This window comes from Elaeis guineensis, chromosome 13, assembly GCF_000442705.2.
Source record: "Elaeis guineensis isolate ETL-2024a chromosome 13, EG11, whole genome shotgun sequence".
Taxonomy (NCBI): domain Eukaryota; kingdom Viridiplantae; phylum Streptophyta; class Magnoliopsida; order Arecales; family Arecaceae; genus Elaeis; species Elaeis guineensis.
The window spans coordinates 72539883-72611971 of NC_026005.2; the positions used below are offsets into that span (position 1 = coordinate 72539883).

General features: G+C 35.3%; 1 protein-coding gene across 1 annotated transcript; it reads left to right on the forward strand.

The window, feature by feature from the left end:
• Positions 1-19251: 19251 nt before the first annotated feature.
• On the forward strand, positions 19252-59756 carry LOC105056069 (agamous-like MADS-box protein MADS2). Its single transcript, XM_010938136.4, has 8 exons — positions 19252-19642; positions 50376-50454; positions 51749-51810; positions 51955-52054; positions 55041-55082; positions 55213-55254; positions 59114-59256; positions 59380-59756. Exons 1-8 carry the CDS (start codon positions 19458-19460, stop codon positions 59459-59461), a joined length of 735 nt encoding a protein of 244 aa, XP_010936438.1. The 5' UTR covers positions 19252-19457; the 3' UTR covers positions 59462-59756.
• The last annotated feature ends 12333 nt before the right edge of the window (positions 59757-72089 follow it).

Sequence of the window (72089 nt, forward strand, 5' to 3'; positions counted from 1 at the left end):
AATCATAGATGATTACGTAAGATTCCAGAATCATAAATATCCTACTATGAAGATTTAGCTCTATTACCCCTCCACAAGCATAATGGGGACTCAAGCACATTGAGCTTAGACTGCAGAAATACAAAACATGATGAAGCAAGTCCCTTAGTAAGTCCATCAGCAAGCTGATCACTAGAATTAATAAAGCCAATGGATAACTACTTTTGAAAGATATGCTCTCGAACAAAATGATAATCACTTTCAATGTATTTGGTGCAAGCATGGAATACCGGATTAGCCATGAGATAGATAGCAGGAAGATTATTGCACCACATGGTCAGAGAAGAGTGAAGTTGTAGATAAAGTTCACGAAGCAAAGACTGTATCCAAATGAGTTCAGTAGTGGTGTTAGCTAAACTTTTGTATTTAGACTCTGTGCTTGATCGAGCAATAGTATGCTGCTTCTTAGAGGATCAAGAGATGAGATTTGATCTCAGAAAAATGGCATATCTACTAATCGAGCATCGATCATCAGGATTGCCAGCCCAATTAGCATCAGAATAATCATGCAAAAAAGATAAAGAACTATGTCGAAGAAAGAGTCCATGAGTAATGGTACCTTTCAAATAACGAAGGATTTGTTTGATGGCTATCCAATGAGACGTGGTAGGCCTATGCATAAATTGACAGATTTGATTAACGACACAAGCAATATCAGGTCTTATGAGAGTAAGATATTAGAGACTGCCAACCACACTTCGATAGAGAGAGGGGTTGTAGTACAGATCTGTTAGATGTATGTCCTAAAAGTCAATTGTTGGTTGACATATTTTTATTCTATGACATAAATTTTTATTTAAACTATTGATTTAATTAATAAAAGATATATTTTTTTCATTCAAGTATTATATGTCCTTGAATCATCTTTGAAATTGTATTACGATACATATTCTCAAATGTTAAGAATTAACTGCATGTATAATCGATTCTTAAATTACTTCTGATTATAGAATAGTCATGGGAACGGTGATTTATCCAGATAAATCAACGTACGGTTCACTTTCTTCATGATAGATGAGTCTCTAATTTATGGTGTAGAGATATTGAGCGAAAAGTGCGGATAGTTATTAGAGGATAACTAGTACTGAGCGTGATCATACGAGAGATCACATGAATTTTTATTCAATCGTCCGTGATTATCTCGATGTTGTAGTTGTGTGACTGATCTTTTGACCTGCGGTGTCACAGTTGCTCATAGTAAGACTGTTGAAGTTTGACTACATATAAATATTAACTTGATTATGAGTTTTTTTATAGTAGATATTGCTTCAGTTAGTTGAGTTGTGCGAGCGACGTATGCATCTAGATGGAATCTATCAATCTTGATAGAGAGTAGTCCTATGAGATTTGAGAAGCTGAGTCCACAAGTCTATGGTCATAGCAGTGTGTTTAATGAAAAGAAATTTCTATTTGAAATCACTATTAAACTTGAGCTAATCACATTTATCATATGACGGATGATGAGATTTGATGATTTATTTATGACCTGCCATCTAATCGAAACTTACGATAAAGGGACTGTATCATATATTAACTACACCTAGAAGTTTTATTTCGGTTCTGCTGGATTGTCATTACATATAGCTAGATGTCATTGATAGATTGTGAGAGCTCAATAGGATCATTTTGGATCAATGATCCTGGTCGAGTTAGAGTGAAACTGTTCTGACCCACTGAAAGAGATTTCAGTGATATCTATGATAGAGATCATAGAATTTTCACTATCAGACAAAATTGAACCTATGGGATCACACATAAAAAGAGAAGACCTAAATTGATTATAATTGGACTTATGAAGCATCAATTTATATGAATTTAAAAAAAATTTATTGAGTTCATGTTAATCTTGCTAGTACCTGGGTGAACCCAACTTCTCTTGTGGTTGGTTTACTTATGTGATGAGTTTTAACCAATTTCTATACTTGATTTGAACCTAATTGAATTTGATTCAATGAGATTTAATTGTTAAATAATTAATTTATGACTTATATTAAATCAAGAAAGAGTTTCTTGATTAAAAATCTTTGAAGAGAATTTATGGAACCATATAGGCTGATTTGTGCATTCAATAGGATCTCATATGATGGGATGTCTAGAGTAGGATGTGGCTTTGGATGTATAATGGGTGGCATCCCATTTATTTGGTCCAACTATATTATAGCTAGAAATTCTAATATGATTAGAATGAGGGATCCTAATTTGATTAGGATATCCTTAAGTTATCTATATAAAGAACCCTAATCCTTTAGTTGTGAATCAATCTTTCCTCCTCCTACCTTGCTGCCACCCTTCACTGGGCCATGCCTCCTTCCTCTTTCTCTCTCTAGCCTATGGCTCATCTATCTCTAGGCATCCTTCATTGGTGCCATAGAGAGGGTGGGCAGCATCTAAGGGAGTGGTTCCAATTGTTGGCGCTACTTGCTTTGGTTCTTATTCCCTTTGCTCTCAGATTTGTTGAGAGTTAGTTACAACCATTTTTTCATTGTTGTTCTTTTTGGTTAGTTGAAAGATCAAGAAAGAATTCTTAGTTTCTTCAAGAATCAAAAAAGAAAGATTAAAAGGGTCATCAAAGGGATTCTGTTTCGATCCAGATTTGGTTCAAGCCTATTTAAGCTTTGGTTCAGGTAGCAAGATTCAAGAGAAAATAATTGAGGTTGGTTCTGTGGATATCCATAGAGGTAGGATACTGGTGCTACTGATTCAGAATCTATCCAGGTCCAGATCCAGAGATTGAATCGGATTCAACAGTAGTTGCAGGTTTGAAGCAAAAGGAAATCGATTCAGATATGTGAATTGATTTCAGACTTTTGTTTGTTCTTCCTAAAATTAATATATATTAATTTCAACATATGAACTAGATTCATAGATGCTTTCATATAATAAATGCATGCTTAGATTAAAAGTATTTTAATCTAATTTTTTCGCTATATTTTAAATTTAAAAAAATTTAAAAATCTACATGAACTAGTACCTGTAGAAAATACAATAGTGGTATTAGAACCACATGTTCATATGTATGAAAGTAGCATAAAAATTTTAAAAAATATTTTTAAAATTTTAATTTTAGATTATACATGAGATGTATAAGTTTATATTCAAATCTGAAAAATATTTTAGATCTAATTTTTATTCATATATACGATATATGAGAGCATGCATAGGTTAGAAATTAAATTTCTACAATCTGAATTTTTCGTATATGCGATATATGATGGTATGTTTAGATCTAAAATTGATTTTTAAAAATTTTAAAATTTTTCATGTATATGATATATGATTGTGTGCATATTCTGAAAGTATTTCGAGAATCAAAAATTTATTTTTTATGTAATTAATTTAGATTTGAAATCTGTTTCAATAATCTGAAATTAATGTGTGCATGAATCGTTGGTTATGGGTGATTTTGCATTAGGTCAATGAATTGCATCTTAGGTTATAGTTAGATCATATTAGATTAAAATTAATGTAGCTATTGATCAAATCAAGTATTGATTTGGATTAGATCAATTGAGTTTATGATTCTACAAGTATTGTATATTGAGTTGATTAAATCCCATATATAGAATCGAGTCAACCTAAGGGCCTAATCTAACTTTATGGCTTGAATCCGATTCGCCTAAGCTGATTAACTGAAACTAATAATCCATTTGGTGTCTAAGGCAAGTCTTGATCGATGATTTTTAATTAGAAAGCTACTCACCTAGATAATTTTGTCTATGATGAGTTAGTGGTGTACCCTCCCATCGGTCTCACTTACCTGGTCAATTGGATGATTAGGTTCATTAATAGCTAAGAAGTTTTGGTTTAATCCATGTCTATTAGATCGTTCATGTAATGATTGATTAGATGAGACCTAATTTAAACCTTCCTAATTAATATTAAGCCTTATGATCTTCCACCGTTATAGAAGTACGGACGTGCTACTGACATTGATTGTTCTCAGCTAGTTATAATGATTCAGTTGCATCGAAAATATGCAATCACTCTACTAGCAAAGAGTTGTTATAGGATAAAGATAGGATTGGTCCCAATATGTATTATCTGAGGATCTCAATGACGGTTTCACACCTGCTTGTAAATAGTGGGTCAAGCTTAACTAAAGAGTGGGGTAATATGTGTTATCTAAGCTCTCATGACTTAAAGACCAAGTCGCTGTAATATACTTAGAAAAATATTTGAGCAAAAAGTTGCCTGTGCATTGATATACATGTCATCAATAACTGTTAGGTGAGGTGTACGGCATCGATGGGATCGTAGTACTCACTAAAAATCTTGTATTGATTGCATCAAATTTTTATTTTTATCCGGGGAGTATCAAAATCTAAAAAAATAGTGGGAGTCTATTTGCATCTAAAAATCTTTAGAGCAAATATAATTTTAAGTACAAATATCTAACTAGAATCTCTACTCTCATAGATAAATAATATCAGCCTCTAACCCAGTAGCCCACATCCTTGAAACCAACCGACTGATTGGTATAAATTATAAGGACTGGCTCAGAAATCTCAGGATAGTCCTGACATCCGAAAAAATTAGGTATGTACTTGATCAGGATGCCCCAGCCTTACCAGCTCTCCTACGGTAGAGCAAAGAGCTGCTCTGGATAAGTAGACAGATGATGACCTTAGGATGAAATGCTATGTACTGACTTCGATGTCAAATGAGTTGCAGAGTCAGCATGAGCATATGCCCATTGCCTATGCCATAATCACTCACCTGCAAGAGTTATATGGTGAGCAGAGTCAAACTGCGTGCTTTAAATTATCCAAGCAGTTATTCAATATGAAGATGCACGAGGGACAGTCAATCTATGATTACTGTATGACTACGATCAAGGATCTAGAGGAGCTTGAGAAACTCGAACTGAATATGCAAAGGAAACTAAAAGTGGATTTAATCCTTCAATCTCTGATCAGTTCATTTGGATAGTTTATTGTAAACTACCATATGAACAAATTGAACTGCAACTTACTCGAATTAGTCAATATGCTGGTCACTGCTGAGGGTATCTTGAAAAGTTCAAGAGGCTCTGTTCTTGTTGTTGAGCGAGCACCGTCCAAGAGAAAGTCTCAAGAAAAGAAAAAGAATAAGCCTGTAAAGAAATAGAAGAAAGAGAGAAAACCCAAGAAGGACACTCCGAAAAAAGTTGTAGAGAAAGAAAAATGTTTCCACTATAACTCTGATGGCCACTGGGGAAAAACTATCCTACTTACCTGGAGAGCCTGAAGATGAAAAAGGATGATCAACTTTTTGAAAGTATGCTCATAATAGAATCTAATCAAATATTTTATTTACTTCTAGTTGGGTATTGGACTCTGATTCTAATACTCATATATATACTTCAATTAGGATCTAATAAGAAGTAAGAGGTTGTGGCAAGATGACATGATCCTTCGGATCGGTAATGAAGCAAAAGTTACTACAGAGGTCGTTGGAACCTACCCTCTTCGATTACCGTCAGGCTTTAGATTAGATTTGTTCCTATAGCTAACCGAAATTTGATTTCGATCTTTGTACTAGCATAGAATGGATTTATTTTTTAATTTATTAAAATTTTTTATTCTATTTATTTATGAAATAAATTGATTGTATCTGATCTTTTGATTGACAGTCTTTATCACTTGCATGTTGATGCTAATGTAAACTTAAATGAGCAAGTAGTGAATGTCATAGGTCAAAAGAGATCTAGAGATGAGTTTAACCATAAGTACTTATGGCACCATAGGTTTGGCCATATTACAGAGGACATGATAAATAAACTGAAAAAGGATGAGATCCTTGACTTAGTTAAATCTGAATCGATTTCAGCTTGCGAATCATGTCTTTGAAGAAAAATGACTAGTTTATCCTTTGTGGGATAAAGAGGAAGGGCCACTGAGTTACTAGCTCTGGTACACACTGATGTATGTGGCCCATTTAATGTACAGACTAGAGGTAGTTATACCTACTTCATTATCTTTACGGATGATCTATCATGATGCGGATATGTGTTTCTCATGAAACACAAATCTGAAGCCTTTGAAAGGTTCAGAGAATTCAGGTATGAAGTAGAAAAGCAAACAGATAAATCCATAAAAGTTCTGCGATCCGATCGAGGAGAAAAATATCTGAGTACTGAATTTTTAAGATATCTTAAGGAGACGGTATAGTCTCTCAATGGACTCCTCTCGGTATACTTCAACTCAATGGGATATCCGAAAAGAAAAATAGGATCCTATTGGATACAATCCGATCCATGATGAGCTTCACTGATTTATTCTTATTTCTTTGGAGATATGTCTTACTTACTACGATGCATATTTTAAATAGGATTCCTTCTAAGTCTGTTCCTATCACACTATATAAAATATGACATGGTAAGAAGTCGAGTCTGAGTTACTTTAAGACTTGGGCATGTCCAGCCTATGTTAAAAAATAGAAAGTTGACAAGTTAGAGGATAAATCAGTTGTAGCTCGGTTTATAAGGTATCTCAAGACATCCATTGGATACTACTTTTACTTTTCACATGACCATAATGTGATTGTGAGTCGCAATGCCATGTTTCTAGAAAAATAGTTTATCCAGGATGGTGGTAGTGGGAGGTTAATTAAGCTTGACAAGAATGTCTCTCAAGAGCAACGAGCTATAGATCCTCAAGAATCCATCCATGATGAGCCAGTAGTTAATATTCTACTACCTCATAGATCAAGTAGAATCTCCCATCCTCTTGAAAAATATATGGATATACTGAAAGAGAATATAGAGAAAGCATTTCTTGTGAGAGATGGAGATCATGGTGATGATCTTAGTATTTTTTATGAGATGATGTCTGACATCGATTTTGAAAAATGATTAGATACAATGAAGTCAGAAATTGACTCAATGCACTTGAATCAAGTATGGATCTTAGTGGATCCACTAGAGAGAATTATTTTTATTGGGTGTAAATGGATCTACAAAAAAAAATAGGTATCAATGGTAAGGTAGAGACCTATAAGGCAAGGCTAGTGATGAAGGATTATAATCAGCACGAAGGTGTTAACTATCATGATACTTTTTCACCTGTAGCCATTCTAAAATCTATCTGCACATTGCTTGCTATTGCAGCCTATCATGATTTTGAAATCTGATAGATGGATATGAAAACTGCCTTTCTGAATAGACATCTTGAGGAAGATATCTATATAGAGCAGCTTCTAGATTTCACATCCGATGATAATGATCACCGTGTCTGTAGGCTGCAAAGATCCATCTATGGATTAAAGCAGGCTTTTTAGAGCTGGAGTCTTCGTTTTCATGATTCGATCAAATCATTTAGTTTCATAAGAAATGAAGAAAAATCTTATATTTACAAAAAGATCAATGAAAGCGCGCTTATCTTTCTCGTACTGTAAGTCGATGATATTCTCCTTATTGAGAATGATATTCCCATACTGATTTCAATTAAAGCTTGATTGTCTAAAAAATTCTCCATGAAAGATCTAGAAAAAGCATCCCATATCTTTGGGATAAAAGTCTATAGAGATAGATTTAAAAAGATGCTTGGCCTGTCACAGAAGCTGTACATAGAAAAGGTGCTGACGTAGTTCAGTATGAAAAACTTCAAAAGGAGTTTGCTACCCCTTAGGTATGGTATTCGACTCTCCAAGATGATGTATCTTAACACTTCTGAGGATATCGAATGCATAAGTAGGATCCCTTATGCTTCGACGATTGAAAGTCTCATGTATGTCATACTATATACTCGACCTGATATTACCTTTGCTGTGAGTATCATGAGCAGGTATCAGTCAAATCCAGATGAGGAGTACTGGATAGCGGTGAAGAACATCCTTAAGTACTTACGAAGGACTAAAGATCTGTTCTTGATCTTTGGAGGAGCAGCTAAATTGTGGATTGAGGATTATACAGATTCAGACTTTATGTCGGATCCTGATGATAGAAAGTCTATATCAAGATATGTATTCATATGCAATGGTGGTGCAGTCAGCTGAAAGTGTTCTAAGTAGAGCATCATCGCAGATTCGACACAGAGACTGAGTATGTTGCCGCTTCGGATGCTGCAAAAGAAGGCTTCTGGTTTAAAAAGTTTGCCGCAGAACTTGATGAAATAACTTCAGATGCCGTACCACTATACTGCGACAACAATGGAGCCATAGCACTTGCTAAGGAGCTTCGGTCTCATAAAAAATCAAAGCATATTAAACGACGGTTTCATATCATATGCGACTACCTTGAGAAGCTATATGTCGAGGTGCAAAAAATAGACTCCACGGATAATGTGGCAGTCCTGCTGATAAAATAGTTGAGCCAGTCTAAAATAGAAGCTTATCTTGAGAAGATAGGGTTTAGATTAATGGCCAATTACTTTAGTCCAAGTAGAAGATTGTTAGATGTATATTTTAGAAGCTAATTGTTGGTTGACATATTTTTATTCTATGACATAAATTTATACTTAAACTATTGATTTAATCAATAAAGGATAAGTTTTTTTTTCATTCAAGTGTTATGTGTTCTTAAATCATCCTAAGAATTGATGTTATGATATATATTCTTAAATATTGAGAATTAGAGGTATGTATGATTGATTCTTAAATTGCTTCCGATTATAGGATAGTCATAAAGATGGTGATCTATCTAGATAAATAAACCAGCACAGGATTCACTTTCTTCGAGATAGATGAGTCTCTAATCTATGATGTAGAGGCACCGAGCAAAAAGTATGGATCATTGTTAGAGAACAATTAGTACTGAGCATGACTATACGAGAGATCACGTAAATTTCTATTCGATCGTCAGTGATTATCTCAATGCTATAGTTGTATGACTGATCGTTTAACTTACAATGTCATAGTTGCTCATAGTAAGATTGCTAAAGTTTGACTACACATAAATGTTAATTCGATTATGAATTTTTTGTAGTAGATGTTGGCTTCAGTTAGTTGAGCTGTATGAGCGACGTATGCATCTACATAGGATCTATCAACCTTGACAGAGAAGAGTAGTCCTATGAGATTTGAGAAGCTGAGTCCACAAGTCTATGGTCATAGTAGTGTGATTAATGAAAAGGAGTTTTCAATTGAAATCACTATTGGACTTGAGCTGATCACATCTACATATGACTGATGATGAAGTTTAACAATTTATCCATTACCTACCATCTAGTCAGAACTCATGATAGAGGAACTGTATCATATATTAACTACACCTAAAGGTTCTATTTTGGTTCTGCTAGATTGCCACTACATATTGCTAGATGTCACTGGTGGATTGTGAGAGTTCAATAGGATTATTTTGGATCAATAGTTTTTATCGAGTTAGGGTGAAACTATTATGATCTACTGAAAAGAGTTTCAGTGATATCTATGATAGAGATCATGGTATTTCTCACTATCAAACAGAATTGAACCTATAGAGTCACACATAAAGAGAGAAGACTTGAATTGATTATAATTGAACTTATGAAGCACCAATTTATATGGATTTAGAGAAATCTCATTGGGTTCATTTTAATCTTGTTAGCACCTGGGTGAACCCAACTTCTCTTGTAGTTGGTTTACTTATATGATGAGTTTTAACCAATTCCTATACTTAATTTGAATCTAATTGAATTTGATTCAATGAGATTCAATGGTTGGATAATTAATTTATGGTTTGGATTAAATCAAGAAAGAGTTTCTTGGTTAAGAACCCTTAAAGAGAATTTATGAAATCATATGAGTTGATTTATGCATTCAATAGGATCTCAGTTGATGGGACACCTAGAGTAGGGTGTGGCTTTGGGTGTGTAATGGGTGGCATCCCATTTATTTGATTTAACTATATTATGGCTAAAAATTTTGATATGATTAGAATAAGGGATCCTAATTTGATTAGGACATCCTTAAGTTGTCTATATAAAGGATCCTAGTCCTTTAGTTGTGAATCAATCTTTTCTCCTCCTACCTTGCCGCCACCCTTCATTGGGCCACACCTTCCTCCTCTTTCTCTCTCTCTAGCCCATATCTCATCTCTCTCTAAGCATCCTCCATTGGTGCCATAGAGAGGGTGGGCGGCATCTAAGGGAGTGGTTCCAATTGTTGGTGCCACTTGTTTTGGTTCTTATTTTTTTTATTTTCAGATTTGTTGAGAGTTAGTTACAACCATTAATTTCTTGGTTGTTGTTCTTTTTGATTAATTGAAGGATCAAGAAAGGATTCTTGATTTCTTCAAGAATTAAAAAAGAAAGATTAAAAAGATCATCAAAGGGATTCTGTTTTGATCCAGATTTGGTTCAGGCATATTTAGATTTTGGTTCAGGCAGACAAGATCCAAGAGAAAATAATTGAGGTCGGTCCTGTGGATACCCATAGAGATAGGACACTTGTGCTGCTGATTCAGAATCCGTCCAAGCCCAAATCTAGGGATTGAATCAGATTCAACTCCAGTTGCAGATTTGAAGCAAAAGGAAAGCGATTCAGATATGTGAATTGATTTCAGGCTTTCGTTTGTTTTTTCTAAAATTAATATATGAACTAGATCCATAGGTGTTTGTATTGATGAATGCATGCTTAGATTAAAAGTATTTTAATCTGATTTTTTTTGCTGTATTTTAGATTTAGAAAAGTTTTAAAATCCACATGCACTAGTATCTATAGAAAATACAACAAGATCATCATCAAATAAGGAGAAATAAGACCCCACGGTAATAGGAGTATAGAGAGGCTTATAGTCAAGCATAGTATAACGGGTTAGAACATCATGAATATACTTTGACTGTGTAAGATGAAGATCACAGGAACTAGAAACAACCTCAATACCAAGAAAATAATGAAGAGAGCCCAAATTCTTCACCATAAATTTTTGACTGAGATCAGTGAGAAGAGACGTGAATGGAGCACCAGGTGTGCCAGTGAGGATAATATCATCAACATATACCAAGGGAAGCACCATATAACCAGACCGTTGTAGTATAAATAGAGAAGAGTCTGTCTGAGAACTAGAAAAGTCAAGGTGCTGAAGAAAGCTGCTCAGGTGTTGGACCCATGTCCATGGGGCCTGTTTAAGACCATATAGAAACCACTGTAACTGGCAAACAAAATGAAAGTGAGAAGTATCTGAGAATCCAGACGGTTGTTTCATATATACTTCTTCATTCAAGTGCCCATGTAAGAATATATTTTTAACATCAAGTTGTCGAATAGGCCAACCAAGAGAAACTATAATGGATAGGATAGTCCGAATAGTAACTAGTTCGATAACAAGGCTAAATGTCTCCTCATAGTCAATCCCTTTCTGTTGATTGAAATCTTTAGCCACAAGATGGGCCTTATAACGATCAATAGTGCCATGAGCATGCTGCTTGATTTTATAGATCCATTTACAGCCAATGATATTTTGATTAGAAGAGGACGGAATAAGATCCCATGTGTGATTCTGAATAAGAGCTTGATATTCCTCCTACATTGCCTGGATCCACTTGGGATCTTTCTGAGCCATAGTAAAAGATTTTGGATCTTGAAGAATAGTAGAAATAGAAAAGGCAGCTAGATGCCTGGAGATAATGAACCGAGGTGGAGGAAGAGAGCTATCACGAGAATGAGTCACCATATAATGAGTTCGTGGTGGTGAACTAGGTGGCTCAGAGACATCAGAAGTCGCGCCAGTCGAAGAGAGAGGATCAATCACCAAATTATCAGTGGATGATCCAGATGGTGGAACAGGTGGGGTATAGGAGTCAGCTGGAGGGCAAGATGCACCAGAAGCATTCATGGAGCCTACACGGGTTGTTCTGAAACTGATCGATGTAGATGTCTTGGACCCATAGGGGAAAAAATATTCATTAAACACTACCATATGATAGACAAAAATGCAACCAGTGATAAGATCTAAACATCTATACCCAAGGTAATGCTGAGGATATCCAAGGAAAACACAGGATTGATAAAGTGGTTCAAGTTTGTATTGTGTGTAGGACCGAAGATAGGAAAAACACAAACATCCAAAGACATGAAGAAAATTATATTCTGGAGTGTGTCCATACAAAAGTTGATAAGGTGACTGAAAATGAAGAGAATTAGTGAGAAGATGGTTGATAAAAAAATAGATATTCAAACGCATAGTCCCAGAACTTTGGAGGTAGGTGAGAATAGTAAGAAGTATAAGACCCATATCAATAATGTATCTATGTTTTCGCTCAGCAGCACCATTTTGCCGAGGTGTGTGTGGACATGATATATGATGAAAAATATTATTATTTTATAATTCATTTTGAAAGTCATGGGAAAGAAATTAATTTCTTAGCACCATCAGATTGAAGATTTTTTATTTTATAGGAATAAAGATTCTCAACTTGCAAACAAAAAGCATGAAATATTCGTGTAATATCAGAATGATTTTTCATAACAAAGAACCAAGAATATTTGCTATAATTATCAAAAAAATGAATATAATATAAATAATCAGAATGAAAAGTAATAGGTGCCGGACCCCAAATGTCTATATGCACAAATTCAAATAATATAGAACTTTTATTCATGGTAGGTGGAAAAGAGCAGTTTACAATCTTACTCATCTGACATGCTGAACAGACATGGGTAGCATGATGTTTATTTAAAAAAACACTGAAAGATAAATTATGCTGAATAATGAGAAATGAAGCATGACCTAAATGTTGGTGCCACAAGACAATTGAATCTAAGATAAATAGGAGAGCCTGTGGGTTCAAAGAACAGTTAGTATTAGGGCAGAGGCAGTACAATCCATCTTTAATTGGTCCCATAGAAGCTCCTGGCACGTGTGGAGATCCTTAATAATAAAATAATCAGGATGAAGCTAAAAAAAATAGGTATTATCATGAACAAATTTGAATATGGAAAGTAAATTTTTAAAAATTTTGAGTGCACATAAAATATTATTCATATGTAAGGGACGATAAGGTGTATGTAAAGTAGAAGAGCTAGAGGTAAGGATAGGCAAACCTGAACCATCACCGATAAAGACATGATTTGTGGTTGACTGATCATCCCTAATATTTAGGTTGGCGAGATCAGATGTCATATGATGCGTTGCACCAGAGTCAATATATCAGTCCAGATCATGAATTCCAGATACTAATCCTCGTAAAGAATGAGCCTGGACTGTCTGTGTATGAGGAGAATAGAATGGGGCCATGTGACCAGATCGTGCACACATCTGACAAATAACTTGATCATTGGGCATGAAAAATCTATTAGACCCATAGTGTGAATTATTAAAAGTGGACCAAATTTGATTGGCTGGGCCAAAGAAGTCACGAGCAGGTCCAATTGGCTGACCAGAGTGGCCAGACCATGATGCAGTAGAGTTGGGCCGAGAAGAATTGTCAGGCTCGCTTTGGTCATAATAGTCAGTCGAAGAGAAGTCCATGCCATTGTTGCGCCTAGAACTATGTAAGAATCAGTCCGAGAAGGAAAGAGTAAGTTCTATCTCCACCATGATGGCCAGGACCACCGCGTCCACCCCATCGACCACATGAGCTCTGACTGCCGTCGTAGGAAGTGCCATCATGACCGTCTGTCCAGTGCACTATGGGTTGTAGAGTTGGTCCCAAGAGACTGGTAAGAGATGGTGATGGCTCGAATGCGGTGGCAAAGTTTCGTCGTGCCTCTTGCTGGAGAAGTAGTGCCCGCAAATCATTGGTGGAAGAGCTGAAAGAGTGAGAACAACGGCGAGCACAAGTGGCTCCCATTCCAAGCCCAGACCCGAAGTAATTCATCGATTAATCTGTATCGATGTCATGGGCTTACCGATCTGTACAAATTGATTTGCGACATCATGGACCTCTTTTAGATAAGCCGTCATGGATTTGTTATTCTTGCTCAGTTTACGCCATTGCAAATCAATAAAATTTTTTTGAGCCATGGTGTGAGAATCAAAGAGATTGGCAAGAGTAGTCCAGGCAGCGTGAGCAGAGGAGAGTCCAATAAGGTTGGATCCGATGGAGGAATTCACAGAGAATAAGAGCACAGTGAGAGTAAATTGATCATGAACTAACCATATATCGTATTCGAGATTTGGTTTGGATGTGCCATCCTTATCGGTGAGTGTCGCTGGTGGTGCCTTGAGTGTGCCATCGGCATATCCAAGAAGCTTGTAAGCCCGAAGAAGTAGAATCATCATATTCTTCCATAGATAACAGTTTGGACCCTCGAGTTTGATAGGTAAGTTGGGAATAGTAGAGGAAAGTGTTTGTGTATTTGATGAGTTTGAAAGATCAGTCATGATTGAAAGACAAGTTGGAGTGTTGAAGATCTGTGAAAAGAAAACTCAAAAATTTTAAAAAAATTGAGAAAAGTGCCCAGATTGGCTATGATACGATGAAAATATTTAAGGAAAAAAAATTTAATAAATCTCACCTTATTTATCAGGATGAGTCTGCTATATTTAAATAAAGAAATATATGATACAAATATGATTACAAATAATTATATAAGATTATACAGAATCATAAATAATTACATAAGATTCTACTATCAATACAAGATTGCATAGAATCATAAATATCTTACTATGAAGATTTGAATCATAAATGATTATACAAGATTTCAGAATCATAAATATTCTACTATGAAGATTTAGTTCTATTAATGCATAAATAAAAATTAAGATTCTTATATAATCAAAAATACCAGCATTAAAAATTGTTGGTCTTGATCTATATACCAAAATTATTACATCACTCTATTCTGATTTATTTATTACAAACTTATATACTTGCACTTAATTATGGACTTGACTTCCATGGGCTATATATTGTCATGGATAAAGACAATAAATAAATAAAATAGTTTTACATTTTTTGGCCTGTTTGGGTAACCAGGCCACCTGCGCATGGTGCAATTTGGCACAGGTTAAGTGACTTCCACCCTCGGGCAGGATTAACATGAACGGCCAGAAAAGTGGGAAGAGAGAGATATGAAATGATGGTAAGCTGACACGACTGTGAGAAAATAAAAATAATACTCTATTCAGTATACAATCATGAGCCTTGTCTGCTGACGTGACCTCTAAAGATTTTTCGAAATTTTGATGCCCAGCCTGTGCGTTTCACCTTCGTCGTCAGGCTGAGCGCCAGGTCCTTCCGCTAAGCTTCGCTCATCCTCATCCAAGGCCAAGTTTATTTTTATTTTTATTTTTTAAAAATTAATTTTTAAAAAATTAATATTTAAATATTTTATATTTCAATAAAATAAATTTTATATATTTAATTGATCATAAAAAAAATAGCAGCATAAAATAATTTATATTTGATTGATTATCTATTTTTTAATTAAAATAATATAAAATATATGTTACATTTTTTTTTTTTGGATGAAACACGTTACAATTTTGATGAAAAAAAACATACCTTATCCTATCTAAAAGTTTAAAGTAATTTTTAAAAAAAATATCTTAATTTTTAGCCTACAAAAATTAGATTTTTTCATATCTTATATGAACTTTGTTTTTTCATATAAAAAAATTATTTTTATGTGAAAGTAAATTTTTTATTTCTTCATTTTTTTATTGATTATATTTTTTCAAAACCTCTTCCCACGAACTAAAGGTTTGCATTAACAATAAAAATTTAAATTAGAGCTATTATTATTTGACCATTATTTGGTTAGCATAGTAATCATATCAGAGATGGTGGTTGGACTCAAGAGAGCAGCCTACCATTCATGACCATCCACGCATGGCTCAGTGGTCCTAATAACTAATGACACTAAATGGCATGTTATCTTTTTCTCTACAATAAGATAGGATGGGTCTCCCCAGCCTTCTGGGACCGTACGAGTGCGGTGGGGCTCACGTACGTTCCAACAGCCAATCAGAAGTCGAAACGTCATTGACGGACTGTGCTCTCCTTCCCAGGAGTCCCTGTACCACCACCACCTTCCATCTGGTCCACACGTCATGTCATGTTCCCTTGGTCACACTCGCATCATTTTGCTGTTAGAGTACGAGATTAACATAAAGCTTGCATGCAGAGCCAAATGACCTTTTTTTGGCTGACTACTCTAGCTATCCTTTGTCTGAAGGAAGTTACCGACTTGGTACAAGTATTGGCACGACTAGGCCAATGTTATAGGTGACTATATGTTCTACAGTGCTAATACAGGATTGAGGATTATTATTTCATGCTAATTTCTAGATGGAAGGCATAGAAGGAAGATAAATAAGAGAAACTATGGGGCACTACTTGCTATCACATGATAGGCTCATTGTGCAAGGATCCATGAAAGAATAGGCATGGTCCACTGAAGTTGATGCAAGGTTATTCTTATCATGACATGTCACAAAAAAGCACGACGAGATCATAAGATCAGCGAGCAAGAAGCCTATACATGCTTTTTTTTTTTTTTTTGATATTTGGAAATCACTGTGATATTGCCCATTTTAGATGCTGGTTAAGGCATTTTGAAAAAGTTTCTGTTCTTGGTTATGGAGATATTGATGGTTCTTGATTTTTAGGCATTAGCTGCTAGTTAATATGAGCTAATATGTACTTCCCAATTTATTTCTTGTGAAATATAAAGAAAACTTTGTTATTTTTTGAGAAGAAAGAAGATGATTGGTCTACCTCTTGTGGCCATTTCATTTTCAGTATATATCCGTTAGCAAGACTCAAACCTAAATCATAGTACAATGACTTATGCGAGCACTTACGTGTTTGTTTTTGTTTAAAAAAATGAAAATAGATAGCTGAATGATGAACTGGTGCCTACATATATAGCACCGGCACAATTGTTTCTTGATTGAAAGCATCGACACAATTGTAAAAGGTTTATTTGCTTACCTTCCGACCACAAACTATTTCCTTTAAGAAAATTGTATCATCTTAGAAGGCCGAAGTTTAGATTTGCTAACAACTTTGAAGCTTCATACCTATTTGCAATACACTAAGAACTTTGAGATTAGTGTTCACCATCCTGCACTCCATGCTGCTCTAAAACATCATCATGGAGCAATGTATGAATTTACAGTTTTCCATATGCTGAAGAAACCTGGTTTGCACTTCACCACGTATGGAAGCCACACTCTTCAGTAAACTAAAATCATATGTAGGGAGGTTGTGCAAAAGAAGAAGAAGAGTATGTAGTATTGAGATTATTTTGTCAGTTTCTTATAAATATTCAAGCATTTGTGATAATGTCCAGTAGTGAGCCTATATGTAACGATCTAGGCTTATTCACGGTGACTGTATGCCTTCTGTATATTCATTTTACATAAGTACTACTTCAGATGTAATAAGAAGGAGAAATGTTATGATTCATAAAGATATAACACTAAAAAAGTAAAATAATGCAAGAATATCAACTTGTTTTTCCAAGATCAAACCATAAACAATTGCATTGCATTCTAGGTTTCTATTTCATGGACAAGTTTTACATTAATGGAACCAACTTTACCATGTTTTGATGACATATAGGATATTGAATGTTTTTTCCTTTATATACAGTGTATCGAAAAAAGGCGACCAATTGGGTCGAAAAATGCCTAGGCAATGAAGAAAGCATCTCTCTTTTCTATATCATTGAAAGAACAAAGAACAAGCATGGACCACAGTGCTTTAGTTGGATGCATGGAGTTGGTGACACAGCAAGTCAAGGCTTAACCAAGATACATCATGGCAAATGGGGTTGATAGTAGCAGGAGGTGAACTATCTAGGATTGAAAACACACTAATGTATAATGACTTGTGGCCCAATTATTTGATCAAGTTTGTAAATAATTTAATACTCCCCTGCAAGAAATAAAGGGATCGATGTGCAAGACAAATGTCTTCTCAAACTATAAAAATTATCAAAGTAGCAATTTACTATAGGATGGGTTAGTTAGCATTTCATGCTTAAACCTCAAATTAAAACCACATGGCCCTTGATTTGGTATTAAATTCTTTATTCACAACCTAAATTCCAAATTTTACTCTTTCAATATTGATGAGCTATAAAACACTTACACTATGTTAATAGCCCTTTTGCCACTTGAGTAAAGGCTAGTGGTCAATTTCTATTAGCATTAGTCCTCAAAGGATGTGGTGGATTTAGGTAGAAGGTGGTGACTAGCTCCTCATAATCTCAAAGAAATATCAGATGGATTAAGTGTGAGAGGAAAATGGAAATTATATATGGTGAAATGACAAGAATGTGTGATATTGAAAAAGATTGACATTGATTAGAAAATATTTAATAGATATTTTCTATGAAATATCTATTAAATAGAATGGTAAAGGACAATCTGGTGGGGCATGGCAGCAGGAAAGGAAGAGGAGAGGTCAGGGCGGTGGGACGTCGGTTCCAAAAGATGATCGATGGCATCGGGGAAGAAAAGGGGCTCGGGAACTATAAATCCGACACGGAGATGTCGGATCCGAGGCAGGGAAGGTCGCACGAGGCTGGGGGGAGGAGGTCAGGGGCTCCGATGGCGCAGTGGAAGAGAACGACGATCGGAGAAAGAGGAGCCAACATGAGAGAAAGGGGAGGCGGCGGGGATCCTATGAGTCCGTTGGGACCCGGAAGGGTTTTTAGGATTTGTTATTAGCGATAGCTAAATTGCATCGCTAAAGTTGTCGCTAATAGTCATTTAAATTATTAGCGACGGACAGTCGTCGCTAATAATAAAAATCACCGTCGCTAATAACTTTTTATATTTATTACAATGAATCCAATTTCTGTCGTAATAAATTATTGATAAATATATTTATTAATGATGGAGCCGTCGCTAATAAGCTTTTTTTTTTAGTGACTTCAAACTATATATTGTAAAATATAAATTTATAATAGTATTTATAATAAAATATTATTAATAAAAAAATATTTATAATAAGCCAGCAATATTTACACTATAATATCGCAAACAAAAATTTTTAACTACGTAAAATATAAAATATCTCAAGTAATTTATCACTAAATGTCATTTGTATAGTAGCAATGGATGCTAAGATACATCCAAATGGGGTCAATTAATGCGATCCCCTATGGTTGTTGATGTAAAGGTGATTAGTTGATGCTTAGATAATGAGCCCTAATCTTAGCTGATATCCCAGTGTCTGGAATTCCCCTCTAAACCCTGGGGCATCATTGTCGCACCACCCTCTCACCCATTTCCTGCTCGACACATGGCCACCGGTCACGGTCGGCTGGTTTAAGGTTGGCGTTATACCAAAAAAAAAAAAGATTGGCGTTGACGTTCCCCTTCTCTGAACCCACTCAGAAAGGAGAAATTATTGCATGCACCAGGTGCAAGTGAACCAAGGCAAATCCCGGAGCATATGAACGGTGGAGAGCGCGCAACCGAGAATCGGTGAAACACAAGGGGTAGCGTGGCGTGTTATCCACCGTTGGATTTACGAGGTCCAATTGCACCTGAAAGACAAGCTTTTAAGACAAAACGGTGCAAGCGAGCAAGCATCTAAAGGAGAGAGAGAAGGAAAGAAATGGGGAGGGGGAGGGTGGAGCTGAAGAGGATCGAGAACAAGATAAACCGGCAGGTGACGTTCTCCAAGCGGAGGAACGGGCTGGTGAAGAAGGCGAACGAGCTGTCGGTGCTCTGCGATGCGGAGGTCGCCCTCATCATCTTCTCCAACCGCGGCAGGATCACCGAGTTCTGCAGCAGCTCCAGGTATGTCGTACCCGACCGGTCGGTCGTGAAGAAGCTTGGAGTCCAACTTGAAAGAATTTATACATCATATGGAATGATCTTCTTCCACGCCACCTCCTTTTTTGCGCGCTTTTTTGCAATCTCTGAATTCTTGGTTGGGATGATCAAGATGATGATTTTGGAACCTCTGCTGCAATTCTTGTTATATGGATTTCGTTTTGTTCCATTTTCTCAGATTAATTTCGAGTGGTCCCTTAAATCTGGTGGTTTCTTGAGGCTGATTGCCATGAGTTCTAATTGTTTGAATTTTGTTCTATCTAATTTTAAAGTCCAGGTCGGATATTGGAATAAGAGATAGGTTTTGGTGTGTCATCAATATTGGAATCAGGTGAAATAGCCATGCCTTCAGGACTCCTACTGGACCGTGGTTTTGGTTTGGTGGTATTAGGCAGTGTGTGTTATTTGATGGAGGTGGAAGAGTACTGTTTCATTTGGACAACTTATTTTTAAGTGGGAAAAAAAAAAAAAAAAAGCTTGACAGTCTTTGCCGGATAATCAAGAGTTGAAATCTTAAAAAAAAAAAAAAAGAAAGAAAAAAAAAAGAAAAAAGAAAAAACCGTAGACCAAGAAGATCGATCATGGTTCCGAAAAGAAAAAATAGGTCCCGTATTTTTTTTTTTTTGGTCAGTCCCTTAGCAAGCTAGTTAAAGTTGTGCGCTTGGATGTTAAACTTGCTTCTCAGTTCTCTCTCTCTCTCTCTCAAAAAAAAAAAAAAAAAGAAATGGAAAAAACTTACTTCTCGAGTAAAACTTTACTGGTGCTCTTGAATCTTGATAGTGGGTAAGTTGTAATTTACTGTTGTATTTTGTTGTGGAGATCTTATGTCCTTATCCTTTTATCGCACTGAGTATTTGATTAAGTTCTCTGATGCAATATTTAAATTAAGGCTTGTGTGTCTTCTGTCTTTTAGTCACCCATTATTGTTTCGCAAGCATAGACTTGCTTTATCGTTTGTGCATTACAAACCTTTTTTTCTAAAATTTGATGGTAATAATGCTAATATATAATTTGGCTTTTCTTATAAGACTAAGCGTAGATAAATAAAGAAAGTACGTAGGAGAAAAGTGGAATCAGTTATCATGAGCAAGCACCAGCTTTAAGTCTTTTTTTTTTTTGTTTGTTTTAGACACCACTTCCACTAACTTATGTTCACTAACCAGATTTTGCTGGCTAAATTAAAGTTTGATGGTTAATTACTAGCGGAGGAACTTCCCAGAAATTGATAACTTCAAGTAAATGCCATGAAAATGTACCACAAAGTCCCCCTTTTTTTTTTTACAGAACATTTTGGAACTAAAATTAGGTTACAGAGGCTTATTTGGAGGCCATCAGGAGCTCTCTTGCTCTTGATTCTGTGGATCTAAAGTTCTCTGTGCTTTGTCAGTATTTTCCAGTCTCCTTATGGGTAGGTTCAGAATAATAGCTACATTGACAAGAATGGTGTGATATTTTGATGTATTAGAAAAAAGCTCCATTTTTCCCTAATAAAGGCGCCATGGTGGCTTGGAGAAAATGTATATTATTTCTTACATATTCTTATACAAGAACTTATGGCATTTATAGAAGTACTGGGGGGAAAAAGGAAGTAAACTCGATATTAATTATTTCAGATTGATGATGGAGCTCAATGCATTGTTTTTATACTCAGAGAGATTAAAGTTGCATGCTTTAACCTGACCATTACTTTATAATATAAAGGTCAGACTGCATAACCCAAATGTTGAAGTTCTAGTGTTTTTTTTTTATCCTATCTTTCTTTCTTTCTTTCTTTTTTCTAAGAGAAATTTTAGGACTTAACTAACTATTTAATATGTTACAGTATGTAGGTTACATTAGATTTTACATCTGTTTGTAATGATACCCATGATGCCTTAATCTCACAGACCTTTCTTTCAATCACATGTCATTTGGAATGGAAGATTCTTTTAACTAAAAGTAGTGAAGTCTTTCTACGTTAATTTTTCTTTTGAGAACTAATGCTGGATGATATTTATTGGTCGTTAGGTATGTAGCAGGATGCATAATGTGCGGAGGGGGCACTTAGATATGTAGAAGATAGTTTTCATTTGGCCTTTCTCACAAATAAGGATAGTCAATAACTTTCATAAGTTTGTTCTTTGGGCAGAAATTAAGTTGATCCTATGTGAACATGCCATATATAATGATCTTACGTAATAATGAACATGCTACATAAAAAACTATGCTCATAATAAAATTAGAATTGACATTCTAATGGACATAATATATGGTTGTCGAATAGTATAATTCTTCGAAAATTGAGAATCACATTTTGGTCTTAGTTTATTTTACTGATATCTATTGTGAGGACTCATACAGGCATTTATTTACTTCCACATTAGCTAGGCACCGATAGAACAAAGATATCCATACATCATCAAAAAATTCAAATAATAGCTTCTAACTAGTTTTCTTTTTGGATGTGATTTTGGGTTATGACATCTATCCCATGATATCTACAATAAAATGTCCGGCAATTATATTGCATTTTTCTTTACCAGTCTATTAGTCTTGGAGTGCAGATTCTTTAAATATGTTTTGGTTTCAAGAATTATATATCCAACCATGTTGTGAATACATTTTCTTTCTTTTGTTCTAGCACTTTGTCCTTCATCATGATATGCATCTTTTAGCCTTTCAACCCATCCAATCTTGATCTTTTCTCTCCAGAATACTTTTGATAGGATTTTTTTTTAAAAAAAAAAAAGCTATTTTCATATTTTAGGCTTTTAAATCATAAACTATGGCTCCTTAAATTTCAGGTTGCTCATGGTGTTCATGTGACGAACTAACCACCTTAATTGATTCATTTTTTTTAATTTCCTGCTCTTTAAAAATATTTGTTCGTTTGCTTTGAAATTCTGTGGCCATCAGATATATCAACTTTCACAAGATTTATTGTGCTAAGAGATGGTTGGCAAGAAATAATTTCAGGCATGCTCATGTTTTCAAGCATGATGGCTGTAAATGTGAATATAATTTGTTTCCACCATATTTCTCCAATTAATAATACTAATGACATACAAATATGGAGGTGGTGAAATCAGTGACTTTGCTGGACACAATCTCATTGATCAAATAATTTCTTTCTAGGTTGCTTACTTTGTAATGGAACACGAAATGGAGAAAACATGGAGCAGCCAGATATGATATAAACATGGATTAATATGATTCAATTACACTATTCAATCCATGCTTGCCATGTCATTCTGTGTTTAGATGCCATATGCCCTTAATGGTTACACAGTCCTCATGTATGTATGGGGTATAATGTACTTAAAATTCACCAAAACTTCACATCATTTCTGAGATATGTATTTGCTCATGTCTGCATTATTGGATCTTTGCTCTTCAGAAAGCTTGTTCTTTGAAGCAACTTAGTCTCTGACAAGTTGTGCAATGTCAAACCCAAAGTTTAAAATAATCATAATTGTAATGTTGCAACGGCAATAATGGCCTTGGAGGCACTATGATGCGTTATATATAGTACAAATGTCTTTGAACAGCTATGGCTATTTGATAATGGCCTCCATATCAGGACTTTTTCTTGAGAATAAATACACATTCAAAATTTAAAAATGCATATCTTAAAAAAAAAAGATGAGTATAGAATAATCAAATTATGCCTTTTGTTTTACTATTACACTGGTTGATAATCACTGTTATAGTGGTCCCTATCATATTCTTAAATTAAAAAAAAAAAAACCCTCAAATCTTGGTCAAATCAGCTGTAATTCCATGACAAAAGTAAATAATGGTCATGGAGAGAAGTATGTTATTTGGGGATATCAACAGTATTCAAACTTTGTTCAAGAATATGGAGAGCATATTTCTGAAAGATTATCCATCACAAATCTGTCAAAACATTTGCTGATAAATACGTTCCATAAAAAAAAAATACTAACATGATTTTTTTCTGACTAATGAAAATCCATTAGAAAATCCATCAGAAAAATATTTTCTGATAGATTTTATGGATTTTTCCGACGGAATTGTCCATCAGGGAAGCTCTTATTTCTAGTAGTATTTAAATCAGCTTTTTTTAGAAATCTATTTGATTGGATTACTCCTTCAGTTGCATCAGCTGGCCTCTTCTTTTACAATATGTTTGAACACCCTTTTCGTATTTCTTAAGTTAGAATCAAATCTCCTACTCAGAAATGTTATGAGAAAAGTCTCTCTTATGAGTTTCCTGATAACATAAATCTTTTGGAAGACCAAGAATCTTGGGTCTATGATTGAGATTCCATTTTTAAACATTTCGAAGAAATTTCTTGACAAAGCATATGAAAGAGGGAGCTCCTTCTATGCCTAACACTTGACAATATATTCCTAATAGCATCCTCTTTGTGCCATCTGAATTATAAGAGACTTTAGGATGTTCTTTGGCTAAACAAAAGCATTATTTATTGGAAGAGTTGCGTAAGTTAACATAATTGTTATCACAAAAGGATCATGTAAACAGATTGAAAAATTGGCTCTTGCACTTCTTCGTTGCAATTTGTCTAAGTTCATTTAAACAAAAGCATTTCTCACTACTTTGCCTTTTTATTAGTAGATTGCTTATTTTTATCACAAAGAGTAACTCAAAAATTATCAAAGGGTCCCAGTTGTTTGAAAGTATATGAAATTTCAGAAAACATTAATATGTACTAGTTAATGGAGTTTAAGACATGTCTCTTAGTATTTCTAAATGGTACGTACCTATTAGAGCCTATATTTTTATTTAATGTTTGTCATACCCCAAACTGAGCACTCAGATTGACCACGTGACACGGCCACATGAATCCTAAAGCAAAGTCCTAAAGATCATGTAAGGCCTATAAGATCACTCTATTACTCAGAACTTCAAGTCAAATCCATCTGAAACTATGTATCCTACAACTGTGAAAAAGAAAAGAAAGAAGGGTTGTAAGCTTTACAGCCTAGTAAGAATCTCTCACAATCACACCAGCATGGATATGAAACATCTTTTAACAAATGTACATAACTGATAGGAAAGTAATAAAATTCAATCGTCAATATGATAGTTGAATAATATCATCAAAATTCTATTCAATATGTCACATGTTACTAATCAATATTTTTATTCAGTAGTCTTTTAGAAATTACTCATCATAATTTGGTTAACACAGTTCTGATCCAAATAATATTATTGTTTTGGCACTAGATTAGACCCGCTCATACTTCAGCTTATGGTAGGCCACCATATTTTCATCTATGGCTAGCAACAATATCTTAACCTGCAGCTGACATCATAATATTATGTTTCATACATACCGACTAGTCCAGATACCCTTTAAGTAAACATGGTTCATCATCTTGATTTGATTTTGATATTGGACTAGTCACAACCATGCTTTAACTCATGGTCGGCCATACATCTCAGCCTACGGTTAATATACCATGTTTCACACATGGCTGACTATCCACATTCTCTCTTTTTTCATGTTTTATATTTATTTTTTCGGTATTGGATTAATTACAATCGTACTTCAGTCTGTGACTGGCCAAACACAATACTGAGCCCCAGTCTGAAGCTGACCCAGTACATATACACTACATTTCTTGTATGGCCAATCAATCCAAACACCATTCATACTGCTTCCATACTATTAAAGTTATAATCTGATTTTTGGCATTAAATTAGTTATATTCATACTCCAATCCATGGTAGGCCAAAATAATACCATATCCCAGTCCGAGACTGATCCAGTATATAGAACATATTTTTTTTGCATGACCTGCTAATCTAGATGCCACCCACATTAATTATATTAAATCATATTATTTTTACTCAGTAATTATTAAGTACCAATTAATCATAATTTAAGCAACATCAATTCAACAACATGTAATACACATACCGATAGATATAAAATATAAATCAATCATATAGATTTAATTTTCATAACATGAAGGTGATTGTATTGAAGAACCCTTACCTCCAACGATGATTAACTCAAACATAATGATCAATGAACTTCTCGATCTATGAACTTGAGATAAAGCATTCGACTCAACACCATCTTGTCCTAGTAATTGCTCACCTATAGAGCTAATCATCATCATCAAATCGATTGTAACATCAAAGATCCCTGATGAAAAATTATAGAAAAAGCATGATAGATGGCTGCACGATGCTAGTCCAAGATCCCAGATCTCACAACCTAGTCTAAGATACCTCCTAGCATTTACTCAAACCTATCATGTATTTGGACCCTTCGTTGTCCATAAAATCTCTAAAGAGAGAAATCTATGAAGCGAGAGATAATTTTAGAGAAAGAAAGTAGAAAGAGGAACTCATAGAAAGAGAAATTGGAGAGAAAAAATAGGTGAAGAGAGGGAGGAAAGAGAGGGAAGAAAGAGAAACTCTGCCTCATTTTTTTCTCTTTTTTTCTTTCTCTTTTTTTTATTATTTTTTTTACTTGAAAAAATAGAGGCGTGGAAGGCTTTAGAGCTGACCACCCCCTATTCCATACATGAGATCCTATCGGTGGTAGCAATTTATCCCCACCTCAAGAGTCACACCAACCTCCAACAGCCTGAGCATAGCGAGTTTGACGACGGCAGCTAGCTTAAAGGAAGAAAAGAAAAGATGAGAAATAGGGGATGACCTTGTTTTATATTAATCTGGCATCTTGTCGACCTAAATCCCAAAAATAGCAACACTCTTAGAGATCAAAAGAAAGAACCAAGGGAGATCCAGGCTTTACCTTGGCTCTGATGAGGTTTCATATTTAGTTTGTCGAAAAAATTCCAAAGACCCTCCATAGAAAATCAAGAAAAAAAAATCAGAGGATTTCTTGCCGGTGATGGAAGGGGTTTTGTGGTGTAACAAATAGAGGAGGAGCCCTATTTATAGATCAAAACTCTTGCCCTAAGTTTTTTCATTCCGATAGGAATCGGAGAAGAGGAAGAAGACTCTCATCAAAAGTCTTCCTTCCCTTGCTCACATGTAGGGCATGTGAGCCTTTTTTTTTTGTTTCTTGTCTATGCTTTCAAATTCATGCAAGAGAGTTTAGGTTTAAAGATTTTTTTTTTTTGAGTGGATTATTACATTCTCCCCCCTTCAAAGTAATTTCATCCTCAAAATTAGCATACTGCAAAATCAAAACCATAAAGGTATAAGTTTTATCTCATTCTTAAACTTCTAAATAACCTCCTTGATTGAGAAAAAAAATTAAAATCTTTTACTATAACACATTCGCTAAACCATCATGCTTTTGCTATGTACTCTAATTTAATCCATCGAATATCTTAAGTTTGCTAGATAATTTTTTTAAACTAATAAAATCGTAGATTGTCAATTTCTTGAATTATAATCTGAGATACAAATTATCCACTAAAATCCAAATCCTATGAATCACCTCTGTCACAATCTTTAGTGATCATAACTCTAAGTTTTAATATCACTTATATCATGTTCTAGTCACTTATGTCACAATCCCAAATGATCATAACTTAAACTCTGATACTATTCTATCACATCTCGAATCCAGCATTTAGATCGGATATATGATGGCCGCATATTTTCTAGAACAAGTTCTAAAGAATATGCAAGGCCTATAAAATTTGTTACTGTCATAAATCCCATAAATATTATTGATTTCAATTCATAATAAATATTCTACATCCATAAATAAAAATGATATAATTTTGTAATGATTGGCAAAATCTGCATAATTACAAATTCAATTTCTTCAATCATTTGATCGATATCAATGACATTTTATCTAATTATCCATTTACCCACGAACCTAAATCATAGCCAATCATGAGCATCCTGCAACTCTGGAAAAAAAATGAAGAGGGATGACCTTTATAGTTTAATAAAAATTTTCACACACCAACATCAATATAATAATAATAAATAAAAAAATAATAATGATTGTTTACTCATATCAATCACATATCATAAGATACCACAACTCATAAAAAAATATATAGCAAATATATCTTTTTATGCAATAAGTCATATCATACAATTATCTCAAACTAACATATATTAGATCCGATCATACCAAGATGGTCGGCTCTAGACTACCACAGCCATATTCTAGGCCATGGCAGGATACCAATATTATGGCTAATTTTGTAGACTACCACAATCACATTTTCAGCTTATGGCAGGATACTAATACTATAGCTAATTTTGTGGACTACCATAATTATGTTTACAGCTTGTGGTGGAGCACCAATATCATGGCTAATCCCAAAGACCACAAGCACTCAAATCTCAACTACCACAATCACGTTTATAGCTCATGATGAGGTATTAAGAGTGGCTAATTTGGAGGACTACAAATGCTCAACTCTGAACTATCACAATCATATTTTCAATTTATGGTAGGACATCAATATCGTGACTAGTCTTATGGACTATCATAATCATATTTTCAGCCTATAGTAGGACATCAACAATGTGGTTAGCCCAAAGCTTCAAAACTCCACATTCAGTCATATAACTTAATTACACACTTGTTAAGTATTATACTTTAAGATCATGCTCTTTTATAAAATTTGATGCACATGATTATCAAAATCCATCCAAGTAAGGATTAGTGATATGTCATACATAATTTCATGTAAAATCATACATATAATTAATAAATAAGTATGTAGCATGTAACTATCAAAATCACATAAAACAAATCACCGATGCTCAAAATAATTTTATATAAATAGATGAATAATATCCAAAAAAATTTACGTCTATCGATTTTTAACTCAAGTATGGTAATTGATCAACCCCTTGATCTATAAACTCTAGGTCAAGGTGTTCCACTCAACATCTTATGTGGATAAATATATCTCTACATAATCAAAGCCAATCATAGACGATCATGCATAGATGATAAAAATTATAGAAAAATACCTAAATATTATAGGTCCAAGGGTCAACCAATTGATCTGATTTACCTAGACATCTGGATCTTAGTCCATAGAATTTTTAAAGAGAAAATTTTAAAGAGAGAAAGTAAAGTGAGGAGAGAAAAGAGAGAAAGATAGAGAGATGAGAGAGAGAGGAAAGAGAAAAGAGCAAATCTCTCTCTCTTTCTCATCTTCTTTCTTCAAATGGGGAATTTTTTCCTTTCTGCCTCTTTTCCTCCCATCAAGGTAGTGGATGGTCAGAACTAACGCCCCGCAATGGCATCCGATGGTGAAGAGGTGATGACCTCAATGGCAATAGCGACAATGGCAAGTGGTGGTGGTGGGCTTGGCCGAAGTAGAGAGGATGAGAAGAAGATCAAGAAGAAGAAGCATACCATAATCGATGGCCAAGATAATGGTTGAACCTCAAATTGACGGCCATACTCCGACATACAATCTCAGAGGATTTCGGGAGACAGTGAAGTCCAATCAAAATCGATGGCTAACAATGGTAAACATAAAAAAGGGGTCAAATCAAAAGACCCCTCTTTCAAAGATGAGTCCGGTGACTTGCCGGCTCAAATCCGAGTGGAGCAGCGGCCATTAAGCAGGAAAAAGAGAAGATCAAGGGTTTAGGTCCTTCTAAATCCGATGAGGTTGAAGGCATGATTCAGATGATGAATCTACCATGGTTCTCTGAGCCCACTCCATAGAAAATCAAAAGAAGTTAAGGATTTTCGCCGCGAAGGACTAGAGACAGTAGGCAATACTTAAGGGGAGGATTTGGGGGCCTTTTATAGACCGACTCCTAGGAGTTCATTGAAATTTGATGAGCCCTAAGAGTTCTCTTGATGGAATTCAGAGAAGGAATGGACTGCATCTGGAGTCGGTCTCCTCTTGACTCTTGTGCCAGTCACGTGAGGTTTCAAACAATTTTTTTTTATTTTTGTTGCTTGTTTTAAAATTCGTAGTGGGCTGGGTTTTACAATGTTTGAGTCTTTTGGGTTATAGTGATGCATCTACCTAAAATGTCATGTATCATATCCATATAACTCCTTGTAATCCACCATTTTAAAAGTGGGGAAGCGGGCAATTAGTGTGTTAAGTGTGTCCAAATCAATTTCTTTATTTATCCTATTTATTTAATGACAGTGTTGAGTGTTCTTTGCTTCTTCAAATTGATTCTTCTTACTATTTTATTTGGGTCCTTCCACTAAGGTCTTGAGTATATAGTCTAGCATGTCCAGCTGCACTTCAAGAGTGGTCATACACCACACATCGGATATCCTTAGCATGTGCAACATTTGAAAGAACATGATTCTACTCTTCTTCATGCTTTTGAGCAATCTAATTGTAAGGGTTTGGTCTATTGATCGGTGCAAAAGATTGCATAGCCCCAATTTTCTTCAGCATGAATCTCAAGGTAGGGTCAAAAAAATTCAATGCCTCATGCTTTATATGTGAGATGGAAGAAGTAAATTTCTGGAAGGAGTCCATCTTCTTCCCCATCTTCATCGGGCACAAAGAGTCTAGAGCTTACTAGAGCCCTAGATTCAGCCTAAAAAAAGGCCATCCCCTCTCTCCTTAAGCATCTCACCCCTCATCCCCAATCCATCGCTAACGAAATCTCTCGAGTTTTTCTTGGTTTTTCATTTAGCATCTTATCCTAGAATTAAGGTGTCCGTTGTTTTTCCTTCTTCTTCTATCAGTCTGGCCATTCACTACTGTTGTAGGGCATTGTTGAGGGGTCACTGCTAAGGGATGCTATTATGGGTTGCCACCCATTGGCACTGCATATACCTGCAAATCTTTTTCATATTTTGAGAAAGAGAGAGAGGAGCTTTCTCCTATTTTAAGCAAGGAGGGAGTTCCCTCTCTTTCTCTTCTCTCTCTTCCCTTTTCTCGATCTTTTTTTTCACTTTTTTTATTTTGTCCTATTCTCTTTACTTTTTTAACTTTCTCTGTCTAGATATCTGTTGGACCAAAGAGGATCCAGACATTTAGGTAAACCAAATAGACTATGAACCATAAAACTCCTAATCTGACATTGTGTTCCCACTAAGTCTGTTCCTAGCACTCTATAAAACTCCTTTGGTTTCTACTATTTACATATTAAATAGAGTTCTCTCTAAGTTTGTTCCTACCACTCCATATGAGATGAACATGGTAAGAAATCGAGTCTTGATCATCTCAAGATTTTAGAATGTCCGACCCATATCAAGCGATAATAGGTAGACAAGTTAGAGGTTAGGTCTATGAGAGCTTGTTTTATAGAATATCCTAAAGAATCTTTGAAATACTATTTTTACTTTTCAGAGGATCATAATGTGATTGTGAGCCGACATGTTATATTCTTGAAAAAATAGTTTACTTAAGATAGATGTAGTGGGAGAAAAATTAAGCTCAAAAAGAAAATTTCTGGAGAGCAATGAGTCATAGAACCTATAGAACCTATTCACATTGAGCTAGTACATGTAGTACCTCCTCTACTTCATAGATCGAGTAGGATCTCCGCCTATTGAAAGATACTTAGATATTCTGATCAAAGAACATATAGAAAATATTCCTCATGAGAGATAGAAAATATAGAGATGATTCTAAAAATTACTACGAGATGATACAAGACATCGATTCTGAGAAGTGGTTGAATGCCATGAAGTCAAAAGTTGGCTTGATGTATTCCAATCAAGTTTGGATCTTAGTGGATCCATCAGCAGGTATAGTATCTATTGGATGTAACTAGATCTACAAAAAAAAAGATAGATTCAGATGGATAGGTAGAGACCTATAAAGCAAGTATCTTGAATTTGGAACATTCATTTCAAAGACATGATTAAATCATTTGATTTTGTCAAGAACAAGAAGGAATGGTGTGTTTATAAAAAGGTTAGTGGAAATACTGTCACATTCTTCATTTTATACACGGATGACATCTTTCAGATTGGGAATAATATTTCTATGCTAACTTTGGTTAAAATATGATTATCTAAGAAATTCTTCATGAAAGATCTTGAAAAAGCATCTTATATTCTGAGAATAAAAATCTATGAGATAGATCTAAGATGATGCTAGGCCTCTCATAAAAAGTATATATAGAGGAGGTGCTGAAGAAGTTCAGCATGAAAAACTCCAAGAGAAATTTCTATCCCTTAGGCATGGGATTGATCTCTCCAAGAAGATGTGTCCCAACACATCTAAGGAGATTCAACATATGAGCTAGATCCCTTATATTTCAACTATTGAAAGTTTCATGTATGTCATGATATATACACGACCTGATATAGTTCTTGCTGTGAACATTACGAGCAAATATTCATCGAATCTAGGCTAAGAGCACTGGACAACTGTAAAAAATATCCTTAAGTACTTGAGAAGCACTGAGGATATATTCTTGATCTTTAGAGCAGGAGAAGAGTTGAGAGTAGAAGGATACACTGAATTAGACTTTATGTCTAATATTGATGATAGAAAGTCTACATCGAGAGCATATTCTTGTTCACGGATGGATCGATAAATTGGAAGAGTTTCAAAGAACCAACTATTTTTACCATGAAAGCAGAATATATCATCACTTTTGAGGCTGCTAGAAAAGTCTTCTGGTTTAGAAGTTTGTTATTGTTATAGCCCAAAAAAAAAAAAAAAATAGAGTATGCAAAATCGGGAAGAAGACTCCCGATAGGAGTCTTCTTCTCCGGCTAAACCCAGGCAAAAATCGAACTCCTAGGACCCCTCGGAGTCTTAGGATCCCCTATAAGAAGACCCCCTCTCCCTTGAGACCGAACATCAGCCTCTTCTCTCTCTCTTTCTCTCTGTTTTTCTCGATCGAAGGTCGCGGATACCGTTTGATTTCTCGCCGTGATTGCCGCCGACGAGGTCTCCGGAGGTCAAGGTAAGTTTCTTTTTTTTTCCCTCTTCCTTCCTCTTCCTTCCGTGCTCCTGTGCGCGGCTGCCGGCGACGAGAGTCGTCGATTTTTCGTCGGGTAAGAGACCCTGTTTTTGAGCTTTTTTTTGGATTTTCCGGCGCCGGCGATCGGAATTGATCGCCGGCCACGCTCCTCCGTGATCGGGGGAGTGGCCCCCGTCGGCCGCCGGCCTCCGCCGCAGCGGCCATGGCCCGAACGGCCGATCAAGGCCGGAGGACCAAGAGTCCCCTGTTCCGGCACAGGAAGAACCAAGAAAAAGAAGAAAAGAAGAAAAAGAAGAAAAAGAAAAAGAAGAAAAAGAAAAGAGAAAGAAGGAAAAAGAGAAAAAGAAAAGAAAATAATAATAATAATAATAATAAATATATATATATATATATATATATATATAAGTAAGTAAATAAATAAATAAATAAATAAATAAAAATGAAATTGATGAGAGAGAGAGTTTTTCTCTCTTCTTTCAGTCTAAACCCTGACTTTCTCTCTCTAAAATTGGACTTTCTCTCTCTACTTTCTCTCTCTAGAATTTTCTCTCTCTAGAATATTTCTCTCTCTTGATGGATTTCTCTCTCTCTAAAGTTATTCCTTCTAAGATTAGCGTAGGGGAAGGCTTCATCTGATGATTATGATCGAGTTTAGGGAAGAATCTGATTTTAAGTGAGGTTTTGATTTTGGAATTTGTTAGATTTAATTTTGAATTAAAATTAATGTAAAAATATAATTTTGGATAATAGGCACGGAAGAATCTCCTAGAAGTTAGTCGATCTGTTCATTCAGTGCTTCGTGAAAGGTAAGTAATGAATCATCTTCTCGAGATATTCCATATTTATTCTGAAAATAAATAATTATTCTCTGAAATTATGCATGATTTATGAAATTATGTTTTTAAAGAAAAGTACTTTTTGAAATATTATGGTATATCGATTTATGCACATGTTTAGTGAAAGATTATGATATATATTGTGGTACAAAGTGTTTTGATACAGATCGGATTTATGCTCTCAGCCTAACTATGTTTCAGTGGGCCCCGTCAATGGGGATTATACGTTGGTACTCAGTGGACCCTGCCAGTGGGGGTTGTGCGCTGGTGTTTGTGGATCCTGTCAGTGGGGGTTGTGCGCTGGTGTTTGTGGACCCTGCCAGTGGGGGTTGTGCGCTGGTATTCTGTGGACCCCGCCAATGGGGGTTAAACGTTGGTCATAGTCAAGACTGTTGAGTTACGAGTGTTTTGAATCGAATTGAATTTATGATTATATTATATATGAATATTTAAAAATATTTGATTTGTATTAAATCAGCATGAAATATACTCTTATGTTTATTTACAGCATTATTCTTGAAAATTATATAATATCTGAATTATCTAGTTGAGATATTTGTTACTTACTGGGCTGTCTAGCTCATTACCTTTCTTTCTATTTTTCAGATTCAGATAATTAATATCGAGCATGGGACGAAATATTGGGACAGAGCTTTTAGAAGCGAGATTAGCATTGTCAACTTCAATAAACTTAGATCTAATATTTTATTTTTAGTAAAAAAATTTATTGGATGTAAGATATTTGATTTAATTACTTGAATTTCAGTTGAATAATAATTATTTGAATTTATTCTGCTGTGATGCATTGATATCGTGATGAGATGCCTTGCATGCTTATGGAGAGAGTTCTTCATGAGTATGCGGCGGTTGCCGCAACCCTCGATTCACAATCTCGGGTCGGAGGCGTGACAATTAATATGGTATCAGAGCATAAGTGGATAAATTATGACATATAGAATTTAACATAGTATGAGTGTAGGTGGGTAAACATTAGGAATATTGGGACGTTAGAATATGAGCATCATAATAAATCTATCCTAACAAATAGATAAATAAATCTAATGAGGTTTTACTACTACAAGGTTACCATGCCTCCCCGTAGAATGACAAGAACTACTCAAGGAATTGCAAGAGAGACATCACAAACACGGGATGGTAGCACTCCCCATCTGACCAGTGGCACCCCTCAGGAGGAGGGAGTCGTAGATCCTAATGGGAGTGCTTCGAGAGCACGTCAAGAACCAGATATGGCTCAGTTAATGCAGACCCTAATTAGGATGGTACAAGCGCAACAACAAATACAGCAGCAAATGTTTGAACAACAGCAGATACAATGAGATACACAACAACATCAGCATCCACCACCACAATATGGAGAGCAACCAGTATAACGGAACAACATTTCAGAATTTAAAAAGCTTGCCCCTCCAGCTTTCAAGGGGACTACTGAACCTTTGGAGACTGATAACTGGATAATGGAGATGGAGAAGGCTTTCGCTGTCCAAGAGTGTCTTGATGAAGAAAAGATTCGATACGCAGCTTATTTACTACAAGGAGAAGCATACAACTGGTGTCAGCGACTACAGCGCAAGCATGAACAAGACGGCGAAATACTTACCTGGGAAAGATTTCGGATTGCATTCTATGATCAGTATTTTCCTCGGAGTATAAGGATCCAGAAAGAGCAAGAGTTTATTTATTTGAAGCAAAAGGGTATGAGTGTGACTGAATATGAAGCAAAATTTACAGAGTTAGCAAAATTTGCTCCGAGATTAGTGGATGGTGAGCAAGAACGTGTTCACAAGTTTGAGATGGGACTGAGAACTGAAATTCGAAAATAAGTGGTTCCATATGAATTGACAACTTATGCAGATGTGGTAAACAAAGCACTGATAATTGAAAGAGAAGTCAATGAAGAACGCATGGAAAGGAAAAGAAGGCAAAGAAAGAGAGCAAAATCAAATGATACACAAGGGCAGAATAATAAAAACATCAAAAGATCAGCTAAGAGAACAGTAGACAATAAGACTCAACAGATTGATGGTGAGCCGTGCTCCAGATGTGGCAAAAATCATGCAGACAAGGATTGCTATTGGAATACAGGTGCTTGTTTCAAATGTGGTCAGATGGATCATAAAATCGCTAGCTGCCCGCTAAATATCGAAAATCAAGCTGGCAAAAGAACTCATGAAGGACAACATAAGGGTGGCGGATAGATTTCTAAAATCCAGGGAAGAGTTTATGTGCTTACTCAACAGAATCCACAGGCTTCCAATACAATGGTGACAGGTATGAAAAATTTCGAGGACGAAATTTTTTTTAGGGGTGAAGAATGTTATAGCCCAAAAAAAAAAAAAACAGAGTATGCAAAACCGGGAAGAAGACTCCTGATAGGAGTCTTCTTCTCCGGCTAAACCCAGGCAAAAATCGAACTCCTAGGACCCCTCGGAGTCCTAGGATCCCCTATAAGAAGACCCCCTCTCCCTTGAGACCGGACATCGGCATCTTCTCTCTCTCTTTCTCTCCATTTTTCTCGATCGAAGGCCGCGGACACCATTTGATTTCTCATCGTGATTGCCGCCGACGAGGTCTCCGGAGGTCAAGGTAAGTTTCTCTTTTTTTTCCCTCTTCCTTCCTCTTCCTTCCGTGCTCCTGTGCGCGGCTGCCGACGACGAGAGTCGCCGATTTTCCGTCGGGTAAGAGACCCTGTTTTTGAGCTTTTTTTTGGATTTTCCGGTGCCGGCGATCGGAATTGATCGCCGGCCACGCTCCTCCGTGATCGGGGGAGTGGCCCCCGTCGGCCGCCGGCCTCCGCTGCGGCGGCCATGGCCCGAACGGCCGATCAAGGCCGGAGGACCAAGAGTCCCCTGTTCCGGCACGGGAAGAACCAAGAAAAAGAAGAAAAGAAGAAAAAGAAAAAGAAGAAAAAGAAAAGACAAAGAAGGAAAAAGAGAAAAAGAAAAGAAAAGAAAAGAAAAAAATAATAATAAAAATAAATATATATATATATATATTTATATATATATATAAGTAAGTAAATAAATAAATAAATAAATAAATAAAATGAAATTGATGAGAGAGAGAGTTTCTCTCTCTTCTTTCAGTCTAAACCCTGACTTTCTCTCTCTGGAATTGGACTTTCTCTCTCTACTTTCTCTCTCTAGAATTTTCTCTCTCTAAGATATTTCTCTCTCTTGATGGATTTCTCTCTCTCTAAAGTTATTCCTTCTAAGATTAGCGTAGGGGAAGGCTTCATCTGATGATTATGATCGAGTTTAGGGAAGAATCTGATTTTAAGTGAGGTTTTGATTTTGAGATTTGTTAGATTTAATTTTGAATTAAAATTAATATAAAAATATAATTTTAGATAATAGGCATGGAAGAATCTCCTAGAAGTTAGTCGATCTGTTCATTCAGTACTTCGTGAAAGGTAAGTAATGAATCATCTTCTCGAGATATTCCATATTTATTCTAAAAATAAATAATTATTCTCTGAAATTATGCATGATTTATGAAATTATGTTTTTAAAGAAAAATACTTTTTGAAATGTTATGGTATATCGATTTATGCACATGTTTAGTGAAAGATTATGATATATATTGTGGTACAAAGTATTTTGATACAGATCGGATTTATGCTCTCAGCCTAACTATGTTTCAGTGGGCCCCGCCAATGGGGATTATACGTTGGTACTCAGTGGACCCTGCCAGTGGAGGTTGTGCGCTGGTGTTTGTGGACCCTGCCAGTGGGGGTTGTGCGCTGGTATTCTGTGGACCCCGCCAATGGGGGTTAAACGTTGGTCATAGTCAAGGCTGTTGAGTTACGAGTGTTTTGAATCGAATTAAATTTATGATTATATTATATATGAATATTTGAAAATATTTAATTTGTATTAAATCAGCATGAAATATACTCTTATGTTTATTTGCAGCATTATTCTTGAAAATTATATAATATCTGAATTATCTAGTTGAGATATTTGTTACTTACTGGGCTGTCTAGCTCATTACCTTTCTTTCTATTTTTCAGATTCAGATAATTAATATCGAGCATGGGACGAAATATTGGGACAGAGCTTTTAGAAGCGAGATTAGCATTGTCAACTTCAATAAACTTAGATCTAATATTTTATTTTTAGTGAAAAATTTTATTGGATGTAAGACATTTGATTTAATTACTTGAATTTCAGTTGAATAATAATTATTTGAATTTATTCTGCTGTGATGCATTGATATCGTGATGAGATGCCTTGCATGCTTATGGAGAGAGTTCTTCATGAGTATGCGGCGGTTGCTGCGACCCTCGATTCACAATCTCGGGTCGGGGGCGTGACAGTTATAGAACTGGATGTAATGTCATCAGATGGCACAATACTATGCTGCGACAATAGTGATGCCATAACTCTAACTAAGCAGCTTAGATCTTATCAGAAATTCTAACATGAAGAGTGATGGTTTTATATTATTACACGACTATCTCAAAAAAAAAAAGACATTAAGATATAGAGAGTAAATCCCATAAATAACATGACAGATCCACTGATTGAACCACCTAGCCAATTGAAGATCAAAGTACATCTTGAGATGGGACTTAGGTATATGGTAAATTGGCTTTAGTGTAAGTAGGAGATTGTTAGATGTATACCTTAGAAGCCAATCGAGCTGACGTAATTATTTTTTTTAGGATATAATTTAATATTTGATCTTATTATTTATTAATTAATAGATAGTTTATTTTCATTCATGTAGTGTATGTGTCCATGAATCATCCAAAAAAATAATAAGATGATGACACATATTCTCAAGAGTTGAGAATTTAAGGCATGTATCATTAGTACATTAATTCTTAAATTACTTTTGATCAATGGATCATCATGAAAAAGTGATTGATCCGATAAGATTGGTGTATGGATCGCTTCCCTTTGAGTAGACTAATTTTGATTTTACAGTATAAGGATGCTAGAGCAAGAGTGCAAGTGGTTATTAGAGAATAAGAATATTGAGTGTGATCAATACGAGAAGTCACTTGAATATCTACTCACTCATCAGTGACTTTTTTGATACTATAATAGTATGACTAGTTATTTGACCTGCGGTCTTGACTACTCATAATGATGTTGCTGTAGTTTGACTATACATATATCTGGTCCCTGATCATTTGAATCTTTACAATACAGATTGGTTTTAATAGGTTCATTATAAGAGTAGAGTGTATATCTAGATGGGATTTATCGACTTTGATAGATAAGAAATAGTCCTATGTGATTTATGAGACTGAGTTCTGAAGATCATGGTCAGGGCAGTGTGAATAATAAAAAAAAATTTCGTGAGATTTCACATAATGAACTCGAATTGAATAAATCTTACATATGACGGATAATGGAGTTTGACAAATTTTTTATAATCTCCATCTTATCGGAACTCACGATAAAAGAATTGTGTCATATGGTAACTACACCTAGAGATTCAATATCTTTTATTTTGCTGGATTGCTACTACATACTATTAGGCATCACTGGTAGATTGTAGAACTAATGAGAATTATTTTGATGATCAATAATTCTTATTTGGTGTGTTGGAATTATTTTAATCTCTTGAAAGCAGTCTCAATGATATTCATGATGGAGATCATAATATATCTCACTATCAGATAGAATAGAACCTATAGGTCACACACATAAGAGATCCTGACTGATCAGATAGTTGAATTACGATTTTAAATTATAATAGGATTCAATTATCAATATGATTGATGATTCGATTGATTTATAAAAATTACAATAGAGGACTTGCTAAGAGTTAGTGAGTTAAAGGAGGACTTATTTGTAATTATTGCTCTATTATTTGATTTGATCAAATAATATAGATTGAGTCCTAGTCAAATTAAATTGAGATTTAATTTGATTGAATTTGCTTTGAGTTTGAGTCAGATTGGATTTCATAAGTCCAAAAAGATTTAGACTCAATCAGTGTTTGATTTAAAAGGAAACCCAAACCACATTGGTATCTTATCTATAAGGAGTTCTTGCATAGAAGGACTCTCTCCATCAAATAGCCCCATCCCACTCTCCCTCACACCCCATGAGAAGGATTCACACAAAGGGAATCACGATGGAGTTTGTTTTTGCGTGAAGATGAGGCACACATAAGATATGATGCCCAAAGAGAGGAACAGTCCTTCTCTTCATGGACTCTACCTCACACCCCAAACTCTGTCCCTAAAATCCCTACATGTTGGGGATTTAAAAAGGAAACAAGGGTGTCCCTAAAATCTCTACATGTTGGGGATTTAAAAAGGAAACAAGGGAGTGCCTCCTCTTGAAAAAAAAGATTAGCATGAAAATATAAGTGTGGTGGCGTGAGAAGCTAGTTGGCAAAAAAGATAAGAAGAAAGAAAAAGGGCATGCTAAGGTGAGATCTCTCACGCCATCTTCTTTTCTTCTCTAAGCCTCCAAGATCTGAAAGAAAGGGGTTAAGATGCGTGAAAAGTTCATGCTAAAAATAAAAGAGAAAAAGGGGTGCTGAAATAAGACTCACATCTCCTTTCTCTTCCTATCATGCAACATCCAAAGTTGTTGGACATGCTATCTCTACACCCTCTCTCCTCTCCTATCTCCTATCTTTCTTCTCCTCCAATTCTCTATTGTTCTCTTGATAAAAAAAAATGAGAAAAATATTTAGCATCCAAGGAGCGATCTCTATAAGAAAGCTAACATCTTGATGAGATCAGAATCTCCTGATCAGATCAGTCTTGTATAGATATCTATAGAGATCGGAGTATGTGCAACTTCAGAGGAACCTTCAAGACATCCATAGGTTATCGAATCATGATGAAGATCTACCTATGCAAGGTCAAGATCAGATCTTTTTTTTTTTATAATTTCATATTTGAATCTCATCTCTTATATGAAGATCCTGTTAGGTATTTTTGTAGATGAGATCTTATGGATGCCTCTCTAATTAAACGTATTTTAATCTGTATTATTTTTGCTACGTTTTTATTTTAAAATTTGCATGTATGAAAAATGCTAGCTATCTAACAGTGCTATATTTTAAAACCATCACTTAGGTTGATGCGTGACATAGCTACATATTTTATGGAGTATAGTTTTAAGGAATATGCAAAGCTTGCTAAATGAATAAAATTTTCACAAATAAGTCATCATTTCAAAAATAAAACAATTAGCTTTAATATTATTAAATAATCAAAACAATCCAAATGTAATTCTCACAAATAACCCGAACTTCAGCCAAGTATTAAAAGTCTTGTAGCTCTGAAAAAAAGTAAAAAGATTGACTAAGCTAATTAGCTCAATAAGAATTCTCCCCACCCAAAATAAACACCAATATAATAATGCAATGGTACATAATTATGAATATAATTTATAGAATAGTGCCAAAGTATAGTGATCATGGCATACATATACCAAATTATTCAATATTCAAAATTTGGATCTATTAGTCATTTAACTCAACATATCAATCGTATGTTATCAATAACAATTTATCCTAATAGTGATTTTAAATAAGCATCTTATTATCATCAAATTAACAACGTTAGGCCTCTCATGATTGCACAACAAGGACTTCTAATTATATGGATTGTTTGGACTAGCCACAACTACACTCCAATTTATGACCGATAAATCATAATATCATGTTCTTCACTATTGTGAGGCTATTTATAATGCCTTGTTCTTGCCTGTAGTGGGGCTATCCATAATATTAAGTTTCTGGCAGTGACAAGGCCATCCACAATACCATGTTCCTATTTGTGATGAGTCTATCCATATTAGTGTGGCTAATCCAAAAATCTTTTTTGCATTAAACACTAGATTATGCTAGATTTTATTTATTTTAACCAATTTTATACATCATGCTTGTTATATTAAAATATAATTATATCATGATGCATGCAAAAATTAGAGTAATCATCCCATTATAGTACATTCTATTCAAAATAACATATATAGAATATATTCATGCATATCAATAATTCTAAGTAATAGGTGGATGAGCAAGGGATTCTTTTCTAAATCGACATCAAGTCCAATTAGTTACTTACCAATGCAAGTATATCTTTAACAATTTCCAATCAATTTGATATCAATAATTGATATAATTAAAGAAACTAGCCGTCTAGCAAAATTGAACCTAATTCAAAATTAACTAATGAGAAGATCAAGATTATACCACAATTTAAGGTTGGAGTGCAGAATCCATGCTGAATCGCTCTCTGTCCAAACAATTGCGTCCTACAAAATTATGAGCATCAGTTTAGGGAGGAAATAAATATAGGAGAACAAGAGACAATGTTAGCTCAATGATGATGCTTGACATCCCCAAATCTATTCAGATCTGAGATAATGCTAGCTAGGTGATAGTGTCTGGTGTCTCTAAATCTATTTTGATGTGAGTGACAATCGACTAGATCAAAGATAAGAGTCAAATTTGAGTAGATAATATGGCCAATGCTGTTAATGGCCTAATCCAATAAGTCTAGATGGAGATCCACTAGTAGAAGGCCTTCACAGGATACTAAAGGCAAAAGTGGCATCAGAGCAAAAAGTATGAAATAGAAGGGGGAAGAGGGTCATCTACTAGGTTGATAAAAGAAAGAGAAAGAGAGAGAGAGAGATGGGAGAGAGGGATAGAAAGGAGCCAAGCTCAACTTTGACACAATGATAGTGGAATTGAGAGGGCCAACCGTAGCAATTGCTAGCAGATCAAGCAGTTAGGGGAGAGAAACAAGGAAATAAGGTATTTGTTTATATAGAGCGTGGTTGATCACCAATTGAGTGGCAAAGTTAGGCAAGTATGGCAATGGTTAAGTGACATTGAAGGAAAGAGATGAAAACTATGGAGACACAACTCCAACCCTTTGAGATTTAGCAAAAGGATGGATCCATAGCCACAAAATAGGAGTTTCGGCCAAGAAATAGGACCATATATAGGGGAATTATTTAAGTCGACTGCTCGGCAAATGGCATGGTCTAGCATAGATGCTAGTGACACAGGCTACAATAAGGAGGAAGTCTGAACAATTTTGGATAGTTGAGATAGCAAAATAAAATTAGGTGTTCTGCCTTGAAATAGGGTCACCAAGATGCCTTGGGATTGACGACCCATCAAGTAGTGGTGATCTGATTGGGGAAAAAAAGATTTTTTTTTAATCTGCTCAACTCAAATCTCTTAAAAGAAAACTAAAAGTTGGAAGAATTATGAAAGTAGGACTTAAGTTTTTTTTTTCTCATTTACTAATCTCCATCAATAAACTGAGGTATATAGCCCCTATGTATAATAATAAGGTCTGTCCTTGCACAGTTTGGATCAGATTTCTCTTCTTATATTCTAAAAAGATATCCATCCTTAAATAAGTTGGATTGAATTCTTCTTTCTTGTTCGAATAGGACTAACTCTCTTAAAAATGATTAATAAAAAATCATAAGATTAGAATTTTATAAGAGATAGATCTCGACTTTTATATCAACTTTATCTACTATTGCTCAACTTAATTTTTCACATATTGGAGATGATCTTCATTCAAAGTCTTTTCCAAAAAGGAAAGTTTTATTTTGACTATCTTGTTGCAGGGCCCAAATGATACAATTTTGGCTCGATTTAGCCCCTGCAGCAACTGTCCCAAAGTGATAAATCTTAAAAAGATACTTAATTTCATTAAAAAATAATCATTTGAATCAGGCATTACATGACCAAGTTATCATCTCCTTAAATTTGGTTCATGATTTGACTTATGGATGTGGTAGATCTTGCTCTTGATTTTATCTAGCTCACTCGTAGTCGCCATATTATCTACATCAAGTCTTCAAAGGGGCGAAAGTGATCTATATCAAATCTGGTGATCCTCTTAAATATCTGTTGTGGCTAAAATGATCTGCATCAAGTTTGGAGATCTTCTTGAATACTCGTAATAGTGACAGTTCACATCGAGTCCAATGATCCATCTGGATCAGACAGAATCCAGCCAGCAACCGACATCTCGAGAATCCATAAGGGAGTAGTTGATGGAGAGAGGTAGAGAAAGTAAGGGGAAGAGGGTGAGGGTTTCAGACATTTTTCCTCACCCACATTGGTCATTACATGCATGGTAGCAAACGCAAGGTCCTCCCAAAAATCATGGTTGTGGCTGCCTCATTCGATGGAGGCTTCAACATCCCTGGCCTAGCAGATGCGGTGATCCTGTTTGGCTAGACATTCAAGCTCCAACTTGGCGAGATCACCTCGTTAACTCAAGTCAACCGACCAAGCCATGTTTGAGCCTCACATCCTCCTATCAAAAAATAAATCATCCTTAAAATTAATATATCTAGGCCTTCAAAAAGTTAAGAGTATTGGATCTTCATTTCATCTTCGAGTTCTCAAGTAGCCTCTCCCTCAAAATGATTGCTCCACTGAATCTTGATATGGAGAATGGTACAATATTTCAAGACTTGATCTTTCTTATCTACAATCCAAATAAGATATTCCTTCTTGGTCAAATTCTTATGAGCTATAGTTATACATGGGCACTGGGTCATGCCAGGCACGACTCAGCCCAGGCCCATCAGATCAGGGTCCAAACAGGCTATGCCAGGAACGACCCATATAGTAAACGGGCCGTGCCAGGCACCACCCATTTACCCCAGACCCCAGTCTGGCACGACCCTAGGCCCGGGGTCTGGCGGGCCGTGCCAAGCATGGCCCGTGGCCCGTCAGGCCCGTGGGCCTGATGGGCGGCCTTTTTCTTTTTTCTTTTTATTTTTTTTAAAATCAGCCCAAAAGGGCCGTGCCAAGCACGACCCATTTAACACCGTTATGGGCGGTGCCTGGCACGGCCTGTTTAATGCCGTTAAGGGCCAAACCCGATCTGTAATGGCTAAATCTTTTTTTTAGGGGGTTAATAACGGCTATTTTTGGACTTTTTATTATTTTAACTCTCCCAATAGATATAAAATGGCTAATTTGAGAGATATTTTGGAAAAATAAAAATATTGGACATAAGAGACATGCACATGCTTCTTCAAGTTTATCTTCAATTTCATCTTTAAGTGGTAAACTTGAATTATATTTACGAAATGATCTTCAATATGCACATGATGAAAATCAAATAGAAAATCTTGATATGTTAGTAAGGTGGAAAAGTGTTAAAAATCAATATCTTGTAATATCCGTTATTGCACGTGATATCTTAGCTGTACCGATGTCCACAGTAGCATCGAAATCTACTTTTAATATAGGTCGATGAATTCTGAATGAAAAGAGGAGTAGGATAACTGACGAAATAATTGAGATGCTGCTCTACTTCAAAGATTGGTTGGATGTCGAGACGAAACTTTAGGATAAAGATGGACATAATACAACATCCGATGATGACGACAACACAAACACTATTGACGATCAGTAAGATTTTTAATTATTAATTTCTCATATTTATAACTTTTTAGATTTATCTTTTAATTATTAAGGTGAGTCACCTCAATTTTTTCTTCCTCGTTGTATTCAAAGGTTAGGCCTAGCCTTTCTCCCTTCTTTGTATCATTTTGATTATTATTAATAAATTGATAGGAGTCCATGCCAAACCTCCACTATTATAAGGTGATTTTTTATTTTTATAAAAAAAATCTCACATCTATTTTTAATTTTACTCTTTAATTCTTTTATAATGTATAAAAAAAACTATATTTTTTAAATTTAAAAAAAAAAGATCGGGCTAGCATGCGATCCGTGCCGTGCCTAATCCGCAGGCTGTGCCGCAGGCCGTGCCAGCCCAAGCCCTTATGGGCTGTGTTGGGCATGGGCCACAGGCTTCAAACCCTTAGCCCAACCTGGTCCCTTCTAATGGGCCGTGCCTGGCATGGCCCATTACTATAGCTAACGGGCTGTGCCTGGCATCACTCGTTTCGTGTCGGATTGGATCGTGTAATAAGCGGCCCGACCCATTGCCCATGTCTAGCTATAATGGCTCAAACTTCACTAGTCTTTCCAGGAAAGGTCCTAGATTGTTACAAATAGTATTAGAGTGGATCCGACCCATAATTTATATGGATGAGAGGCATTATAGAAGGGCTTATTTGAGTTGATCACCAGTTGATTGTACTATTTGTGATTGGATTTGTAGTATGTATGATGAGATTTGAATATATTTGGACTCTTAACTTGATAAAGATGCTGGTGCTTAAATGTAGAGCGGAGAGTATGTGAAGATCTATATAGGTATGTATTTAGTTTCATATTGACAATACATTAGATAGATATTGGATAATTATACAAGGTCAAGAAATTCAAATAACACCTCTCTGCTAGTATTTTTGGATGAGATCCTGGATTGTTATAAAAAGTTAAGTCAGACTAATGAGATTTAATGCTTTGATGGTGTCAAGAAATTTCTGACTTTAAACAAGAAACTGTTAATAAGCAAGCATAATTTTGAATCTAAGTAAGCTATTGATGGTCCTGTTGGTCAGGATGTTGGAGGAAATAAAGGAGAGAAAGGCTATCTTTTAGAATGTATAGAGGTAAGTTTTGTTAAGATTTGATGTCTCAAGATTCGATCTATATTGAGCCCATAGCGAAGTCCACGACAAAAATAGAGTCCAACGAGCCCAAAATTGCCTCAAACGGAGTCTGGATGATCGAGATATGCTCAATTGAAGTTGGTACGAAATTCAAAGCGATGAAGAACCGTCGGTGATCATCGGCAGGCTGGCAGAGCGGTGGTGGTGCGGTCGTGCACCGTTCGAAGCGGTAGAGAACCGTCGGCGGCCATCGACAGGCTGGCAGAGTAGTGGTGGTGCAGCTGCGCACGACGGTGCGTGGCCCAGGCACGATAGCGTGCGGCCCAGGCACGTAGGGCGTGGCCCAGCGCGCAGCGTGCAGCCCAGGCATGTAGGGCGTGGCCCAGCATGCAGTGCGCGACTCGGGCCTGGGCGCCAGCACGTGGGGCACGGCCCAAGCCCAGGCGCACGTGCGGGCGCGGCCCAGGCCCATGCGAGCCCACATTAGGAGCCCATAGCCCGATCCACCATGGACCGGATGGTGCACAGTCAGTCACATGGATCGCATGGGTGTTTCCCATGCATTTTTCGTGGTCCACGGACTATTCTGTGGACCGATACATGATCAAACGGCATGGGGATGCTTGCGGTTGTGATCCAATGGTCCAGGATCTTTCTCAAGGTATTTTAAGGAGTCCTTAACCTAATCTAACTTCTTTTTAACCCTTTAAAAGGGCCTTGATGTGAGTATAGTGGGGTTGTGGCTCGATTTTGACGGTAGTGAACCCACGCAAAAAGAGAGAGAGATGCGAGGATGCTGAGAGGAGAAGGAGCAGGGAGGCTCCTAGACAGTGGATAGCGGTCACTTCAGGAGTTCAGGATGGTCTTCCTAGAGAGCTTTTGTGAGGGAGAACTTTCTGTGAGGGGAGATTAGGTGTATGAGGGTTGAGGGTGAGATCTCCTCTTATAATATTTTTTTTTCTCATAGTGAAGTTTGTATATCCTATGGAGGTGAGCCCTTTTTTGGCTGATCTACGTATTTGATTGCTTTTTATTTTATTTCTTCTTTCTTTTTACTGCATCGTGCGGTATTAAAAAAGTTCTGAAAGGTGGTATCCTAGCTAGACATCCACCTAACAAGTGGTATCAGAGTGAGATGGTACAAGGATGCAGATTGCAGTGGTGGTGAGCAAGATTGAAGATGAAGAAGGCAGGATCAATCAAGATGGAGATCAACAAGTTTGATGGAAAGAACAATTTCTCTTTATGGTAGGTAAGGGTCAAGGACGTGCTCATCCAGCAAGGGTTGATCGATGTTCTCTTGTGCGAGGAGAAGCCGACCACCGTGGAGGTGCAGGATTGGAGGCAGCTCTAGATGCAGACGGTGAGTACCTTCTGTATGTACCTAACAGATGAGATAGTGATCCATATGCTTGACGAGACTTTTTCGACGATACTGTGGTCGAAGCTCGAAGAGTTGTACATGACGAAATTTTTTACCAATACTCTCTTTCTCTGGAGGTAGTTCTACCAGCTACGAATGGCTGAGGGACAGAGCGTGTAGGAGCATCTCAGCCACTTTTAAAAGATCCTCACCGATTTTCTCAGTATTGACGAGAATGTTGAGGAGAAGATCAGGGCACTGATTTTGCTAGCGTCACTTCCACCTTTGTATGAGTCCTTGGTGACCGCTCTTCTAGTGAGAAAGAGCACCATCAAGATGGATGAGGTCATCATGGTGATTCTCCAGAATGAGATTTTCAGGAGGGAGAACCCAACTTCGAGCTCAGTTGGCGATAGCTCAGCTTTGGTAGTTTCTGAAGAAGCAGGAGGTGGTAGACGGAGCGATAGGAGATCGCGATGAAGGCGGTCCAAGTTCAAGAGGGACTTGAGCAAGATCAGATATTATCGGTGTGAAGAGTTAGGGTATCTAGCCAGAGATTACCCTCAACTCAGGGATCGAACGATGGCTGCTGTAGCGACGGCCAGTAGTGATTCAGAGGGAGATGTTTTGAAGATATCTGACGAGATATCTACTTCTTTTCAGCAGTGAATTTTAGATTATGTATCTACCTATCATATATATTACAGAGAGGAACAGTTTGACTCCCTAGAGAGTAATGAAGGTACTGTTTATCTGCCGAATGGATCGTGCTGTGCGATCAGAGACATCAGGACGGTTAGCTGGAGGACACATGATGGTGTAGTGAGGAGATTGAGAGATGTCTGATACATACTCGATTTCAGACTGAATCTCATCTCACTGAGTAGACTGGATTCGAGAGGCCACAGGACGGTAGCTGATGAAAAAATTTTGAAGGTACTACGCGACGATAGAATTATTCTGGAGAAAAAAAAGATGAGAGGACATTACTACTTGATATGGAGCCCAGTGCGAGGTGGAGCTTCAGGAGCCAAGAAGAGTCCAAAATGAGGTGGAGCTCTAGGTGGAGGTGGATCGGGCATGATGCAAGACTCGAGAGGATGAAAGGCGATATCTCAAGGTGAGATTCTTATTGTCATAGGATGATGTCCCGAATAGGTCTTAGGTCAGGAGGAGCAAAGCATACGATGAAGATGGAATCGAGTGACCTGGCTTGACTCTCATGTCTGTCCATCCATGATCAGCAGACGATTGCCCCAAGGCATGGGGGCGAGGAGATCCAGAAGTTCTCAGAGTTAGAAAGAGGTCGAATATCGAGTCGAGATAGAGATTGTTAGGATTTGATACCTCGATATTCAATCTATATTTAGCCTACAGCGAGGTCTGCGATAAAAAATAGAGTCCAACGAGCCCAAGATCATCTTAAATGGAGTTCGGATGATCGAAATATGCACGATTCAAGTTGGCACAAAATCCAGAATGGCGGAGGACCGCTGGCGGCTTGCGGCGGGCCGGCGGCGCGCGGCCCAGAAGTGGCAGCGCCCGGCTTGGGTGCGCAGGGTGCGGCCTAGTACATGCGTGCGGGATGCGGCCCAGGCCCTGGCCCAGGCGTGCATGCGGGTGCAGCCTAGGCCCACGCGAGCCCGTGCTGGAAACCTGTAGCCTGGTCCATCGTGGATCGGGCAGTGCACAGCCGGTCGCGTGGACTGCATGGGCATTTTCCATGCATTTTTCACGGTCCACGAACTATTTCGTGGATTGATGCATGATCAGACGGCATAGGGACGCTTGCGGTCGTGATCCAACGATCCAGGGTCTTTCTAAGGATATTTTAAGGAGTCCTTAATCTAATCTAACTTATTTTTAACCCTTTAAAAGGGCCCTGATGCGAGAACAGTGGGGTTGTGGCTCAGTTTTGACGGCAGTGAACCCACGTGAAGAGAGAGATGCAAAGATGCTGAGAGGAGAAAGAGCAGAGAGGCTCCTGGACAGCGGACAGCGATCACTTCAGAGATTCAGGGAGGTCTTCCTAAAGAGAAAGCTTTTATGAAGAAGAACTTCCTGTGAGGGAGAGATTGGGTGGACGAGAGTTGAGAATGAGATCTCCTCTTGTAATATTTCTTTTTCTTATAGTGAAGTTTGCATGTCCCATAGAGGTGAGCCCTTTTTTGACTGATCCACGTATTGATTGCTTTCTATTTTATTTCTTCTTTCTTCTTACTGCATCGCGCGGTATCGAAAAGATCCTGAGAGATGGTATTCTGATCAGACATCCATCCAACAAGTTTGGCAAAGATGCAATGGAGGTCTTGGCTTCGGAGTACATTACCTATATTCTCAAGCTGTCATAGGGAATCGTGGGCCTGTACTGCAACATGAAAGGCCTTACATGGCAGGATACAAATCTTCTCATGCAACATGGCAGGAAGAATTTTTGCGGGCACAAAATAGGCAACTCCTCCAATATTGCTTATCACAAAGTATTCTCATACTTTAATGGGACAAGGCTTGTATATTATACGACAGATATCTCAAAACTACATCATTTTTTAATTTATTTTGTTATAGTTTTCCTCGTAAAGCCATTTTGTCTTTTAGTTCAATGGTCGGTATCAGTGTATAACTGGTATCCTTGCATTGGTTATTCATAAGACTTATATCTAGGCATCTTCATCAACGCTCCAATCATATGGTTAGATTTGATGTATTCTATTTTGCTTCTAAGTACATGGATATAAACCTTGAACAGTTGTGGCATGTTTGCATTCAGGCTCATTAGCAAGAGGAAAATGATGATCAAATATATCATGTTGGCAATAAAGTACTTTTTTAAATCCTTCAGAACTGGATGATGTACAATTGTTCTTTGTCCCTTATTTGGCTACTGATTTTGCATAATTTTTGGTTCCCTAAGAAAGCAGTGTGTACTTCAAACTTGATTAATCAAATCATTATTATAATGCCATTCAAATGTTTATCAAGTCTCATCATTGGATTTCTTCTTCAAATAAATTTGCTAGATTAATTTCTCTAGTATCTTGTTTGATTTTTGATTACATATTTCAGCCCTGTGGTCCGTTTGTTCCGTGCATGATATCCTTTATGTTGTTTTTTTCTTTAAACTTATATTTTTCGTAGAAGACTTTAATGTTAATTGAATACGGTTTCTACCATCACACAGCATGCTCAAGACAATCGAGAGGTACCAGAGGTGCAGCTATAATGCAACAGATGCAATAGTTCCTCCAAAGGAGACACAGGTAGCTCTATCAATTTATGAAATTTGTGGACAGGTCAATATAAATATCCATGTAGATGTACGTACAAGCATGCATATATCACCCTTCCAGTTCATACTTGACAATTTAAAATTACTTTGTTTCTTTAATATACCTTAATGCATCCTTTTTTCTTATGCTGATAATTAGCACTTATCAGGAAAGCTGCATTATATATTCTCGTAATAAAAATATCACATTTCAAGTTTTAAAGTGATTTGAAGATTTTGTTGGACTTTTTTGGTTTCTGATTTATGTTAAATCTTGTGGTAAATATGTAGAGAAAATTTCACAAAAGTTTGATGTATTCCAAATATTCTAGGAGGTTTTGAAGAACCCATCAATTTTCCTCTTGTATGGACAGTAAAAAGAGCTTATATGATGTTTACTCTAAAGGTGAAGTAGCAAAACCGATGATCATATCAGTCCATAGCTTGGATTGATCCAAAAATCTGCTTTTATCACTACTTTAAGAAAAATTGCCAAATAGCTTCATACAGAGAAGGTAAAATCTTCTCAGCATGTAAAATTTATTTATCTGAAATAAGAAAGCGATGAGTTTTACAACATCTAAATATATGTAAATGAATAAAGGTAATTGATGCATGACCAGATAACTATTTAGTACTATTTTATGGCTTTATATTTTCTATCATAGACTAAATTGATCTTATATTTATATAATAAGAAGGACACTATCTGTTGTAATTTATGTTCCATAATATGCCTGATCAGTTTGTCTTGACCACTTTCACACACACACACACACACACATATGGTTATATTTCTGGAAATGGCCTTTTTTGCCTCGTCCTTGCTGATGCATCTGTTTCTTTGATGAATGTGAGGTTTTATTGTTTAACATGATAGAAATATTATGGTAACTTAAAAAGAAATCACTATGTCAAGGCTGTACAATACCTCTATAAGTATATCTACATATGTACGTGATATGTTTGTATATTATGTCTTGTTGTTTGATTGACCAGCATATGTTTAAATGACATTGATAATGGCTGCCCGTTTGCAGTTGCAGCATGTAATTATTAAATGCAGATCTCTTAAGAGAATATATATGATTGTTAAATTATGTTGATTTTCAATATTATGCAATTTATTATTATTTCTAAGGTTAATTTCTTTTTTTCTTCAAGAATCCATTATATTATGTATCCTAGAACTTCAAATTGGTTCGATATATATATTTTCAAAGAAATTGCATATGTCTTTGGGCTTATGATTACTGACCACGTACTATTTCTCTATTTGGAAGCAGAATAGTTATCATGAATATTTGAAGATGAAAGCTAGATTTGAATTTCTACACCATTCTCAAAGGTAGTGTTTTGAACATATATTCTGGTGAATTGCCTTGCCCTCCCTTCTGCTCTCTGCTAGATGTAGTTCCATAATTTGAATAATCATACTACATTCTTCCTGTCATGTGAGATTGTAATGATAATTTGAACGATGATATTTTAGAAATCTTCTTGGTGAGGACCTTGGTCCATTAAGTGTAAAGGAGCTCGAGCAACTTGAGAATCAAATAGAGATATCTCTCAAGCACATCAGATCAAAAAAGGTAATTGTGATTTTTTTTGAAAAGAAAAATATAGTACATCTATATATAGAAAGTTAAACAAAATGAGATAGTCTGGTTCTATAAATTGTATCCACTTAGGATTTGATTTTTGATAAGTTACATATTTTTGTCGAGAGGTTATTGGCAACTTTTTATATTGCAATATTTACGTTGAAGGAATAGAGCTAACGTAATGGGAAGAGGATTATAATAAATAAAAATTTTTCTTCATTTTGATGATTTAGTTCTTGATCCCTTCCTTGTGGCATTTGATGGTCACGGAAACTCATCACATGCAGTCTCTTTGGCCTTAAAATCTTCATATACTTGATCATTATATTATGTGCTCTTGGGACTTCTGTATATGAAATGAAAAGTAAAACATATGGGAAAACCTATCAATCCATTCATCAATGAGTTTGCTATTATTTGTTTGCAAGTATTTTTTGAGTCTTATATCTTGAGTTATCAAAACAATCCTATGGAGGTAATTTCCATATGAAAGTGTTGCATGATGAATTTTTTAATTTGTTATTAGAAATCGCAAATCCTTCACTCATGTCATCTGTAACTTGGTCATCAGAAATTTTGATCCTACAATGGCTACAAGTTGTGTGGCTCAGTTCGTTGTTTGCTTAATTTGCAGCTGCCTTTGATCTTTTTATATTAGTTCCCATGATATCCAAACTCAACCTACTTTTGGCTAAGGTTACTGTCTAGTTTGTGTATTGTTAAAATATTTACGAAAGAAAAGAAAAAATAAGAGAGAAATTTTTTTTTTATTATCTTTATTTTAATTTTATTTGATACATCTTAGAGGTTATTTATACTGGTATACGACTCCATAAATAAAAAATAATAACAACTGATACAGAATCAGGCCAACAAAAAAAAATAATATAGAATACTGTTAACAAAAGAAAATTCAATGAGATCACATCAACAAAGAAAAATATTATGGATTATTATGTGATCCCTAAAATCATATGATCATCTAAAATCATGTGATCACCTAAACTCATGCTAACACTCCCCTTCAAACTCAAGATGGTATTATAGGTGCTAATTTGAGCTTGAAGATTAGATCACAAATGTACTCAAAAGCTAATATAATAAACTGACATATCTGCTGGTGTGGTTGATCTAAAAGATATGATTGTGAGAAAACATAGAAGATGATGATCACAATAAAGTTGATGCTTAGAGAAAAGGTAGTCAAAGACTAATGATTTTTATTAGCAAAAATGCCATAGTAAAGAAAGTTGGTGCTCAAAGAGAAGGTAGCCGAAGGTCGATGATCCTTGTAGATAGAAATGCCACAGAAGAGAAGGTTGGTGTTCGAAGAGAAGACAATCTAAGATCGATGATCTTCGCAGACAAAAACATCATATAAAAGAAAGCTGATGCTCTAAGAGAAGATAGTCGAAAGCTAATGATAGAGAGAAATTGCTAAGAATAATAAGAAGAGACAACCGAAGATCAGAAGCTGAGGAGAAAAATAATGGAGAACAACTATGAATTCATCTAAAATAAAAGATTTTCGGACTTAATCTACCAAAAAATAGACGATCTGTAGATCTACTAAAGAATAGAGGATCTGAAAGAAGTGACGGTGGCCACAGCAAAGACGAAAGAGATGACGATAGCATATTAAGTAATCGATGGCTCTGATACCATGTTAAAATATTTACAAAAAAAAATAAATAAAAGAAAAAAGAGAGAGGAAAAAATTTTATTATCTTTGTTTCAATTTCATTCAATACATCTTAGAGATTATTTATACTAATATATAGACTCCATAAATAGAAAATAGTAACAATTGATACAGAGTTAGGCCAACAAAGGAAAATGATATAGAATAATGTTAACAAAGAAAAATACTAAGGGGAGTGCTAGCAAACAAAAATACTATGGGTTGTCGTATAATCTCTAAAATCATGTGATTTTGTAGAATCATGTGATCACTTAAAATCACGCTAATATATATGAAGCCAAGGGAAATGACGAGAGGGGTTAATCAAGTTGGATGGTATTCAAGTACATTATCTGGATCCTTCTCCGTGCACATTGTATTTGGGTTTGGGTTTGATCAGGTAATGCTGATTTCTTTGTCCTTGTTTGGAGGGGAAAATTGTTGCTGTGGGCAACCACCACATTCAAATGGATACCACGCAAACGCCTGAGAACTGATGAGAACATAGACTGGACTTTGATGCAGACAACCATCAAAACTTGGCAGTATACTGCTTTTCGTTCTTGGTGAAAAAAAGTGGTGACAATATATGTTTGTTTAAGTTTTGATTTTTGGCCATCGTTGAAGCAAGAGAGGGAGCCAATGATAATGGGTTATGTCTTGGAATTATTTTCCTAATAAATTTTCTATGCTGTTTAAATAGGATATTTGGTCACCTTTGCGCAGAATTTACGTCGCAAGTTAAAGGGAATTTTTGTGGCAAGGTTCTAACTACGTTGGCTTTGAATAAGTCCCAACCCGCCACCATTTTCTTGGAACAGGCCCAGGGTCCTACTTGGTGCTGTCACCCTGAACTATATTTTTGGTGATTTGTAATGGCTAATAGAATTTTGATAGCTCTATTGTTGTGATATTATTTTTCGATCGAAAGGCTTACAATCCTAAATGACCTATAGTTGAATGTATCGCAATAGTCTCCATGAAAAGAAACCAAAATTGCTGGAAGGTTGTGCATCTCTTCCCTTTGCTTTCGTTTTTTGCGTTTCAAGGACAAGCGGAATACAGCTTCTTGTATAACATGCATTATAGGACTTAGCTTTCCTTCAGATAATTTAATGGATACTTATAAAACAGTTCTAAAAATATTTTGTTGTTGGTTAGTGATGTCTGCAACGGTGACCAGAATAGCCAAAATTATGTTTGGATGGTGCATGTAGATTTCCTCTTTTTTTTCCTTTTTTATAGGTCTTAAGGATGTTTATGTTTCTGAACATGTTCTCTAAACATTTGCAGACCCAATTAATGCTTGATCAGCTATGTGATCTTGAGCGCAAGGTAACTTCCTTGGGTGCCTTTTATCCTTTACTAAGTTTCTGCTTTGCCGCCTGCACTTTCTTTCTTTCTTGTCTTTTCTTTTCTTTTCTTTCTTTCTTTTTTTGAGACAACAAAATTTATCTACATGCAGGAACAAATGTTGCAGGAAGCTAACAAAGCCTTGAGAAGAAGGGTATGATGATTTATCATTGATAACTAATGCCGTATTCTTGCTGACGACTATTTTTGGAAGTGAAAAAAAATTTCTATTTATAGTTGGGTCTAGTGAATAAATGGATAGAGCCCTATGGCTCTAATTACGGTGAAATAAAAAGCAACGAGCTTTTGTTCTTAATTTGAATGAATATCTGATCTAATTAGACGTTAAAGATAGATTAGTGCCTCATGCGGGAAAGGGTGGGTTCTTTTGTGAGTGGACCATTGATTTTTTTTTTTAATGAATCTTAATTATTCTTTATTATGGATTGAAGACGGATGTGTAGAAGAAATAGTATACTGATAAAAAAAATTTATTTCAAAGTCAAAAAAGTGATTGAATTGCAAAAATAAAAAATTTTTTATCTTCTTGTAATTATAACGAACATAAACCAATTGGATAGAAAAGGAGAGAAAAAAGATCAGTTGATTGGACTCTTTTGTTTTTTTTGTTTGTAGGATATATATTTTTTTTACTATAATTATATACATAATGTATATCTTGTTCTGACCATATTGCACTATGTATCATTTGATAACCCAAAAAATGAAATGGGTCCTACCTCTGGTTCAAGTAAAAATGGAAATGAAAGAATTACAAGGATATTTAGAAAAAAATAGATCTCAGCAACAACACTTTCTATATCCACTTCTCTTTAAGGAGTATATTTACACAGTTAAATAAATTGGATCCTTGCCAAGCCTTCTCTGGATGAATACTTATCTATCCATAGATAGATAAAAAGTATATACTATTATATACCAGTATACACACATTGGTTGAGCCAATGACTATTCATGATTCCATATTGAATCAATTACATACCGGTTTAAAATAAAATTAGAAGAATGTTATGGTAAAACTTCGTTTGAAACGATGTGGTATAAAGCAACGTGCGACTTGAAGGACATGATCAGCTGTGGATTCTTACATTCATCATTTTCTATAGGAATGAAGATGTTCTTAGCTCGACATGGTTTGTTCTGCTCTGTTAGGAACCTAATTTGTATTAGGTTGTAAGTAAATAGTACATGATGGAGCTCGAGCAGAAAGGATTGATTCGTTTATCAGGGGGAAGAATCTAGGGTTAGTAACTATTAATAAGTTAGACCAACTCTGTAAGTATATCCTCAATATATAAATCGAAAGGTTAAAAAAATCAAAAAATCAAAGAAGTTTGAAAAATAAAAAGTAAAATTTTTCAGAATTGGTAAAACTATTTCGATCAAAAGTGTATTACAAGGAAATCCACCATTCATATTCTATTTCTATAGTATAAAAAAAATAACAAAAAATAAAAAAGTATATTGCTGCTCTTTTGAAAGGAGTAAGGATCACCGAGGTAATGTCTAAACCCAATGATTTTACAAAGCAAAGATAAAGAATTTTGGAACAAGTAAACACTCAATTGAATCAGAACAAAGAATAAAAATAGATTCGAGATGAGACAAACAAAAGAGGTTAGAGATGGCTCAATAAATGTCTAAGGGTTTTCCTTCGAACTCTATCAGAATTATCCAACTTGAGTTATGAGTACGAATGAGATTTTTTTTTTTTTCTATAAGAAAGAATAAAAAAATGACTCAAATCATAGTCATTAATGGATCCATTTGCCATTATATACATATATAGAAATTTAGAATCTTTTTTTCTCGAGAGGTATGAGGAGAAAACCTCCCATACATTTCTAAGGAGGGCATTGTTTATTTATATCTATTCCAATGAGCCATCTACCGAATCATTGCAATTGATGTTCGATCCCGAAGAGAAGGAAAAGATCTTAGAAAAGTAGATTTTTACGATCTGATAAAGAATCAAACTTATTTAAATATTTCTCTTATTCTATATTTCTTTGAAAAAGGTGCTCAACCTATGGGAATTGTTTGTGATATTTTAAGGAAGGTAGAATTATTTCAAAAAAAAACTTCGATTCGAGTTAACTAAAGAAAAAAATAAAATTAATAAATAAAAAAAAGGAGGGTAACTAGTATCTATCTTTGTGTAATTATTTACACACAATTTATCTTTTTCTCACTGTATTCATAATTAATTTATTTTTTTTTTGTTTTGTTTGTTGCGAGAATCCACTAACAAATAAGAGGTTAATCTTGCTTATTGTATCTCTATTGGTTGAATAAACTCGAGATTTTTTCTTTACTTTACCCCTTTTATATTTTTTTTCATCTAAATTTATTATTTATGTTTATGTTGTGCCAATCCAACACAAGTCTTTATTTGATTTACTTAAATTTCTTTTCTTAACATTGGATTCATATTGACAATGGTGCATCGAAGAAATATAATTCGATCATAGATAAATAGATCCGTTTATCTCCACTCCATATTGATTTTTTCTTTCCTTCACTTCAATCAAATGATGGGTTTGCCCTGTCGGATTTACTGACATACAAGATGTATTTTTTTAACGAAAAAGAAAAAAAATTGATAAATAAAATGGTAGTTTGTCACAATTTTGACATCTCTATTGGAATCTGTTGTTGTTTAATTTGATTTGTCCATTTTGATATTTTAATATTTTTAATTGATCAACAAATCTATCGCAAAATATTGCCATCATTGATTAGTTGTTAAGCCTGCCATCCAGCTACGGTGTAGTATTCCTCAGTTTTCATTGATAATCCAGAGGCATGTCCAATGCACAGTAAGTTCAAAGAGAAAACAACATTTCTGAAAATTTTGAATTTATATAGAATCGCAGACAATATAGATGACAAGAAAAAAATAAACCTATATAAGTAAACAAAGCAATAAAGAACTAAGTATATGAAATCATGAAATGAGGCAAGCATTCCACCAGGGGAAGAGATAGGCGTCGATGTGGGTCTTCTTCTTTTCACGTTTTTTTAGGGTGAGAAACAATGTTGTCAAGAGTCCATTAAAATTTCTAATGGATATATGTTAGTCTTTTCTCCATCATGGTCCAAATTGACAGATTCAAAGGCCTCAACTGATGCTGTTTAATAAGGACGGATGCATAAGGATGGTCATTTTATAATTGTACTCGCTTAACATTGTTTACAAAAATGATTTCTGTTCTCTTGGATGGATAATGGATGATCCTCATTTCTCTTGAGAGCCGCGCGAAGTATGAAATACTTCTACTGTCATGGCAAGCTTAAAAAGCAGTATTTTCTGGGAGTATCTCTTTCTTCTTCTTTTTGAATGCCATTTCACTTTTAATCAGTAAGCGATTAAAAACAATTTTCGAATCATCATCTTTTTCTTTTTTTTGTTCCTTTAATCTTGGCTGCCTAAAGTTTCTTGTTGGTAATCCATCTTCTCGATGTAAAGCTCTCTCCATCTCTCTCTCTTTGCTCAATATTTAGCTTTTATCTTGGGAGCTCATTTGGTTTGTGAGAAAAATTCTTTCTCATTAAAATAATTTTTTTTGAAAAGCTAATTCTGAGAATATGATACTTAGAAAAATAACTTTTGCATATTTGGTTGATCATGAAAAAGTGACATGTTATAAAATATCTGTTTGATTGAGCATCTATTTTTTTTTAAAAGATATATAAAATAACTATTATATCCTTAACAAAAAAAAAAGAAAGACCCTTATTCTATTCACGACTTTAAAGGTATTTTTTGAAAAAAAAAATCAATTCCCAACCTGTGGTAAAACCAAAAATCTGTGTCCTAGATAGGTTTTTCTTTTTTATGAAATATGTAAATTTTATTCTTATGAAAATGCACCTTCTTCTTTTGTAAACTCCAATTAAATAAGAGGGTCTTCATTTTTTTAAGGGAAAAAAAATTCCAGACTGTAAAGGTAATCGAAGTCACTTCATAATTTTGAGCTTTTTCATGACAGTTGGAAGAAGATACAATTAATTCCCTCCAACTTTCATGGCAAAATGGAGCCAATGTTGTGGGGAATGCCCCATGTGATGGTGAACCTCCTCAAACAGAGGGATTCTTTCAACCGCTGGGATGTGAACCTTCTCTGCAAATTGGGTAACACACTCATTCTTGTTGAACACAGTAGATTTTTTTTTTTTTTTTTGGCAGACTAAACCCAGTAGATTTACCCATTTTTTTCGTTTACTAATCGCATGATGGATGATCTTGTATCTGCAGATACCAACCAGTTTGTATAAATCAAATGAACACTGAAGCAACCACCCAGCATGTTAATGGGTACATTCCCGGGTGGATTTGACAACTTACTGAAACTTCAAAAGCTTTCTACCTCTACGGCTGAAAATGCTACCTAATAAATTTTATTTCTTTGATCTTTATGTTTCCTTCCTGTTTTCATATTACTCTGATCTTCCTTTCCCTGAAAGTCTGATATGAAGATATGATAATAATGAAGCTTCAGTCTTCGAATTTGTAAAGCAAACAAATTATTTTTGCTAGATGAATGTGGATTGGTATAATAGTTTGTATCAAAATAATACTATATAAAAGTTAATAAGATATATCATGAATAAATTTTTATTGTCTCAAGTGAACATTCTGAGTAATAGATGGGATCGTATATGCTGCTCATGTTAGTTTATGGATGTACTCCCAGTGGCTCCATTGCATTTTGTTCCAGATTATAACATATGAGAGATTGTATATTTTATAGCCTATTTTGTTTGGCACGGACAGCTTGCTCAAAATTAATGTCAAACACTTGCTTTAATCCCTCTTAGCTTTTTGAATAGATTGCAATTTTTTCCTTGTCTTTCTCTTATTTTGTGCCATTGCTTGAGCCTAGAACTTAGCATTCCTAATTTACTCTCTTCTGGTCAAGTATTATGCAAGCGATTATCTGTCAACAAGGATATCTGAATTCTTCCAGGAATCATGAACTTTAGTAATCTGATTCTCAAATATCCTCGAGGATTTGGCGGCTTCTGAGATAAATTTCCACCGTCCAGCATTCTCCCCAATCCAAGCTCTGGACTACTGTCTATAACAAATGTTCCATCGCTGCTGCAAGAAAAGAGAATTTTAGTGATAAATTTATTTACAATAGAAAATATTAACATCACAAATAATCGTATCAACGATGTAAAAAAATTTCATCGATAATAAAAAATATTTACAATAATTATAAATTTTTATCATAAATAAAAAATATTAGCGATGAAAAAAGAATTTCATCATAATAAAGAGCATATTTACGATGAATATTTTCATCATAAATAAAAAAAATAAATTATAAATATCCAAATATTAGCGGCGATAAATCTTTCGTCGGTAATAGTTAAATTTTTTACAATGAAAAGTTCAGTTCCATTATCAATTATTCTTATTTATGATTAAAAATTTTTATCACTAATATTTGAAGAAAAATAAAAAATTAAATATTTTTGATTATTTATGACGTAAGTCTCAGTCGTAAATAATTTAATTATTTATGATGAAAATATATGTTGTGTCGCAAATAACGATTATTAACGATAAAAATTTTCATCGCTAATACTTTAAAAGTTAAATAATTTAAAAATTTAAAACATATAGATTATTTGCGATGAAAAAAGTAACGTCGTAGATAATTAAAATATTTATGATGAAAATTTTTTTTTCCATCGCAAATTATCAACCATTTACGATGAAACTTTTCGTCGCTAATACCTGAGAAATAAAAAAAATAAAAATTTAAAAAATAAAGTATTTATGACTTAAAAAATATTTTTATCGTCAATAAGTGATTTTTTTATAAATAATTAGAAAAAATAAAAATTTAAAAATAATGAAATATTTGTGACGAAATATGTTTCATCGCTAATATTACTTATTCGCGATGAAAACGTATATTTCATCATAAATAAATATATTTTAAAAATTTAAAAATAAAAGATAATTTGTGACAGAACTTATTCATTATAAATAATCAACTATTTACGATGATAAATCGAATTACCATCATAAAATAGTTACTTATTTACGACGTATATCTTTTGACATGAATATTTAAAAAATAAAAAAATTTAAAATTTTATAAACTAAACTATTAACGAAGGTAAAAAAATTTTCTGTCATTAAAATAGTTTTTAACGATGAAAAATTTCATCACTAATGCTTTAAAAATTTTAAAAATTTAAAAAAATATTTCTATTGAAGGATATATACTATAGTAATTTTTTTTATATTTATAAAAAATATAAGATAGTTTTACAAAATAATATGTGTAAAATAAAGGTATGTAAAATATTAAGGTGAATATGTAGTAATATAAGAAAATTATTGAAATCATACTTAAAATATCAAATGTAATTTGAAAAAAATAATAAAAATTTTTATAGTAAAAAAAGTTATAAATAACTTATAAAAAAATAGTAAATATTAAAATTAAAAGTTTACAATAATGATGGATAGAGTGGGCCAAGATATTTTATAATATATGACTGTATTTTATCTAGTTTTATCATTAGTTAGTTCATAATTATCATATATACTAAATTTTATATTTATTATATTTATAATGACATATTTAAAGAAAAATCTTGATTTTGTTGCTTGTGACCTTTGAAAACCTCATTTTGTTTTATTTTTTAGTTATACACATAAGTAATGAATAAAAATTTAGAAAGGTTGATGAGCTGATATAGATGAAGAAAAAGTATATGTGGGGTATGGGTCGAACCTACTTCGACCTGCATATAAACCAAACACAATTTGACCCATTAACACCCCTAGTTTGAATCATGCTTCTGTCTGATTTTGGTTTATCTTTCATCTATTTTAGTTAATAAATAAAAAAAATAAAAAGGATGACATAGTAGTAGATCAAGAAAAAATTTTGCACCCTATATCTGGGCTCTGGTGCTAAAGAGGCTTGATTTTATTTACCGATGGCTCCATTGAGTCTCTTAGACTGGATCAGGCCCAAATTTAGCTCATTTTTTATGTAGTTCTCATTAAACCTAAACATAATACAAGTTTTACAAAATCTAAATAAGCAGGATAAAATACGTGATGCCTGAAAAACAGACTATAGAAGTATTAACATTCTATAAAAATTTAAAGATAGATATGGTCCCAACCGTGTGGGCCATGAAAGAGGGCTAGATGAACTTGGTCACATACTTCCTAAACAACAACATCGGAGAAAAAAGAAGCAAGGTACTTTTTTGACCTCTCAAATATCATCATTTTTCTCATGAAGCCCTGAGTTAAAAAGTTTGCAGTCAAATCCTTGAACTCGCTTTCAGTGAATCAATATGGTCCTGCTGTCTATCTTGTCAATTGGATCTGAAAAAAATTTTATCATGCGAGCATCATATAATTACTTATAAAAAAATTTATAAATGAGAATTTTTTTAATAATTATTAGCAATGGAAGAAAATTTTCGTCACTAATAACGTAATTAACGATGAAAATAATCATCGTAAATAAAATTTTTTTATCGAAAAATTTTTTGTTGGGACTATTAGCGACAAAATCCTATATTTTCATTGTAAATAATATTTTTTGAGGAAAAATTTTTTTCCAGTGAGATTTTTTTTTTGACGAGAACTATTAGCGATGAAAATTTTATTCGTTGCTAATAAACTTATTAGCGATAAAAATTTTGATTTTCATTGTAAATTTATTTTTTTATTTAAATTACTGGCAACGAAAATTAATTATTAGCGATAAAAATTTTCATCGCTAATACCTCGCATCTTGTCATGTCTCATCTGAAACCCATTTTCTTCCTCGTTGCCCCCCACCCTCACTCGGTATTCTCTCATGCTCTCCCCCGGCATCCCACATCTCTCCCCCTGTCCGACCACCGTTACCGTTCGCTCCACCGTCGCCGTCCGCAAAGCCATCGCTAGCGCCGCCATCGAGGTGAGTTTTATTACTTTTTTTGGGGGGGGGGGTTCAGGCCGAGGACGGGGGACGACGTGCCTGGACCGGGGTCGCAAGGCCAGTAGGCCTAGTCTGGCAGCCTGGGGCCTGGGATGGGGACGGCGGGTCGGGGCTGGGGACAGGGATGGCGGTCCGAGGCCTGCGGGCGAGGACTGCGGGGCCTGCTGGTGGGGGCCGCGGGGCCTGCAGGTCGGGTCCGGCTGGTCGGGGCCGGGGATGGGGAGGGCGAGCCGGGGCCGAGGATGGGGACGGCGGTCCGGCACTGGCGGGCCAGAGATAGGGGCCTACCGGGCTGGGCCGGGTCTGGGGCTCGAGTCGGGTCCGGGCTGGGCCTGGCCGAGTTGGGTCCGTGATTGGGCCGGGCCAGGCCTGGTCATTTTCAGGTCGGGCTGGGTCAGGTCGGGTTGTGACTCGGCTGGGCTGGGTCCATGATGGGGTTGGGTCGGGCCTGGTCATTTTCGGGTCGGGCTGGGTCCAGTCGGGTTGGTGCGGGTCGGGTTGGGTCGGGCTGGGATGGGTCGAGTTGAGTCGGGGTGGGTCGGGTCAGGTCGGTTCCGATCTGGGCCGGGTTGGGGCGGGTCGGGTTAGGTCGGTTCCAATCTGGGCCGGGTTGGGGCGGGTCGGGTCTGGTAGGGTTGGGCCTGATCGATTCTGGGTAGGGTCGGGTCGGGGTCGGTTCTGGGTTGGGCCTGGTCGGGTCAGTTTTGGGTTGGACCTGGTAAGGCCGGATTGAAATTATTATAATTATTGCATATTATTTTTTAGTATTACTGTTGAAATTATTTAATTATTTGACTAATTATTTTTTTACTAACACAATGCACATTGCTGTTGCTTGTTACAATTAAATTATTTTATGTGCTATTTTGTATGCTGATGAAATTATAAATAAAAAAATATTTTTATTTTAGAGAAAACTCTATTAAAATTTTTGATTAAGAAATTTCAATACGAAGTTATTCTTTTTTGATAAATTAGAAATCTATCTTCGAATGCACGTTCAAAGATGGTACTTAAATTATATTGAGCCGTAGATTCCCGTTCAAGTTTCGATCTTCATCGAGATCGAAACTTGGATGTCCCATATTCGGGCTTTTTGAAGAAGTAATAATATTATTGTTGTTAATAGTTGATATTTCTTTTCATTATGTGGTATTCAGTAGTTATCTGTCCATTGTTCTCCGGATATATGGTGGATAGGATGCGTAGGCACCATATCCACATCATATACTTGGAGAACCATTAGGAGATGCTGTCGAAATTTCTACGAAAATGAGACGAAAAATTCACTAATAATAATAAGATTATTACTTTTCTGAAAAGAATAGGGCCACACCTATTAGTAATGATTTGAAAAGGATATAATTATGCATTTTTACTTCATTCAATTGATGTAACACATTTTCTGTGTTAATGTTCAGTCTGCATGTGTTTTTTAATATGTGTTATTTTGTATCAAGTGATCTGGATCTAGATCTGAATAGGGATTTTGGCTGAAATTCAGAATGCGATTCAATCCAAAATTTGGATCGGGATCCAGAATATCACTGAACTTTTTTTTGATTGTTAATGATTTTGTGTTTGTTGTTAGATGAATATCAACAAAAGTTGGATGAATGGTAGAGATATTTTTTTACCTGAATATTGAAAAGGAGTTCGAGATTTCATTGACTTTGCACGGCATAAGACTGACAGTGCTAGTTGGATAAAGTGTCCATGTAAGAGATGTGTCAATATGGTATATCGTTACATAACACTTGTTGAGGAGCATCTGCTACAATATGGTATGGATAAGAAGTATACTTGTTGGATATGGCATGGAGAGGGTGATCTGAATGAAGTGGTGCGTGACGATGATAATACTTAAGATGATAGTGATACTGCTGGACCTATCGAACATAGTGGTATTAAAAAATTGTTAGATGATTTACATCAAGATGCTTGTTCAAATGTACACATGAATACTGCTGTATCTGAAAGCAATTCTGATCACAAATATAATATCCGACTTGAGGTAGAAGAGACTTCTGAACAGTTTGCAAAGCTTATAAGGGATTCACGAGAGCTACTCTATCCAAATTGTACAAAGTTTTTCAAGTTAGAGTTTTTAATAAAATTACTTCATATTAAAACCATGAACCGATGGAGTTAGAAATCATTTGATCAAATTTTAATATTGATTAAAGCAGCTCTGCCCAATGGAGAGAGACTTACGAAATCATATTCTGAAGCAAAAATATACATGCGAGAAATGGGACTTGGCTATACTGCTATACATGCCTACAAATATGACCGCATATTATTTTATAAGGATAACGAACAAGCAACTGAATGTCTGAAATACGGTGAGCCTAGATACAAAACCCATATTAGGAAAGCAAAGAAGATACCTCAAAAGATTTTGAGATAAATTTCATTGATTTCAAGACTTCAAAGGTTGTATATGTCCACAAAGATAGCTGAAAAAATGAGATGGCATTATGAGCAGTGAGTTTTGGAAGAGAACATACTTAGTCATCCGATTGACTCTTTAGTGTGGAAAGACTTCGATGTAAAGCATCTGCACTTTGCAAATGACCCGCGCAATATCCGGCTTGGTCTAGCGATAGATAGATTTAATCCCTTTGGTAATCTGAGTACCTCTTATAGCATGTGGCCTGTGATGCTAGTTGTATATAATATGTCACCTTGAAAGTACATGAAAGAATCATTTATTTTTACGTTACTGTTGATTTCAGATCCGAAAGCACCAGGTAATGAAATTGATGTATATCTATGACCTTTAATTGATGATCTGAAGGAGTTATGAAAAAATGGGGTACAAACATATGATTCTATGAGTTGAAGTAATTTTAAGTTGCATGCTTCGATTCTATGGACCATAAATGATTTTTCAACATATGAAAATTTATCTGGATGGAGCACCAAAGAAAATCTTACATGTCCAATATGCAATAGGGATGCATCCTCCTTACATTTAAAGTACGGACAGAAAATATGTTTCATGGGTCATCGATGGTTTCTTCCTGCTAATCATTCTTGGAGAATCCATTATAATCAATATTTTGATGATAAGTCTGATCGACGTCCGCCACCTAACGAGTTAAGTGGAGAAAAAATTTTAGAATAACTTAAAGTCATTAAAAACATCCAATTTGAAAAAACATCGAGTACTTACAAGCGAAAGTGTACTGAAGCTGAGCTGAATTGGATGAAGTGAAGCATCTTTTTCGAACTATCGTATTGGAAGCAGCTACTATTTCATCATAATCTGGATGTAATGCATATTGAAAAGAATATTTGTGATAATATCATCGGTACTGTATTGAATATTTCAAAAAAAATAAAAGATGATACAAAAGCTCACCTTGATCTGCAGAAAATGGGTACCTGATCAGAGTTGCATTTAGTTCATCGAGATGATAGATTTTTTATGCCACCTACATATTATTTGCTGTTTGGAGAGGAAAAAAAAATTCTGTAGATGGTTCAAAACCATAAAGTTTTCTGATGCATATGCTTCAAACGTATCGCAGTGTGTTGGAAATAACGACGGCAATATCTCCAGCATGAAAAGTCATGACTCCCATGTGATGATGCAACGTTTGCTTCCTGTGGTCATGCGTGGCTATTTGGGTGGTGATGGTCAAACTGCATTAATTGAGCTGGGAGTGTTCTTCCGAGAACTGTGTTGTCAAAAATTGAAGATTAACTTATTTGAGAGATCAGAGAAAGATATCGTACTCATTCTTTGTAAGTTAGAAAAAATTTTTTCACCATCATTTTTTGATGTTATGGTGCATCTGACTGTTCATCTTCCAAAAGAAGCTCTTTTGGTCGGACTGGTATATTATCGATGGATGTATCCTATTGAAAGATAAAAAAATTATACATACTTTATCATATTAATTATAAGATGTAAATATATTTTTAAAATTTAAATTTATTTTTATTTGTAGATTTTTGTGTACCATAAAAAAGTATGTGCGCAATAAAGCAAGGCCTGAAGGGTCTATAATGGAAGCATATGTAGCTACCAAGTATGTCACATTCTGCTCGATGTATCTTGACGATATCAAAATAAGATTCAATCGTGCAAATCGTAATGTAGATTGTGAATGGAGTGACAATGAACCGACGTTGTCTATATTTAAACAAACAGTTTGACCTACTGCTGTAAGAAGATATGAATTTATGGATGTGAATGAGCTATCCAAAGTATATTTTTACGTTCTAAATAATTATGAAGAAATTAAAGATTTTATTAAGTAAGTATCATCTTACCATACTGTTTAATGATTAAAAAATTTTTTTATATCGATATAAAATTAAAAATCATAATTTTTTGCAGTGAGCATAAGAGTATACTATATAGAGAGAATAATACGGATGCCAATAATCGACATAGGAGAAAATTTATAAAATAATTTGGTGATCTTATAAGTTATATTAGTGATATGCTATTTATTTACTTATAAATAATATTATTTGAATCAATATAATTTTTTATCTTATGATGTAGATAAAACATAAGTATTTCAATAAAGAAGTGGGTGCGATCGATAAGTTGCATGATTTAGCATGTGGTCCCGATCGAAGGGTTAATCACTACACATCCTATATCATTGGAGGAATGAGATTTCACATAAGAGAGCTTGAGATACAACGACGGATCCAGAATAGTGAAATTGCTACAACAGGATATGAAGGAGAAGAAGAGATTGATTATTATGGTGTACTGGTAGATATCATAGAACTGAAGTATGGGTCCAATAATTCTATATTTTTGTTTCAGTGTGAATGGTGGGATATTAGTAATAAAAAGATCGATATTCATATCAATTCATAATTTATCAGTGTAAATCTTGCACAAACATGGTACCAAAATAAGCCGTATATATTAGCAACTCAAGCGAAACAAGTAATATATTTGAAGAATCTAAAGTATCGAGGTAATTGGCATGTTGTACAAAAAATCATATCTAGAGGCGTATATGACATACCAACTCGATTAGAAATAGATAAAAATTTAGATTTACATAAAGAGGAAGCTTTTCAGTAAGAAGAACAAACATTAGCCGAGCTTTTGATTGATGAAGAACTTATAACGGCACCTTTGAATAGGGTTAATCTCCCGTCCAACAAAGTTGAAGCTAATTTTGTATTTAATCTTGATGAGTCAGAGGGCACCGATCAGTTCATAAATGATGATGAGATAGAAGATGACACATATATCGATTATTGTGATTTGAACGAGGATCTACACATCGAGGAAAATACGAATATTGATGAGTAGATCTATATTCTTCGTTTAATTTTATCTTCCAATAATGGTATGTGATATAATTGTATTCATTAGAATATTATTTGATTTCTATTATTATTATTTAATATTATATTTATTTATATCTCAATTTCTGCAGATATGGGTACTAGGAGACAGACGACGATGTTCGCATTCACAGCTTGCTGCAGGTATCTCAGAGGTTGAGGCACTTCCACCGATCTCTATTGTCACACCGGCTCCACTGTCAGAGGATCCTGCACCGGTAGGTCCCAGTGAGCCGAGTCTCAGTGAAGCGGATCCCAGTGAGGCAGATCTCAATGGTATTAATTATTACACTTTATATATAATAAAATTTGATTCTTTTATTTAGATCATACTAATGATTTATTTATTGTTGTTTTAGGTGAGTTCTCATCGGTGGTGAGACGAGGGCGAGATCCATCGAAGAACCTATCTCTGAAACGTTGGAGACGCGAGCACCCGAGATAGTATCTCCAGATCGAGATACCAATCGGCTACATTAGACCCATTAGGGGATGGTGTGAGCCATGGCAGACTGAGTTGGGCATCATATGCCGCAGTTATGCCCCCGTGACGTTCTTCGATTGGCGTCATATTCTACCGGCTCAAAGAGAGATTTTTTACATCAACTTATAGATAAAATAAATTATATTGTGAATATTTAATTTGTATAGTATTCTTCTAATATTTGTTATTGGCAGGGTGTATTTGACATCGCTGATTTTGAGGAGGATCATGTTAGGCAAGCCGTCGACACTCAGTTATCGTTGCATTTCAAGGACTATCGCCATCACATGCATTAGCATTTGTATCGGGTGGTGCAAAATCATGGAGAGGAGGCAGTGCGGCAGCAGTCCTATGACAGCATCACCATGGACGATGGACTACCATATGTCGATATTACGAGGATCCAACATATCAGGTTACACATCTAAACTTTTTTTTTAGAGTTTAATGACTTAATCATTAATTCTTAAATTAAATTTTTTATCTATTAATTTTACTGATAGTTTTACAGAGACGATGTGCCCAGAATGCGGCAAATCGGGCGAGACAGAATGTGCCACATTGTGGGGGTTTTCGAGATGTTTTGCTCGTCACATGGAGCACATGGTAGGTAATTTTTAATTTCTAATTAACATATAATTCTCTAGTTATTTAAATTTTTTTAATTAATTCTCAAATTATAGAGAGATGCTGAGAGTGATGAGCTTCCTAGTAGGATCGATATCTACCAGCAGACCCACCAGTGACGGTCGGGAGAGTGGACGATGGGAAGTCAGGAGCTCTTTGTAAGTTTTTTTCAATTATTTTTTATTCACAATCTGATTTTTATTATAAAATAAAAATAATTTTAATTTTAATTTTTAAGATCGTATGACAGACATGATATCCTAGCCTACTCCTGAGAGCTCGACCGTACCCACAGATGATGAGATCTGTGATTGGGTGATCGATACGAGATCCTGTTATGTTAGGGGTCTAGGGTATGGAATCACTGCTCCCTCATCCTCACGCTCATCTAGGGTGGACATCCATTCTGTGTGTGAGGCTTGGCTGATGGAGATGCAAAGATAGGCTGTCGAGGATCGATAGTAGGCTGTCAATCCTCGACAGCGAGCTCAGGAGTTGGCTGCATGTATCGATGACTATCAGTGCTTTCAGATCCAAATGATGGAGTGGATGGCATAAATAGAGCAGATGATATAGCTGATGAGGTAACAGCAGGCCGATTTGAGCTCCATCATCGGTCCGAGCTCCGTCGAGCGCTCCCCATCCCCAGCTTATTCTTCAAATACTGATATTTGACGACTTATTGATGTACTTCTTTTTATTTCAAATATCTAATAATTTTAATTTAATATAATAAAATAATAAAATTTATTTGTCAATTTATTATGTAAATTTTTTATTTTAATTTTTTTAATTTATAAAAAATAATATATATATATATAAATTTAAAATATATATTCATAATTTTTTTAAAAAAATATGACTAAATTATTAGCGATAAAATTATTTTCGATGAAATATTCATCATCAAAAATATTTTACTAACATAATTTAATTTATCAATAAATATATAATTAATAGTGATGAAAAATTATTCATCGTAAATAATTATTAGCGACGTAAATTTTTATCAAAAATTATATTATTTATGATGAAATTTTTTATCACTAATATTATTCAATTTTATTAATTTTTTATTAAATTAATAGCGATGAATTATTTTTGTTGCAAAAAATATTTTTTGCGACGTAAATTTTTCATCGCTAAAATTTTTGAAAATAATAGCGATGAAAATATTTTCGTTGCTATTAATTTTTTATTTATCACTGATGGTTTCTTTCGTCGCAAATATCTTTTTTTAGATTAAATTTTTTTTCATTTTTTTTTTTAACGATGAAAAATATTCATCACAAATATCTTTTATTAGTGATGAAATTTTTTTTCATCATAAAATATTATCAATAATAAGATTATTTATGATAAAATATTAATGATCAATATTTCGTCACTAATATGTATTAGCGATGAAAATCGGTTATTAGTGATGAAAAGTTTTTATCGCTAACAACAAGTTTTGTTGTAGTGCGTGGTTATGGGATGCTTGGAAAAAAATAAATAAATAAATCCCTTTTCAGGGCTTTAACTGGAAAATCTTGGGACAACTAAACATTTTGATTCTGGTTAACTATGGGAATTCTCAAATCAAAATGATGTTGGATATTGGGTGCCTTCTACAACTATATGTTTCAAAGTTCAGATAGGAGATCCTGTTCACAAAGTATAACATGGTTATATCTTTTTCAACATCAACTTGGTAAGATCATTGGAATCTATATTATATATATTAAAATGAAAGCATCAGTCTCCCTCCACCACATGTGTATTTTTTTTCCAAACACTATCCACCATGTGTCCACAATAAAAAGCACCGAAGGATTTTTTTTTGCTGTTTTTGGAGCATCGAGAGAACTGACAAATGGATCAATGGTGAGAATCAAAAACCCAGCAGTCACTACAAAAATTTGAGTCTTTCACGATGTTTAAAAATTGAAATGTTCCAGAAACATAAATTATTTGGCGATGTTATGAAACGTCACTGATGAGATGGATCATATACGACATTTGGACAAATATCGTAGATTGTAACATCTTTGTGCAATGTTTGAGACTAAAACTTCGCGTTTTGGTCTAAAAAAATTTTTCTCATTTTTTTGCTCCTAGGTATTTTTTCTCCACAGTTTACCCTGGCCTGCCCCAAAATAAACCTGCCTCTTACCCGTGCCCCAAAATAAACCCACAGCAATCTCTATTCTCTCGATGCCACTACCTCTCACCCTCACGACATACACCGCGGCCGTTCGCCTCTTCTCATGGACCGTCGTTCGCCACTACCTCCATTCGCAGCCTCTCATGGACTGTCGTTCGCCTCCTCTCACTAGCGTCCATTCGTCTCCTCTCACCCACACCACTATCATTCAAAGTTATCAACGTCCATTCATCTTCATTCGTCACCAACCTCCATGGTCTGTGTCAGACTTTCTATCTGCCAGCCATCACCATCTTCCGATGCGAGGTCTTACTTTTTCCATCGGTACTTCCGTCTTCTCTTAAAAAAGATAGAGCCTTCATCTTCTTCCTCCATCGCTGTCACCATCATCGATCTTTCCATCTTCG

What these genes read in the sequence shown, in the direction of transcription:
- LOC105056069 (XM_010938136.4), top strand. Translation starts at nt 19,458, where the DNA reads ATGGGGAGGGGGAGGGTGGAGCTGAAGAGGATCGAGAACAAGATAAAC. An exon ending in TTCCTCCAAAGGAGACACAG is followed by an intron (nt 50,455 to 51,748) that starts GTAGCTCTATCA and finishes ATTTGGAAGCAG; the next exon opens with AATAGTTATCATGAATATTT. An exon ending in GAACCTTCTCTGCAAATTGG is followed by an intron (nt 59,257 to 59,379) that starts GTAACACACTCA and finishes TTGTATCTGCAG; the next exon opens with ATACCAACCAGTTTGTATAA.